The 71093-nt window shown below is 41.2% G+C and overlaps 4 protein-coding genes across 10 annotated transcripts in view; 2 read left to right on the top strand and 2 right to left on the bottom strand.

Annotated features, from left to right (window-relative positions):
- Positions 1-10270: 10270 nt before the first annotated feature.
- LOC121330573 (BAI1-associated protein 3-like) lies at positions 10271-49825 on the top strand. 2 transcript variants are annotated; one of them, XM_041277182.1, is made up of 34 exons: positions 10271-10420; positions 24811-24957; positions 32048-32135; positions 33170-33256; positions 33910-34017; positions 34459-34518; positions 36089-36155; positions 36783-36996; positions 37219-37263; positions 37500-37577; positions 38382-38487; positions 38657-38764; positions 38923-39015; positions 39106-39209; positions 39355-39472; positions 39620-39744; positions 40327-40417; positions 40541-40597; positions 40905-41002; positions 41626-41677; positions 42032-42183; positions 42530-42653; positions 42918-43061; positions 43333-43428; positions 43819-44034; positions 44320-44388; positions 44565-44644; positions 45217-45325; positions 45783-45854; positions 45981-46064; positions 46454-46574; positions 48075-48198; positions 48665-48870; positions 49004-49825. In XM_041277182.1, exons 2-34 carry the CDS (start codon positions 24824-24826, stop codon positions 49108-49110), a joined length of 3537 nt encoding a protein of 1178 aa, XP_041133116.1. In that variant the 5' UTR covers positions 10271-10420; positions 24811-24823; the 3' UTR covers positions 49111-49825. The 2 variants fall into 2 exon arrangements, with proteins under 2 accessions (XP_041133116.1, XP_041133117.1); XM_041277183.1 differs by lacking the exon at positions 10271-10420 and having other exon boundaries at positions 24604-24957.
- A 4876-nt stretch (positions 49826-54701) lies between these two features.
- Positions 54702-56667, top strand: LOC121294107 (N-acetylglucosamine-1-phosphotransferase subunit gamma-like). Its single transcript, XM_041217676.1, has 5 exons — positions 54702-54822; positions 55334-55416; positions 55881-56012; positions 56335-56401; positions 56578-56667. The coding sequence occupies exons 2-5, from the start codon at positions 55348-55350 to the stop codon at positions 56628-56630; spliced, it is 321 nt and encodes a 106-aa protein (XP_041073610.1). The 5' UTR covers positions 54702-54822; positions 55334-55347; the 3' UTR covers positions 56631-56667.
- Positions 56668-58108: 1441 nt separating this feature from the next.
- On the bottom strand, positions 58109-61146 carry LOC121330639 (cyclic AMP-dependent transcription factor ATF-5-like). Of its 3 annotated transcripts, none has more exons than XM_041277293.1 (3): positions 61032-61146; positions 59614-59874; positions 58109-59227 (listed from the first exon to the last, which is right to left on the bottom strand). In XM_041277293.1, exons 2-3 carry the CDS (start codon positions 59813-59815, stop codon positions 58455-58457), a joined length of 975 nt encoding a protein of 324 aa, XP_041133227.1. In that variant the 5' UTR covers positions 59816-59874; positions 61032-61146; the 3' UTR covers positions 58109-58454. The 3 variants fall into 3 exon arrangements, with proteins under 3 accessions (XP_041133227.1, XP_041133225.1, XP_041133226.1); XM_041277291.1 differs by having other exon boundaries at positions 59614-59913; XM_041277292.1 differs by lacking the exon at positions 61032-61146 and having other exon boundaries at positions 59614-60851.
- Positions 61147-61854: 708 nt separating this feature from the next.
- The window catches only part of LOC121331083 (putative E3 ubiquitin-protein ligase UNKL), a 22236-nt gene continuing 12997 nt past the window's right edge, over positions 61855-71093 (bottom strand). For all 4 annotated transcript variants that reach the window (XM_041278239.1, XM_041278242.1, XM_041278241.1 and 1 more), the window contains 5 exons: positions 69773-69865; positions 69004-69237; positions 68239-68435; positions 67554-67811; positions 61855-67190 (listed from right to left, as the gene is read on the bottom strand). In XM_041278239.1, the coding sequence (XP_041134173.1) occupies positions 67035-67190; positions 67554-67811; positions 68239-68435; positions 69004-69237; positions 69773-69865 (938 nt within the window). In that variant the 3' untranslated portion in view covers positions 61855-67034. The remainder of the gene's footprint in view (positions 67191-67553; positions 67812-68238; positions 68436-69003; positions 69238-69772; positions 69866-71093) is intronic.

The following is a 71093-nucleotide window of genomic DNA, read 5'->3' on the forward strand; positions in this document are numbered from 1 at the left end:
TGGAGTGCAGCAAAATGATCCAGTTATTGACTTCTTAGTTAAAAATAAACATCTTTGTGAGATTAGTATTGACTGGACATCATACAGTGATCTGTGTAATAACAAGCCTCTTTAGGGTTGTCTGTTCAGGCACAATGGCAGTTTATACAGAAGCCAGATATTGCTCACTGGGCAGGTCATTAAGCACCAACTGTAATATTTCTCCAGAGAACCAAAATATTCTTTTTATGATATTATTTGACATAACAGTGTTTACTAATTTCCCCTAAGTACATTTGACAGGGATATAGGTGAGGAGAAGTATCTTTGTGTATGGTCTTTGTTTACGTCTTTAAACGTTTTTTTTTTTTTTTTTTGTTTTGTTTTGTTTTGTTTTAATTTCCTGTTAAAATGCAATACAGGTAATCTGCAAAGAAACAAGTATCTAAATTTTATACACATTTAACAAACACAAAAATGCACTGTACACGTTACTGGCGGCCGTGTGACTTGTTTTCATGCAAGCTAGCGCGCTTAAAAGCTTTCTTACATTCAATCAAACACGCGTTTCAAATAATGCTCGCAAGACCCACATTCCTTCATTCTGTTTCGTACGGATTCACACAAATGGCCTCTCTGAATGATGAACAGGTTAATTATTTAGCACAGTAGTGGGAAGAAGGATACAGAGATTGGTCTGACATTTTCTTTTCCATTATTAAATGCAATTTGCCACAATCGTCATCTTTTATTAACAATAAAAAATAAAAGCAAATAACTGGAACCACAGCAATTCGGCTTAACCATGTGGAAGCTTGATCGTAAAAAGCTATAAAACGCGGCACTGACTTGAAACTTGAATTTTAGTAAATACAATTTCCTGTGAGCTTAACCCATTGTGGGCACAAGCGGTTTATTGAGCCCAGTCAATATTTCTTAAAACCTCAATTGCTTTCAGTTAAACTCAATAATGGCTGCATGTTCCTCTGGTTTATAAAACACACACACACAGATTGTTTGTTTATTTATTTATTTATTTTTAATAACATATTAAAATAGCACATCCACCCGCTCTGAACCGGTTCTGTGCTTTAAAAAAAAGGCCACATTATAAAGATAACTGCATGTTTTGTACTCTTGACCCAAATAGTATATCCAATGCTTTTACCCTCAATTATATGCATTTCATATGCAGATAGAAATAGATGTGATCCAGCAGTGCACCTAGATTAATCAGCACTGCTTTCTAACGCTCGGGTGACAGTTACCCCATACGTGCATCGATCGATTGGCTGCTCCTAGCAGCAGGGTTAATCACAATTAACGTAGAATGCAATTCGGCGTGGTTTACTATGCAAATTGAGTTATTAGTACTTGCACCAACTTTTGGAAGCTTGCAGTTTTATATCCTGTTTTTTCAAAGATGTCTGCCACGTGGGGGCTTGTGATGAGGTCTGCGGTTTATTTCAGTCTGTAAAATAAGCAGTCATTTGTCTAAACAAACGGCAGCAACGCGGTATAAAACTTATTAAAACTACATCAATGTCTGTTCGTTTTGGTCATCGGTTAATAGTTTAGGGGAATGTCATTTTTGGTTAAAACATGCCGTCGATTCTATTAAACGGTTTTCATTGTAATAGAGGTTAACCCTCTTCACTGGTATAATGGGGCACTGAGTCCTACACAGTTGCTATATTGAGGTATAGGTTATAACATCCTAATAGCTAAAATGATGTATTGATATAAAAATGTAAAAAATAAAAACGTTGTTTCTGCAAATCGCCTCAGCTGTGAAGGGGATAACCTGATCAACTTCTGTACAGCTGACAATAACATTTCTAAAAGGGAGTAACGTGATTCTGCCTTGCATACCAGATTGCTCTATTCTTGTTTGTTTTTTTTTGTTGTTGTTGTTGTTTTGTTTTTTAGAATGGAGTAATCTGTTTAAAATAATTTGCACAGCACTGTAACCCAATTATATTAAAAAAAAAAAAAAAAAAAGACTCTGTATGAGAACATGAAAACACTCAAGATTTCAAACAACTAAGAATTTTTATTTATTTTTTTGCTCCCTATACTGAGAAACTTGTCCTGTGGTCATGAATATCGATAGGTTTTATTTATTTATTTATTACTTACTGTCGGTACTTGATAAGTCACACTTTACAAATAAAACCCCATTTTGAAGTTCCTATCATTCTGTTAGTATAATTGAAGCTGGCAGGTCCATGCTGTGTCTAGCTACTATAAATACCCCGAGAAGGCTTTGACAGATGTGAAAGTTTCATTTAATACCTATTAATCTCTTTCAAGCGCTCACAGTACAGGACAGGAAACCTCAGGGCAGCATGTAATTCCAGTGCTTCCTTCGTGTGAAAAACAAACCTGCCTCTGATCGCCGGGTCCAGTTAGCCGCACCGAATCAACGTTTAGTCGCTAGATTTTATTTTTGTACTTTTAATCCAATTACCCTGTTGGGGTTCCAATAATAGACAGGTTAATGTGTTAGTGTCAGTTTGACACCCAGTACAATGACAGGATTAATGCAGTTTTTGAACATCTAATGAGATGCTCGAACTGCATATTAAACAGATGCAACCGCTGGGTAAAAAAAAAAAAAAATCTGTTTGCTGATTCACGCACGCACTGTAAAATAATAATTTTACGCCTGTTGCCTATCAAATTGAAGGTCCACTGTATTACATGTTACAAACAAATGAATGTCAAAAATATTAAACAAAGGTCTCATCATGGTAATTAGTGGGTAGATAGGGGTGGAGTGGATATTCTATACTAACTTAAAATAAGTAGTTTAGTTGTAACACCTCCTTTTAATTGGGATTAAATACATAGTAGATACACATTGCTATTGGACTAACAGAAATGTTGCCAATGTCAATGTTCTGTATTTGCATTCATATCTAATGCATTCTAATATGCATGCCATTTGTAATAACAAAATGTGTTCTGCTGGTAAATATTTGTAGCACAACCCATAGAAACATTATCTCCTGCTAAGGGCTGTTTTAGGCAGTCAAGCAGCTGAATCCCTCTATAGGCACCCTATTGCTATTAGAAAACATGCATTATAAAATTAAGAGACCTATATTATGAACATGATGCACTTGAATAAGACAGGTGACTTCCACAGTCACACGTCGATCAATTAGACTGTGGTGAGGGCGACAGTGGTGTGAAAGCACAGGGCGACAATCCGATAAGCCAATTTACATTGCAAACACTGTGAGTCGTTCTCAGTGTAGCCTCGCCAAAAACGTCCATACAGCCAACTGCACCCACGAAATGCAGCAGCCGCCCCAAACGTGTCTTGTTTTGCGGTGTCTAGCCCCTTTTAACAAATTCCTTTCATTCGAATTTAGATAAACATCTGCTGATGATGGTGTGGCTCTCCCGAGACTGTTCTGTATATGAGATGCAAAACTCGACAGGATATTTCCATGTAAAAAAAAAAAAAAAAAGGTTTTTTAAAGTGGAGCTCAGCTGAAAGAAGGGCAGATGGCGAGGGAGCGTAGAGGCTTTTCAAAAAGATGACAGGGATACTGACAGACAATGAAAACAAACACCATTACCAAGGAACAGAGGAACTTCTGCAGCTTTCCAGCACAGCAGCTCACAATAAAATGCAACAAAAGCTCATCATTAAGGAAACACCAAGCTTGCTCCCTCGGGTCTCAGTATAACACTGTATAATTGAGCCTGGTGTTTATCATAAACCATTTCACCTGTTGCAGTAATTGGCCATTAGGCTCTGTTAGGAAGACAGGTAGAATTAAAGGAGCAGTAATACTAATAAGGCTTTAAAAACATATTCCATTGCATGGCAACATTGTCTCAAGTTTTGTTGTCAATCTTTCTTTTTTTCTTCCATTTTTTTTCACTGATGAAGCCTGTTAATCATTCTACTACGCGGTTTAAATTTTCTACTGTGTGGGAAGAATTAGGGTCCTACCTGACCTCGTGGACACCACAGAAAGCCAGTGTAAGGCTTTCCCCCTTTAAGCAGACTCCCAAAGGAGGAGATAAAGCAAATGTGTGCCACCCCTACAAGGTGCTCGTTCCAGACGCATGTATTGAGTGCCACAGCCAGAGTTTATCCTGGAGATTCCAGGAATATATTCGGAATGTGACTCACCACCGCCAATATCTCTACTCCGGTTTGCATTTGGTGATCCCCACCGATCCAAAGCGTATGGTCTTAAAACAGCGGTCTGGTATTGATTGATTTTGACCAAAAAAAAGTCAGTGCATTCAAAGCTGCGGTTTTCAAACTTTTTTGGGCCAGACTTGTAGATTACAAGATACACTATGTAACCAAGATATAATTACTGCATAATAATTGCACACCAGATTACTGTATTGGCATAGTGTTATCCACAACATCAAATATGATTTTAGGATGTGACTTTTGTGACATGTATAGGGTTTATTTCTTACAATAATAAGCAGGTGCCTATCAAAAGTCACTCACAAAGGTAGCTAATGATTTCAGGTATGACGACGAATATCAGAGGCTGCATGTTCTTTTAGGCTCAGGTAATGATCAAATCATTTTTTTCCCCCAAAACTCCCTCCCCTGAAACACCCCGCTCCAAAACTCTCTCCTCTGAAACATCCTCCTCCCTCTGTCATGCTCCATGCTCCCTCCCCCCTCCCACATTATTCTTGCTAGTCTGAAGAGATCAGCCAATAAAGAACCATTTCCAACATTCCAACGCGTTTTCATTGGTTAGATTAAATGCCAGTCACATTGCCCGGGAGACCAGCTACATAATTGAATGGGGTGTAGCTAACTAAACACATTCAACGCTGAGCTGAAAAAAGTAATAATAACTACGAAATTCCAACACGTATCTTGCTGTCTGGATTGAGTGCTCCAGTGCACAAGACGTTCCAGAGTTTCCTGTTAATTAACTGGATTTGACATCCAGTCGTGTCGGGGCCCAGGGGAACAGCTGCCAACTGTTTGACCACAACTCACATTTCTTTTTGAAGCTCTCCTGGTTTTCTATCTGTGAGCGTTGAGATTAAAATAGAAGAACCCAAACAAAAGGAAATCCAGGAGCATGGCGAGGCATGCCTGCCAAGAGAGCGTGGCTGGAAGTGAAATAAACTGAGTGATTAAGCTCTGGGGATTATTGACTTCACTTCAAGAGGCTGATGCGAGAGACACTGTTAGGAGCTTGGCGGGTGATTTCCACGACTCTCAGTGAGGAAGTCACATCGGTGGATCAGAGGTGTTGTTAGGACCCCCCTCCCCCCCACTTTTACAGATACTCTATTTGCATTTTATAGGTACTAGATTATGTCAACTTTATAAATAAGGCATTATAGGGCATGTTATAACCTGTTATAGCAACATTTACAATTATTAATATTCTGCAAGGCATTTCATTGAATTTACTGTGGGGATTTTTTTGACCCCACGTTCCCATGCTGACTTATTTGGTTGTTCTTCTTTATGGATGACATTTAAAGCGGTCCCTTTAGAGAAGAGGAGAGGGGGTATATTTCACCTTGATTTGAGCACAGAGTTTTTTAATATATGCCCCTTCAATCAATCAATCTTTATTTTATATAGCACCTTACATAGTGGACCACCATCACAAAGAGCTTTACAAGATGCAGTAACAACAAGAAAATCCACAATACTTTAAACACAATGGAACGCGCGCATAATACATGAAACAGTATATTAAATACAGTGGAAAGTGAATAATACATGATACTGGCATAATATGTGAAATAGCAGCAGCAATACAGCAGTTAATAGCAGATATCAGGCTTAAAGAGCATGGAAAGCAAGACAGAACAGGTGGATCTTGAGAGTTGATTTAAAGCGAGCGACGGTGGGAGCATCACGCACCAAAGCTGGGAGAGAGTTCCAAAGAGTCGGAGCCATGAAGTTAAATGAGCGTTCACCAAGTGTGGTGCACTTTTGTTTGGGAATAACAAGCAGGCCAGAGTCGGAGGACCTCAGTTTGCAGGTAGGGTCATAGCGGGTCAGTAGGTTGAGGAGGTACTCGGGACCTGTGTGATGAAGGGCATTGTAGGTGAGCAGGTTTTTAAAATAATCCTGACCTTTACAGGTAGCCAGTGCAGTTAAGATAGGGACGGACCTTAGAGATGCTTTGAAGACGATAGTAGGAAGACTTGACTACAGAGGAGATGTGGGCATCAAAGAAGAGGTTGCTGTCAAGAAGTACACCAAGGCTTCGTACTGTGGGGGAAGGCAGCAGCAGACAGTTTCCGAGGTTCAGGGCAGCTATATTGAGATTCTTAAGTTGAGTTTTAGCTCCTACTAGAAGGAGTTCAGATTTGTTAATGTTCAGTTGAAGAAAATTGGCAGACATCCAGGCCTCGATGTCTTGAAAGCAAGCTGAGAGTCGGACCATGGCAGAAGGGCTTCCAGGGTCGAGTTTTAAGTAGAGCTGGGTGTCGTCAGCACAGGAGTTTGAACCTGTACCAGGCTGGACTTGGTCTTTGTCAGATATCTTGACATTGTCAATATTTAATAAATGCAAGACCTTATTCAAATACATTTCTCAACAAAACAAAATTAGTTCTACCAAAGCACTTCAGAAAAACAATGTGAAGAGCTTTGTAGCAGCATTGATTTTTTTTGTATTTTTTGTATTTTTTTGTTCTAGAGCAGATTTAAAATTCAGAAAAATGTGCAAAGCTTTGGTTCAAGGACTTTGTATTGAAATGCATGCATTTTCTCTCAGTACCAGGCTATTATAATAAATCCCATTTTATCCACTTCAGGGTTTAAAATGCATACCAATAGCGGTGCAGTAGATTGCAAATCCCACTCAATCCCACTTGTGCACCAAACCAGGGCTTGGTTTCCATTGCAACCAGGTTTCATTTACAAAGAAGTGGATTTTATACAAACAGTTTCAACTGTGTGCAATAGCAACCAAATATTTCCACTTAATGCAAGATGCAACACAATTTTGCACCATCCAAACTATTTCATATTACAAATCACCAAGAACAAATAGAGAATGAACATCCTTTTGTGCATCTACCCTCTAAAACCTGTTTTTTTTTTTCCAGTAATTTACTAATGTTCATAGCAAACAGGCTGCATAGATGATGCAAAGAGCCTTTTGCTGATAATAGCACTTGTAATGACCAGAATTCTGCATTTCGCAGACTGTTGCCTGTAAGTGCTGCCCTTTCCAGAGAGCACTACTGCACCTACTTTTTGCTAAAATGTCATCTGTCTCCTTTTATTTAAATATGCGCTGCAGGATAATGACTGAGAGCAGAAGAAACATTTCACCCTGATAGCCATGTAATTAGTGGGTCTCGTGTATTTATAGCACCAAATGGTGAAAAATTAGCAGTGCTGTTGTATCTGTTTGTCTGTGCACATGAGAGCAACTGCTGTGAACAAAATTACAGGAAGCGTGCAAAACAAACAAAAGAGCACACCTTTGTGAAACAATATATTGTATACCAAAGAGGGCTCCTACAACAAGAAATAAACTGCACAGAAAATAGAAACAATTACTTGGAAAATCAACGCCCTTGATATATTAGCCAGTACACACATGCACGCACACACACACACACACACACGCTGGTTATCCATTCTGTTATCTATGTTGGTGTTATTGTATCTAGACCACTGCTAAAGTGTGCTAGATCTGCCAGGGTTTCTAAACACTGGGATTGTAACGGGATTCCAATAGGTTTTTTCAAACTTTTTCAGACTGGAACATTTTAAACATCCATGATATATTGTACATTTATGTTTTTTGGCATTGAAATGTTTTACATCCTGTCAAGCTTCTGCTAAACAGGACTCTCTGGGAAACCAGTTAAACATGTGAAATAGCTGAAAAATAATGACATCATAGTTACAGTTCATGAGAATTCAAGTCAGCACTGCAATAGTTATTGGCGTAGTGTTCGAGCCGGAAGGTATTAATGTAATACATATAATCTTGGTAGTGATTTCTTTATTAGTGCTTTTATTGGGATCTGAATCAAGATGTTTTCTATAGACTGCGCACCCCCAGGTACAACAGTGTGTGTTTTTAGGGTCCCCATTTCAAATACAGGGACACTTATGTGCTGCTTGCATCTGTCCATCTGATGGTCTGATTGTGGCAGTTGTATGTATGACATGCTACAGAAATGTATTGTGGTTTGTTCTTTTTTTCCCCGCTATGTACTCTACTGTGCTTTGCGAAACCTTTGTATAAAAAAAGTGCTATATAAATGCAATAAATAAATTAAATAAATAAATAAATAAATAAAGGATGACAGGAATGTAACTTGGAATTGGTGTGCGTTTCACATTTCGGAATACATTATCATATTGTGAAAAGGGCATCAATTACACAGCCCTGTACAGGATTAGGAGAGATCCTAGAACATCTAGGGTTCTTAGGTAGGTGGCATATGAACACGTCTGCTCTCTAGCCTCACACATTTCCATGAACTTGTATACATTTTTTTATGTCTTGCACTGGAGACTTAATTTACAAATGTGATTAATATGATTTTAATGGAAGCCAGTGCTGAAAAATGAAAGAGGAGTTTCATTTCCTGTTAAGCCTTGTCTGAAGTAGATTGAAGGAACATCGAGTGGGCTCAAGAACTCTGAGAATGGGAATTTAAAATGGAAAGGAATGGGCTACCCTGATAAGAGTGTACTGAAGCACAGTGAAAGCATGTTAAGCACAGGTAAGTGCTTTGGAAGCATTGGAAAGACCAGCAACTATGGTCATGTATATTTTCTTTTTTTAAAACATGTAAAACCATGGGAAACTATTGTAAATGCACATTATAATCATGGGAAAAGCATGGAAAAACAGCTCAATTACTGTGTAAATTTAGCAAGGCAAACATTTACATTGGTAATATGTAGTCTGCATTTATGGAGTCTCGGTCAATATTAAGAGTTAGTTGGGTCGCTAGTCAGACAGACAGGCACTTACCTAGGGAGAGTTCTCCACATGCAATATGCCAGCATTACACATCTTGAGCTGTTGGCAATAACCACAGGTTACAAATATTAGGCACTTCACTTTAACCATATGCACTTGGTTATATGGCTATTTCTCATGATATATTCCCTGACTGCATTCTTGCATTTAAACTTGTACTGGTTATTCTTTATAACACATACCATGTTTGGTTCCTAAGGACAGCAGCTGCAATGGCTGTGGAGTGCAATACAGTACGAAATCTGGGAACTGCTTAACATAAAAGGGGAGCCATCAGTAACAACGGCAGCCAGAGAGGAGAGTGAAGGAGGAAAGGGATTTCAGGAAATTCTGACACAGTAAGACCTGCCAGGTCTCCACTGTTATTGTCAGACAGTACGATCCCATTGAAAAAGCATTACACATTGAACACACAATCTTTTCCACTTGATTATGTACGAAAGCCATCCTGCAACATTCCCAGCATTAAACAGAGCTCTCTGTCCCTGCGCTCGCACCCTTAGAAAAGTTTCCCATAGTAAAAGCATAGCAAAGCACAGTGAAAGCATGGGAAAGACCAGCGAGGTGTGGTAAAGCATCAAAAATACACACGGGGAAAAGGAAAGCAAGGTAACACATTGCAAAATTAAGATTTTACAACCCATACACTGCAATTGTCTCTTAATCGTTCCTAATAAAGTATTATATACAGTATTTCTGGCTTATATATGCTGATGTGAGAGTGTGTCCTCCATAAACGTACCCCATTGGACAGGGCAAGTGGAAAAGTACTGCCCTAGACCTTATACTGATTAAAATGTCAGATATTGGACTACTCCAGACATCCAGTGACGGCAGGAGAAAAAAAAAAAAAATATCAATTTAGCATCATCCAGACGAGGGTGCTAACAAGGACGGACATCTACCTGATTTTAACAAAAAATAAATCTTTAAAAAGGAATGAAAATTAAAGGTTTAATTGGAAAACTGAAACTAAGAAAACTTATTGGCAGCGTCACTGTAGGAAAAAATATGCAATTTTCATGTCTGAAATGTATGTAAATTTAAAGTTTTGCAGGGCTGCTTCTTGAACTCCATAATTTACACAAGCAGTAGACTGATATGCATGAATTTGTAAAGTATGTTTCTCTGCTTGTTTATCTCTATGCTAAAGGTAAGTCGAGGAGTCTTTCTTTCCCCCAGCAACTCACCTTCGGAAAAGGAGCGAACTTCCTGTGACCATATAAGGAACAAGTCGAGGATAAACACGTGAAAAAAAATGAAAACCGTGAATCAATCGCTCAGAAAATAAAACAGTTGGGCGCTGTTACTGCGAAGCCTCGAATGGTCCAGAAGGACTCTACTCGTATCACTTTGGCAACGACAAGACGACTAACGTCATTCATCGCTCGCATCTCCTTGGCTTAATAATATTTTTGGAAAGTGTCTGAGAAATAACTGAAGTACACGCTTAACAGGTGGGGCATCTGTTTTATTTAATTACTGTAGACAGGGAGATGCGTACAAGGTGTGGTTGAAACAAGTTTAGGTTTTTTTTTTTTTTAAGTTAATATTTTGCAAATAGCATATTATGTTTGTTTGAAACAGTTTTTTGTTTATATATATATATATATATATATATATATATATATATATATATATATATATATATAACACATACTAAAGCACTAGCCAAAACATAAGGGTGATGCGTGATGAGAGCTAATGACTGTGTGGCAGGGGTAGACAGAAACCCCGAATGAAAATAGCTGGGGATATATCTTTGCAGTGTCGGCTGCATAGTTTGTCATGGGAATTGCTTAAATAAAAACGCCTGTTGAATGCACCAGCGTGATGTGCTTTGTGCAAAACCAGTGGCTGCTTTAGTAATTGCATTATATCGAGGAATGCGTTTTTAAAATGTGCATGGTTTTTAAGTAACGCGCATTTCAGTTGTTTGCTGGCTCTTGCAAACAGCTGTATGTTGATGTTGACGACATAATGCAGCTGTAAATAGCAGCATATTTACAATGCACGACGTGCTGCTTTGTTTATTCTCCTTGGACAATAAAATGACGCGCACAATAATAAGAGTAAGTTTGCAGCTATGACAGTAACTGAATCAGGTATCGCCTGTTACGTTCTCTGCTCGCTACACACAGCCGTGTTATGGGGTTTATGACTCCAAGGTATTCAGATTGAAGTTGTCTTCAGAAACTGTGTTAGCTAAAATTGAAACCACACAGCTGAAGGGGGGGTGGGGGGTGGTGAGAGATAGAAATGACCCAATTTTTATGTCTTTCTTCCCCTGGAGTCTGGGGCGCGGGGTCAGCTTGCATTTAGAATACTTCATTGACCACTGGTTGCTGAGAACTGGTCCTGTTTGCTGCAGAGGAGGGATCATCAATAAAGCGAGTGCGCAGGGTTGGTGGAAACGTCTATTGTTTTTTATGGGGTTTTTTTTTGGGGGGGGGGTGGCAACTAAGCAGTTGCCAAATGTGAAATACGGTCTCCAGCATAATTCTTTCCCATAGCAAATTACATTGGCACATTGTACAATGTTGTCGTCTAACCTTATTTATTGGATGTTTAAATTGTTTCACATTTGTTACCTTGCAAGATCTGACACTTCACAATAAGTAATTTTTTTCCCCCTCCGATAAATACGTCTTCGATACTACTAGGGTGGTCAAACGTGTTTGTTGATTACAACAAACAAAACCACACATAGCTTACTATCAATAGTTTTTACTTAACTTAAACATATCCAAAATTATTATTATTATTATTATTATTTTTTTTAAACTGTTTTTTTGTGCTGAATGAGACCTAGGTGAACTTTACGATCAAACTAATGCTATTTAATGAGACCGATATTGTATTTTGAGAAATGATCATGCCGTTATAATATGACAGCTTTCATTGTCTTTCGGTGATTTGTACCGACTATAGCTCTGTAAACATAACCACCAAAACGTACTTAAATAGTTTAGGGCAGACAGAAAGTAATATTAACATATGCATATGTTTTGCGACGTATAATTACTGGGACAGTCTTACAACGATTTCAAAACTGCTGCATTCACTCTACCTACACACACTTTGATGCTTGGGGGGGATTAATCCGATCACGCTGTGTTTGCCAGCCCAGTACTACTAACCTTCCAAAATTAACTCGTCTAAGTATCTTCTTAAACTCCATTGAAGAGGTCTACTAGCATAACCATTTGGGTATTTTCCATATGATAAATAAAAGAACACATATTCCACAGAAAGTCGTTCTTTTATCTAGTTTCACATCATTTATAATTCCTTGTTAAAACGAAGACATGAGGCCGTTTTTAGCAGTCGAGATTCAAAGACGACATTCAACATAAACTAGGCATGGGCACTGAGTCGCGTTGCTGGAGACCCAATTTAGCACAACACCTGAGAAGTTCTTAAATTCACCTGCAGAGCAAGGGCAAGGCAGCACCATGAGGGAGACCAGCACAGCCCAATGCACCCCTCTTAGGAGACTATGCCTCTATATTGAAGGCTAACTGCAGAAGTAGCTGACCTCCAAACACATTACACTTGTGATCTAGTCATAGTCCATCAACCTGCACGCGCCTGGGCTGTATAAGCCATGTACTTCTGGTGTTGCCCACCAGATAGACATGGATAGCTAGCGCATTGATGAAATCCAGGGCCCCAGTATTGTAAAATCAGGAATGGAAATAGGGCTCCTATTGCGTAGCAGTTTGATTCATTCCTGGTTTTGCTGTGACTTTAGTAACACACCCCTATATCATTTTTGTTTTTTTATTTAGTAGACTGTGCATGTGTGGATTCGAAGCATTGTATTCTTCCAGCACAAAGCTGCCTTCAGAAGTCACAGCAGACTGCAGGTTACATCTCAAGTATTACAGGTTACAGCTCCAGTATTGTTCATGTCAGTTGATTCACCGCTTTAAGATTTTACTTGCATCCTTTTTGATATGCTGAGAATTTTAAACAGTCCACTGCAGCCCTGGCTTCTGCCCTCTGACATGTTTGCTGTTCCGAGATTCAGTTTTACGAAGCGGCTTGTTATAAAGCAGAGATGTGTCATGGAGCCGAGTCTCGAAGCTAGTCCATTCTAGAATATAAAAAGCATGAAACTGGCCATTGGGATACATGACCGTTCCTTACTGTTTGGTTGGATTGGTGGAAAGCACCAGTAATTAGTGCAGTCTTGCATACAGCAGCAGCTGCCCACCGAGAGCCTGCTAGCAAAGTCTGTGAGAGACGCTGTCTTCAAGCTGGTCTAAAACAGAGAGATGCAACTTCTATATATCATGGAAATGTTTTCAGCCACGCTTTCAGCAACATCTGTGGTCTGATTATTCTAGTGTATCCACACAAAACTGTATTTAACAGAGGGGGTTTGATTTAGAGCATGCATTTGATTCAGAATGCAAGCTCTCCTCTGCAGCACCAGGTGCAGTTGCCTTTGCTTTGATTAGCTTAGTTTTTTTTTGTTTTAAAGCTATGCACCATTCTTTAATCTAATCGGCTGCATCACGTTTCCTTTTCATTTTTATCTTTCCCTAACTTGTTCCTCCCTCACTTTGATTTCCCAGCAGCTAGTGCTGTTTGAACCCAGCACAGCAGGTGAGTATTTGCTCAGACTGGTCCCCTGGGAAGCCATTTCAGCAGGAGGCTGTTGGGGGACGTGTGGCAAAGATAACATGAACAATAAAAGTGTCTCTTGTCCTGATGGGGGGAGGGGTGGCGGGGAGCATTCATAAAGAGAGCAGTTATACATTTAGATATTTGTTACATGTATAAGGGTTTAGGGACACTGAAATGTCCTCTCAGTTGATTCGTGACCTGACTCATGAAGTGACCTGGTGCTCATGCCTCATGTTTCGCAGCAGCTTGGATTATGTTGAAACAGATACTTGGTTTATGTCTCCCAGTAAGCTGTGCAGTGGAAGAGCACTTAAACTGGCAACTAACAGCATGCTACATCTTACTGTGCGAGAGGCACCAGCAAGGATTACCACCAGGTGTCACAGAGGAAAGCTTCTCGTAGTCTTTGCTACATTACCTACACAGTAGCTGCGATTCACCCCTCTTTGTCTGTAGCCTCAGAGCAACGTGTCCAAGTGATTTTATAACCAGCCTGTAGATCTTTTTATTAAATTTTCTTGCAAACTTTCCAAAGCTCTTACATTCTGGTTTCCACTCGCTGTGCCTCCTTTTGAGTCAGGATATTATTCCCTAACTAGATCACCCTGTGTGCAGTGTTTCACCCTTACATTTTTACATGTGCCCTACCGCCTGTCTAATTGTGATGAAACTTGGTGAGGACATTCTTTAGCACACTTTATTGAGGATTTCTGAATCCTCCAAGTATGGTGCACCATATGGTTTGTGTTTATACAGTCCATGTTGCACTTCCATTTGTACACGTGCATAGCGTGGGTGTAGGCCACGGTGATGTCATGTTTCATGATGCTGACAGTAGTTCTAATTTTGTACTGACAGCAGTGGCGGGGGGGTGAGTGCATGGTTCTAACATGCTTGTTATTCACTGGTACTCTAAAAACACCCTTCATAAGAGGTAACTCCATCTTATAAAACAGTAAGTGATGTCATCAGCAGCCACATATAATAAGTAATAATAGAACCATCTGGCAACGTGTTGCTTGAATCATTCCACCCAAACTGAAAGCTCTTTATTAGAATTTGGAAAAGTATCATTTGAAACAATCAAATCAGCTAAACACGGGTGTACCAGTTGCCCCAGTCTTCAGTTGCAGGTTAATTTAAACACACTTCAAACCATTTATTGGTCGGTTTACTGACACAAAACTGATGCAAAACAGAAAGGACCTTTGATTTAATATGGCCATACGCTTAAGACTATGCATCAAAGCTTTGTGACACTCGCCAAAGCCGTAGGAATGCCAACAGCAGCATGCAAAGACCTTGATTAATGGAGCACTTTTTTAGTGCAGTAATAAACCCATAACCACACTGTTTCTTCCTAGCACCACCTGTGTTATCAGTGTAGGCAAAAAGGAGTATCTGGCTGGTGATCGAGAACCTCACATTACAAATAACTACCTCAGCCTGTCTGCTCGCTGCTTGGTAGGTATTGTATTAACCTTTGACTTCTACCTTGTAACAAAAATAGAATTCCAGCCGTGTAATCAACTGCTTCTAGGCTTATTTTGTGATGTTTTTTTTTTTTTTGTCCTAATTGGACAACTGAAATGCAAGGCACTTTGCAATAACTTCATTTCAGTACTCCCTTGCATATTTCCATAATTTAAAAAATATATATACTGATGCATAAAAGAAATGCAACACTCGAGTCTAATGAATTTAATCAAAGAAAGTGTGAACAAAAATACAGGTCAAAGAATCATGTGAAGTTTTTCAGTATGAAATGTGACACACTGTCAAAGTTAAAATGTTACAAAGTTAGCATCGGGTATGACTGGAAAAACTGTTGCCTGAAGGACTTCATCAGCGTATCGCTGTGCAGTAAAGAGCTGTGGGATGTTCTGCCGCTATTCCTGTGCAGCCACGGCCAGCTGGCGAAGGCTGGCTGGTCGCGGTTGTCTCCTGTGGATGGCGCTGGCAATTTGGTCCCACAGATGTTCTATTGGACTCGGGTCAGGAGAAAAAGCTGGCTACAGCAAGACCTCGACATTGCTTTCTTGAAGTTGTGCAATTGTGATCCTAGCACTGTGTGGTCTTTCATTGTCTGGCTGGAAAATCAACACTTCTGGATTGGCTTGCAGGAATGGAAAAACTGCCTCAAGGACTTTGTCAGTGTATCGCTAAGCAGTAAGGTTGGCCTCAATCTGCACCAAAGGCGTGTGTTAAAGGAGATTCCTCCCCACATCATCACACTTCCACCGGTTGGCTTGAACAACACAACAGTCAGCATAATGCTCACAATGACACCTCCACACTCATTGTCATCCGTCACATCTGTCTGGCATTCAGCGGTGAATACAACACTCCACTGCTCTCTCTGCTGCCACCTCAGATGTTCTCTGGCCCACAGAAGACGGCGATTTCGTCTCTCAGCTGTCAACATGTTACCCCTGAACTGTCTCCGAGCATGCAAATCATTTTTATGCAGACGGCAAGCTACACTCGTGCTGTAGCCACTGCAGTGTGAAAAGGATTATGCAGATGGACCAGTCAGATGTGACAGTCCTGGGCCGGTGTGTTGACCTTCTGCCTTCCAGGACGTGGCCTGTCCCTCACAGAGCCGGTTTCCTGGTTTCTCTGGACTAGTCTGCTGATTGTTGAAGCAGAGCATCTCATTCTCCGGGCAACTTCTGTCACAGACAGGCTGCCTTCAATCATGCCCACAGCAACCAGGCGATCTTCATTACTCAAGCGGGGCACGTCATATCTGTCGCTGTTCTTGCCTTAATTAAAATCATGTCTTTTCGAATGGAGATTCTTAATCAACTCATTTTGGCAATTTTAACTCAACTCAGCTACCAAACACTGAGCACCTGGCATTTTTATGAAATCACATGACTTGAGCTCAGTATTTTGTTATCCCAAGGAACAATGCTACTCAAACAATCAACAAACCTATCTGCTCACTATTTAAAATGAAACTAGCATTATGTATGTGCCCAATGAGCTATTGATGTAAAACTTAGACTGTTGTGTTTTCATTGTGCATCAGTATATGTAATTACACTGCCTGTCACGTTGGAGATTAGGAATTAGGGGTTGAATTGGCAGGAGAAATGATGTACAAACACAGCCTTCGTCATGTTTAATATTGAGACAGTGGTGTAAGAGGCAGCAGCATTGATGAGCCTGATAAAAATGTTTATTCACAGTAACTGTTTGTGATATGAACACTGTGTGACTCTGCAAACAGCTGTGTCTAAGATGCAACAGTATGCTTCGGCTGGTAATATTTACTGAAGTGTTGCCATGGTTACCTCAGCGACTGGGGCAAACCGTGTCTAATAATTATATACAGTAACACCCACTTAAGTGGAATTTAATAAAGTTGTGAAGATATTAAAACCCTGGGCCGTCGTATTTCCACTAAGGGGGGGGGGTTGTTATTGGGGGCCTGTAGGGACACGCTGATGCTATATCTTTTTTTAAATCAATATTGTTTGGGATCAGAAAGATATCAGAGAAGTTCATAATAAAAATATATCAGCCATATGTGTTGCAGCAGTAATCCTCTATAGCAATGTAGTTATAAACACCAACTTCCTTTGTCAGGGAGATGGGCGAAAACAAGTTCAGACTTAGCCATTCCAACTCAGGTGGACCAGAAATGATTGCCACTCAAGGATAGAGTCACCACAAACAGGACAGATGCTCACTCAGCCCCTATGTAAAAGGGGACGGTGGTCACATGACTGAACAACAGGTAAACCATGCCCCTGTGGTTAGAACGCAATCACCATGGAGACGACACACTGCTAACAGCTCAGGCAAGCAGTCTCATAGGGCTTGTTACCACCAGGTGGCACTGCAGCTGATAGACACACTGTCATCAACTGGTCCAGAACGTTAACGCTCATCAGCTGAGCTGCAGTCTACTGTGTGTGTTTCTAAAGCATGGGCACATGTTGCCCGACAACTGTTCAGTCTGGTATTTGATTATTTACTCTGTTAAGAAAAAAAAAGACAACAGGGATAATGTGTCTAATTAATTTTGAATGCTAGAGAAACAAGATTATTAACTGAAGCTAAAATCAATTATACCAATCCAGCTGTCCTTTAGGAAAGGGAGACAACGATTGGTTTACTTAATGATTTAGTGTTTGTTGAAATTAATATTTAAAGACTTAAAATATATATATTTTATTGCCAATAGAAAACAAATTACTGTACCCTTTCACTGGGCTGAATATAAAACACCTGCTTCCTGTTAACTCATCACATCCAATCTGGTTTGCTGTTAAAACAAAATGGCAGCATATAATTCTACTGCCTCTCTGTTGCAGAATGCTAGTTTACCATCCTGCAGTTGTTGGTTAAAAAGTGAAAAGGAGCTCTTGGGTAACACGTTGAGCTTTGTGAGTAGGGGTCTGTTATAAGATCGCTTACCTCAACCTGAGCCAACAGCCCACACCTCCTCTCTAGGGTCTGCGTGTAGACTACCTTCCTGTAACAGGCCCTGAAGTATTCCCAGATTGAATCTGCACTCCACAGAATAGCGTTTAGTTCTCCTGAACTGTGCGTGAACAAGTCTGCATAGCAGTTTTCTGACAGCTATTTATTAAGCAAATGCATTGTAGCAGGAAGTAGTAATATCCATCTGATCATTGCACTGTTGCATTTCTTTTTATTCTTTGTATAGTTTTAGGAGCTTATATGAAATGTTGACCAGGGTGCACAAGTTAATTAAATGGTGCATTGAGATCTAACACTTGTACAGAACCCTCTTTCACCCAACATTTTCCATCTCCTCAGAGAAGTGTGGGGAAGAGGCTTCACTGTACATTATTATTTGTTTATTTAGCGTTCACCTTTATCCAAGGTGACTTACAGAGACTAGGGTGTGTGAACTATGTATCAGCTGTCTCACCCGAAAGACGGAGCATAAGGAGGTTTGCTCAGGGTCACACGGGACCTCTTGGTTACAAGCCTGTTTCTTTAACCACTAACCATTGAAATAAATAAATAAATAAATAAATAAATAAACAGCACGTGGGGGTCGATGTGAAATGTTTTTCACAATAAATACGCCTGCAATGGAGTCGTCTTGTTTTTTAATTCCTCTCGCACTCTGGGGTAATCCACAAGGGGCGAGTGTTCATGAAACATAATGCTCATTTATTTGGTGAGATGGCTGTTCTGCGAGGAGAGCTGTTTAAGTATTATTGTGTAGGGGTTTATCTGCTTAGAATGTGCTCCTGAACTAAAGGTCAAGGCTCATGTGGAATTGAAGAAGCAATGCTATCAGGTGATCTGTCTGTCTCTCCCGAGCTCACAGCAACAGCAGCAGCATTGCTTTTTCTTTCTTTGTGTTTTTGATCATATTGTAGCATGGCAAGTTCACTGTGGGGTACCATGGTAAAGGTAGACAGCAAAGATTAGTAAAGCAAAAGTATGCATGGAGTTTAGAAACATAGATAACTGAAAAATGCATATGCACGAAATGCACAACACAAGCTTGCATGCAAACTCTGTATTCGTGAGTCAGTAGTGCAGCCAACTAGGGTAACACCTGGTAAGCTGCTAAATGACCATGTGCATCTTCATAAACACTCGTGGGTTAACATTGGAATATGCCTTGGTGTTGAACTGTACAGTGAGTGGCATTAGAACATTCTATAGAACTATTCTCAGACTGCCATAGTCTTTAGCATGCTTCGTCACAGGATTTCACACTAAATGGGTTTGTATTTAGCTGCCAGTGATGTTTTTGGCTATTTTACATTTTTGTTTCTAGAATTTCTTTCCACTTCTAGTGTTGCTACTCTGGTATAGTAATGAGACTGACCTCTGGCAGTGCCCAGATTAGAATGAAATCAGCAGTCTTGAAAGAATCTAATTCGCACTGTGTGGAAATGCAATTATAATAGTTTCATAGCCCGGGTAACACTGATATAAAATGCCAGCAGTGGACAGCATACTGCGGAACATGAAGTGTTATGACGAGAGTCAGCGCTTTAATAGTGAGGTTCTGTAGAATATTCTTTCAGAAATGTTTCTACTAGAAGACATTGAGAAGGACTTTAACTAGCACGAGATACTGGTCTCTATTGTTTACGATGGAACACAAACGCCACACTGGGGTGAAAATAATAAGCATTAGTTCTTATCAAGTCATGCATCCAGAATTGGCAAGACCCAGGAAAAGAAGAAAAATGAGTCTGGTGTGGGCTCATTGCTATGCGTTCGATAAGCACTTCTGATTTGTTGTCTGTGTGCATTCTGCCTGGCAGGGAGGGAACTTAAGATCTGGAAAGAGATATTTGTTCTTAAGTCCTAATTGTAAATGCATCCTCCATGTAGGGTTGACAGACCCCAGTGGTTTACAACCTGATACACTAGAAGAGATATATACAAGACAACGTTTTAGTATTTCATTTAAAAAGGAAAAAAAAAAAAGTATAGCTGACATTTTTGCACAGAGATATATAATCAAAATGGTTTAGAGTGAAAAGATACCAACCACCAAGCCAACAGTTTACAGTTTGTGTTTCTGTGTTCTCTGAACTGGCAATTGCTATGACATGTTAATTTGCAGTGGTTTACTTTTTTTTCCTGCTCTCCAAAGCACTCATGTAGCAAAGTGGTCCCTCACTGTGTTCATTAAATGTTCCGGTAAATGCAATGCTGTTCAAATGCTAGTCTGGTTATTATTCTCCATAAGCAACATGTTTAGGATTCTTTATTTTTTTTTGGTGCATTAGTACACTGTTCCTTGGAAGTGGAAATGGGTTCTCTGTTTCGTCAGTTCTGTCCTGCTAGGTTTTAAAATACACAGGTGCGTTTCTGACCCAGATTAAAGAACCGGGACTGGCTTTAAAACAAACACAAAGTAACAGGATGATGGAGAATGTGAAGCTTAACACAGCACTCAGTAAGGCAGTGTAAAGTAGCCAGTTGTTTGATTTACTGTTATTTGATTTAATTGTTTTTTTGTTTGTTTGACATGGGTTGCTTCCTACTTTACTATGAAGCAAGAGTTGAAAGGTCACAGTAGCACATGAGTTTTCAAGTGTGGGAAGCAAGACGGCAGCAATAGAGAAGCATGATTAGACTATATTATTATCTCTGCACAATCTCTATATTAGCTCAGCAGAACAAGGAACGATTGCAAACAGCATTAAAAGGTAAGGGGTGGGTTATTTCTTTCTTTGTGTTTGTAGAAGTTGCAATGCAGTCCCTTCATCCTGCTCTGATGTCCCTGTGATGAGTGGAGTTGAGGCTGCTAGGTGCACATCTCCCAGTGCTTTTTTTTATTATAGTTATTGGTTCATTCAGTCATACCCTTACTGTATTCCTGCAGTGACTTGTCTCGTTCTCTCTGATCTCAGGTGAAACACATGGGAGACCTGCTGGCTTCTCATATTTGTAAAAGACAAAACCAAACTTCAGATCAGCTCTAATTGACTGATGTTACTCCAGTGTTTTATTTGTATCCTTGCTGTGTTCTAGAACACAGGGTACATGTTGTTCTGTTACGAAGCTGCTGGAATGCACCGAGAAAAAAGAGTTTCTGCTGTTTTTCACAGAAGTCTGCATGTGTCCATTTTCTGAAGAGGGTTCGTGAAAAAAAAAAAAAAAAAAAAACATTTTTTTCTGGTGTTTGACTTTTGCTTGACACTCCACCTCAAATGTCTCTTTAGTTCTGTTATAGTTCTGCTGCTTCGCTAGACAATAATGCCAATCTCTCTGCTTTTATTGAATTCAGAATGCAGGTCTAGGTGTTTGCATTACAAAGTCATATAAGGAGACAGATGATTTACACAAGGGCACAAGACAGACAAGGCAAGCCTGTATTACTCTGTGTATTTCAATAAATCCGGGAGACAAAAAAATTGGTTAACATATTTCCAACACCACTTTATTCCTTGACATTGCCACATTGCTCAGTAAAGCATGTTTCTATTGTACTTTGAAGGATTAATGCAAATAATGATATGTATTCTCTTGCATGACCTTTTAAAGTCTTGTTTCCTTGGATGGACCTGTAGCCATAGCGACGGATCTCTTCCGATAATAAATCGGACCACAGCAGAGAATAAATGCTTAATGTTTGTAATTCCAATACTGTAAAGTGTTTCAACACGCTATCTGGGATTTTTTTTTTTTTTTTTTTTTAATTTAGCTCTGGCCTTGGTAATACTGAATACACTTTATGTAAATTGAAAGCCATGCAAGGAGGAAATGAAAACCTTGTGCGTTAGCAAGTTTAATTTCATATTTTATTATAGGGAATTTGGATCCAATTATTTTTCCCTTGCTGCAAGCTCTCGGAACTTAATGAAAGTTACGTTTAGAGCACCTGATTCGTCAACTTTTCAAGTGCTGCATGAACGATTTAAAATGCTACAAAATGTCTGAACTTAAAATCAGAAGCTAGAGAAGAGGTGGTGAAAAAGAATTACAAACAGTGAAACGTCCATTGCTGGAACAGTAAAGTTTAGGATGCCTTTATGGAATCTGCTATCATTTAATAAAACCACATACACCTGTGAAACACAATGTACATTTCTTCAAAGCTTCAGCAGTTAAGCTTAAAAGAACAACAAGTTGGGTTTAAAAACAGAACAGTAAGGAGTTGTTTAAAGGGTATTTCTGTCACATGTTCTTCCCACAGCAGGACCTGTGAAAGCAAAGCCCTGTTGATCAGGCTCACGTGTTTATAACCGAAGGGGGCACACAGGAATAATACCCCCTGAATCGGTAATGAATTACAAATGACCAATTATTTCTAGCTGCAGTTTTTTTTTTTCAATCCTAGCCCTTCTTCAGTCATTGATTTACTTTAAAGTTCTGGTTTGAAAATGAAAGGGCATGGGGAAACAATCGATCTCTGGCATGACTGACAACTGAAACTTCTGAACCTGATCATTTGCATCTGTGTTTGTGTCCTTTACTTCAAACCAGCCCAGAGAATGATGTGCTACATGCAACGCTGTGGCAGACACAACTGCAGTGCTTAGCAACAGCCTCTATTCACTTGGGAGTTCCTTCAGCTTGATTGACGAGCCCTTTCTGAATCAAAACCATTGGGCGTGATTTTTTATTTTTTTTAATTCTGCTGCTATTTACTGTGCGTGTTATTTAAAGGGTTCTTGGCTAACAGCATGTTTAAAACTGCAGCTACATCTATCCGTTATCAGAACCACTCTCATTGAATGCAGCATTTCAAATGCATGCTGGACAACCAGATAGAACTGCAGACTGAAGCTGCTTAATTTATTTGTTTGTTTATTGTATTTATTTATCAGGGACACACACACTGAGAACATAAGTGTCACTTACAGGACACAAGATGCATTGTTTTTTCAGTGTAGTGAGCAGGCTAATTTCCATTGACAGTCCCTGGGCAGACATGGATGACAACTGTAATAAATCTCCTTATTACTTCTACTCTAAACTATAACAATAACCTCCTGTTGGATACTTGATTTAAAATACATACAACATTAGTCATGAATGACCCGTTAAAAGTACATAACAATCAGCAGCTTACATAATCAAGATACAGTACAATTTACATAATATAAATCTCCAGTGTACACAATTCAAATACAAATGCATCCCGAATAAATTAATGATTGCATAATTGATTATGTTTCAACCAAGCCTCAGGTTTATTACACAATATTTTAAAATAAGACTTTAATTTCTGAAGGAAGTGCGTTCCAGAATAAAGTACCTCTTGTAGAGAGAGCTGTGTTGGTAAATGCTGTTCTAAGCCTTTCCACTCTACTGCTCCCACACACAGCTTCCCCTTTGAGTTTATTGGGATCTTCAGAGAGCTTTTTCGTGAATTCCTTTAAGGGTGGAGTACATAATCCATGCAAAGTTTTAAACACCATTTTTGCATAAGAAAAGTTGATATAATAATCAAAACTCAGCAGTTACTTACTGAAAATGTTACAGTGATGGTATCTCTCAGGTTTTTTATCCAACATTTTTAAAGCATGCTCTTGAAGTGAACGTATTAGTTTAATTAATGACTCACTTGCTTGAGACCAAGAGGTAATCCAATATGATTTGTGTGAAGGTCATAGTGTGCATGAATAGTTCATCAGCTTTGCTGATAGAATTATGCATAACATTTGCTTCATTGTAACTGCCCTACTAACCTTTTGCATGTGCCTAACAAAGTTCAATAATATTTCCTAAAAATGAAACCTCTGGGACTTCTTCATACCTTCCCCATCAATTTGGACTTAATTGCCTTACAGAGAAACACATACTAACCTTTTTTATTATTATTATTTACATCCAAAGTCAGACATGAGAAATGAAGTCAGTTAGGTATATTCTTCATATGCTCTGTGTCTTCATATGTTAACTGTGTCAGATGTCTCCTGTAAATCGAAAAACACAGCCCCAAATTTGCTTTTCTTCTCTAGGCGAAGGCAATTTCATATTCGGTAGAGTACCTGGCTCTAAATCCAAACTGTAACAAATGTAAAAAAATTGCCAGACTCCAAATGATCTATCAACTGACCAGCTGGTACCTTTTCTAAGACTTTAATAATATTGGAAGAGTACTGGTCTAATTGTATTCAGTTGTGCAAGAAACATAAATCCCCGTCTAACTGACAGCTGTTTTTCACCTTGAGAGAGCCATTTTATCACCACACTGAGGGTCATTTAAGTATATTTTGGAATATTGGATTAACATTGCATACAGGCAATTATTGAAACAATTATGTGGAGAATTATAGATGGAACAGTCATGCTAGGCAGTTAATTACTAAAGGGCTGCAATTGTCTGCTCAGTCACTGGAGTTGTTTGAGCTTTTGTCAGACTTCACTTGCCTTCTGCGGATGTGTGGGGGTGGCACGGTATAGTGGAGAAGGGCAGACGGGTGGCACGGTATAGTGGAGAAGGGCAGAGTGTTCATGTTGCCAGGTTGCTGGGTCACTTTTGTAAACTGAAATAAAAAGGGGTAGATTCAGACAGTACATTCTTTTAAAGACAGAACATGTTCTCGCTGTTGCTCTCTCTCCCTGTCGTTTGGTTTATTTCACTGCTTGTATGTATAGGAGATGCTGTTTTGCTGGAGAGCTCTCTCTAAGTGCACCTGTTGCTTGAGCCAGAAATCCATGTGGAGCTCAGTCTAGTGAAACCCCACTGGCTGTGTGCCAGTCACACTGTGTTACCTTCCTCCTCCTCCTCTTTCCTCTCCAGGTAGCAAATAAGCATGTCAACGCTGCTGGAGATAAAGAGCAGCGTGCTGAGGCAGGTACAAAGCCGACAGTCCCTCCTCAGGAAAGCACAGACACCCTCAAGCAGAGAGACCTGGAGAAGCACCGGAGACATCACCAGCGCTGATGGGTGAGTGCCCAGCTTACTTGTTCTTCTGTAAATCAACGCTCAAGAAACCAGCTTTTTGTTTTAGTTTTTATTAAGGGTCTGGTGTTTTATTTTCCCTGTGTTTAAAAAAGAATTGGTTGGAATTTGAGACTTATCAGTTTAGATTAAAAAAAAAAGTGCCCTTTTAATACATGTGTTTTTTAAATGATTTCACATTTAGTTCAAAAGGCAACAAGTAAAAAGAGGATGTAAAAAATATAATCTAAACAGTTTATGTTCCAATAAATAGAGTAAATGAAATCTGTAGAAGTGCTTATGTTACTCTCTAATGCAACAGGAATGCTCTATCATGGGGTTGTCTGGCTTGTTATAATGCATAGATGCCTGTGAATAGACTGCTATTTACTTTTCTGTGTCATTTTGTCTGCAATTGCAATTAAGAGATTGAGTCAGCAGAGGTGACATTTCTCATTTTGTCTATTTAAATAACTCATATTTGACAAGGCATGAATAAAACCCCTTTGCAGGCAGGCTGATAGTTTGCAATGTTATCAGAGCAAAAAAGCAACACTTTGCTGTTAAGAGGCTTCTCAAACAGTAGATTGCTTCTGAAAATGTATTTATTTACTGCAAGGTCATACTGAGACCTCTGTCCAAAGAACCAAAACCGTAAACTAGACATTAGATCATTTATTAGGAATGTTTTCCAATAAAATACACATTTTTATTAAGTCGTACAAAGGTAGTTTTGTATTTGCCTGTCTTGCAGAGTAGCTGTGCTGTAAAATCTTAAAAACAAGATATTTGGATTTTAAAAAGATAACATGCCAGTTAAGGACAGTTGTAAAGTGGCCGTGAGATGCTACAGTTGAGGTTTGCAGTAGAGGGTATAGAGTTGCTCTTGGCTTTTTCTCCTGTGTCAGAAAAAACAGCAGCTCTCTTTACACAAATATTTCTTTGAGACAGATGAGCAATTTTCAAGCAGTCCTGAAGACGCACTTCGTTGTGATTACACTGTGCATCTGGAATAACAAATGAAAAAGCAGTTACCTATGTAATGCTTCTGGTGTTACTTGAAAGTAAAGTGTCTGTAAATCTGTGGACGGTTGGAAACCTGGCTGACTGTTCAGTAGCTGCCCTCTTTTAAAAGCCTTCTAAAAAAAGAGACTCCGAAAATGTGATTTACTCCTTACCAGATAAAGGAGCCGACTTTATTTTCTTCTTTGAAAAACATCATCACCTTTGCATCTCCGAGAGCTAAAACATGTTGCATTAGTATCCGGAAACTGTTTGTGATCTTAATTAGCTGCAGGTCTTTCATAAGGAGGGCTAATGCACTGGCTCCAGCATTTCATGCATACATTTAAAAAAGAAAAGCAAAGTAGGATATAAACTGATGCAGTGCTGCTTTTGTTTGGCTAAGTGCAAACATACAGTATATTGAATGCATTTGTTTCTTTACTTGGATTTTAATTGTGTGATTAGCATTAAAAAGGTATCGGGGGATTTAACACCGTGACTGAATATGAATAACACAGAGGCGACTGTCCTTAGGCCGCTGATGATATTATTCACTTGAATTTTTCAGGCTGACTGACGGTGGTGTGTCAGCTCAGCTTACAGTGTGAATTGATTAGAGCCTTATGAAATCTTTTTTTTAAATGTCTTGTTTTTCATCTGGGAGGCTTGATCATAATTATAATATACAAGAGAGTGAGAGAGATAAAGGGAGGGGGCGCATTTTAGTCAATTAAAGCTTATGCCGTATACAAGAGAAAGCAAGTAGTGAATGCAGTGTTGGATTAAAGGCTAGAGTCTGTCACCAGCCTAAAAAAATCAGTATTGCAGACACCAGCTGGAGAGATGTCTGCATAATAATTAGGGTAGATGGACCTAAAGACAGCAGCTGGCGAGATTTGATGTGACTTCACACACTCCAGATCTAGGTACCGTAATCCCATGTATAATCCTTGCTTTTTCCCAAAAAATTTGCACATCTGGATATTGCATTTCCCCCACCTGCTGTATTTTCAGGATTTTGTGGGTTGCAGTTGAGAAGAATTGTGGGATTTTGATTTGTGTTTCACCTCGGCTCTTGAACAGTGTTGCTATTCAAATCCCTTGTTGAAATGAGATGACTGTTGCACACTGTACTGGCTGGCTGGAATGCCTGTTTGCAGATGATTAGCAGACAATAACATACAGGCTTAGCCATGGACAGGGGTTCACTTAAAGAGGTACCGAGTCTATTTAAAACAATGATGTCACTATGATGCCGTCAGCTCCACAGTAGCTTCTTAATAGATGTGTAATAGCCTGTGTGAGACTGTATTATACTGCAAAGCAAGATATTCAATTTAGTTTACAAACCCTTATACTTTAAGACCTGAGGGGTTGACCAGATTTGGACCCTACCCCGCAACTAAAACACACCTGCTTTAAAAGACCAGCAATCTTCAGTGGGTTACATTTTCAGAAGGGCTATTATTCTCTACTTGCGTCTTCCATCATAAAACATTATATAATTCTGCATTTGTGAAGTCTGTTGATTAGCCGCTTCAGTCAAAGAGACACTCTTAAACATGTGTTAATATGCCAGTGCTGCCTGGAATAACGTTATTGCATGTCTATCTTAGAAACTAAAACCTTGGAATGAATCATTACTTATTGGTTACTGTGCCTTTAACTAATGTGTATAGTTTGTTTGTGCTCTTGAAGTTGTACTTTGGTTGTACTCTTGAAGTTGCGAGGAGGGTGGTGAGCTGTGCCTCAGAGGGATCCAGAGTAGCATGGGTTAACTAGTGGGTACCCGACTCTGTAGATATAGATTGGAACTGTGGAACTAGGCTTAAAACATTTGACCACTGCGTCTGGACTCTCTATGCTGCCTTCTGCGCTGGATTAACATCAAACCAGTCTCCCCAGTGTTACAGTTTACAACACATGGGGTTTAAAAGCCACTGATGTGCTCTAGGCAACATGTTTTGTTAGCTTTTGTGCTTGTGTTACAACATCGTCATGCACATGTTTTCATGGCTTTTTTGCATTTTTTTCGGGAAGAATAAATCTAATTTCACTTCCTTATGACAGCTTCTCTCCTCCATAAAAATGTTAATGATCTCATTAGTGTCCTCGCGGGTGCTCGGAATCGAATTGTGAACTCTTGAGGTGAGCCTCAACTTTATAGCTGAGGGGAGTAGGAAGGGGTTGTATTTGGGTGTTTGCAGACTCGGTAGGCAGCGTGCTGACCTTTGGGCTTCAAGGTCATAGATAGTTTCGTGTGTTGGGGGAGGAGGCGGCAGTCACAGTGGGGCTACATCACATGAGAGAGTTGCACAGGCATTGAAAATTACTGATGAAACCAAACATTATCACAGTTTCGCATTATTGGCAAACTGTCCAAAAATGACAGTATTATTTAATCACAGAAGCAAGTGGTTACCAGTACCTAATGAGCTCCACAATGACAGGAAGCAAACACAGCGATACAAATAGAAACACCATTCACTGCGTAGGAGTGACACTGGAAATATAGCATTAACAATAAGGAATTTCTGGATTCATTGGCGTTTTAAAATCGTGTTGTGCTGGGAGGGTGGAGCAGATCTGAAACTCCAAACCCTCTAATTAATAAACAGCATGTTTAACCCATCGGGGCGATTCAGCTAAGGCAAGTTTACTGTTTCCATTTCCAATAGGACCTGGTTATATTTTTCTGATTGGAATGGGACTGGTCATCTTTAATAGCTCATTTATTACAGAATCCAATAACCCGGCTTCTGATAACCAACCCATGTTTACCAGCGTCTGGCGCTGTTTGAGGGCCCACACTTGGTTTAAGGTTAGCTAAGCTTGTATCTGGAAAGAAAACAAGGATATTTATTGAGCTGCTGAGTTTGTCTTGGTCTTGGCCCCTATGCAATTACGCTGCCAGTATTTTAGTGGCTGTTTTGCATGCAAACTCCTGTCACCCCCAATGCCTTGGAAATTTAAAAAAAAAAATTTAAATTATGTTCTGTTTTTGTTTTTGCTTCTGTTTATATTAACTACAGTCAGTACATAAAGCAATGCGTTATTGATTAAATCTGTAGATAGGATTGTAATTGTCAGTGCGGATGGAAAGTAAATAAGCTGTAAAGAACTCCGCTGGAGCTGAAGAGGAAGGAATGATGTAGGTCACTTATCTTTCTCAGCCGTGGAAATATACCATTCTGTTGAAAATCATGGTGCGTTATACACAAGTCCCCACTCTCTCAATTCTAGTGCTAGGAGTTATTTAAACACACTTGACCTTGGATTCAAGTGAATTAAAAGAGCTCATCCACTTCAATCCAGTACCAATGTACTGCAGAACAGAATACATTTGTTAATTTGGAAAAGCCTAAAGGTTAAATAGATGCAAATGCAGTGGGCGGTTTCCTTTTTCCATCCTGTTTGGTAACCACTCAGAGTTGTTTTTCTACACTACTGAGATTGTAGAGCACCAATGATTCTTCCTGCAAGCTCAAAGCCAAGTAGAGACGCCTATAGAGAACAGAAATCCATTCAATCTGTCCAGAAAAAAAAACAGAAAGCATGCCCAGCTCTGGCCAAAACCTTTGCACCCCCTCACACCCCCCCCCCCCCCCCCCATATAGAATTAACTCATTGTGCTTCATAAAGTCGAGTGAAACCTGCAGAATAAAGCATATTAGCATATTAAAAAATGTGACATTTCGAAATCTAACATGCAATACTTGTGCTACTATTATTGTTTTTTTGAGTTGTCTCAATCCTGAAATTCTAGCTGATGCAAAACTTTTGGCCATAGCTGTACAGTCATCTATACAGGTTCCGCTCTCTCTCTCTCTCTCTCTCTCTCTCTCTATATATATATATATATATATATATATATATATATATATATAAAATATATAGAAAACTATTTGAAAAACTGGAGAGCAACAGCTGAAGTTGAAGATTAAGAAAAATTAATCTGAAAACGTTAGGGACTGTAGTCTTTTTAATGTGAACGTTTTAGTCGTGAGGGCTTCCCTTTTAAAACCTGTGTAAGCTAAGGTGTGTGGGAGGCAGCCAGTCTCCTAGCAACGGTGTAATAGATTTGTTGTGTGAGATCTGTGCAAGCAAGGAAATCTTGGCGGTCCAGATGGCTGGGCCTCGGGATTTGCAAATAAAGGTGATTGCTCCGAAGGCATCTGATCGAACAGTTACTAACACAACATCTCAAAACGATAGGACTGGAGCAGCTGCCTGTTCAAATTAACCACAAGGTTACAGATGGCAAAACAAAAAAATAATTATCATTTTACTTGGTGGAGAAGTGTTTATTGCCAGCCTTTGAAAGAAGAAGCGAATGTTATAGGTAACAGAGGCCAGTGTTTTGTACTGCTGTGCAGTAATGTGTGTGTAAAACTGAAGCCACTCACCTACCCACTCGCCCACATTCATAAATTAATTCAGTCTAAATATAAGAAGACTGTCTTCCATCATGAATATGCACAGCAGAATTATCAAGCTGGTCTTCTAAACACATCCTCAGCTTTCTCTGCATGAAATGAAACCTCCACAAGTCACTGTACATTGCACTGTCCAGGACTAGCCAATGTTGACCCTTCCACTCCTGGTCTTTGTTCCAACCCTGTTTTGAATTGTTTAATTGGACCAATTAAACCTCCGTCCAAACCCTGACCTAGCGTTCACACTTTTAGCCACAGGCACAAGAGTATTTTTGACACATCGAACACAGGGTATTTCAAAGTGGGCGACGCAGAGCTGTCATTGTCCTATGGTAGACATTCTCTGAAGTTTTAATTTTTAAATAAAAAAAAGTATAGTTTTTAAAACTGTTTTTAATCAATGTGCCCTGGTTCTGAGCTGAGCTTTGGAAATCTGGTCACCCTAGGGAAGACATACCGCTCTCAACTAGTTATGATTTCCCCAATAAATTGTAACCGTAACCCACTCAAATCGGGTATGCAGAACAATCGCGTCCACCCTAATTGAAAAATCAGTACACAGTCTTTTCTGCTTTAACTGCATGACTCAGCGGTGTTTGGGTTCAATTTGCACGTTCAGTTTTTCTTGTCATAGGCTGGCCACTTATTTATGGAAAATAATTTTGCTTTGGAGCACCTTGCAAACAATACTGTAACAACGTTTCTGTGGCCTGTAGTGCTGTATCGGACAGGCTTCACAATATGCTTATGGGAATGATGACAGTGTTATTTAGATGCCTTTCTCTTAATATTTGCTTATTAAAGTAGGCAGGTGGTTGTTGTAACATCGCATTGTTTGTTTGTTTTGTACATTCTAAAGAGGCTGGCTGCTTTGATTCACATACATGTATTTTAATGGGGAGGGGTCATGTCTTTCTTTCAATGTTAATTGGAGTTTAAAGGTGGATGATCCTTGATAAAATCGAACCGTTTCTTTACTGAGGCATGCATACCAAGAGCAGCTGGCCCATGCTGAAAATTTGTAGCTAATTTTGTAGCTTAGTTGGACCATTTCATTTTATGAGGTAGCGGCTTTTTTTTCTCCATTTGAAGCCGGAAACCTAACCGCATTTATTAATGAATGTTATTAATGGCTCTTTGTAAGTAGCGGGGCGAACATCAAATGTGTTTTCATGACCTTCTCCTCTGGGACCGACATAATGGGATAAGCTGAGACCAGACACACAAACAGAATTTATAAGAGGTGAAGTAACCAGAAAAGACCTAGCATACTGATGAAAGCACGATAAAGATGCGTATTGCTTGTTTCAACTTATTTAAGCACAGACGGGAAAAGAAATCCAAAAGACCAAAGAACAAAACTACTGTTAAGGGAGACTGTATAACTTTATTTTACTTGTATCATCTTAAACTTTGGCCCCTGCATTACAGCAACATTTATGGACTCTGAAAATCACCCCTTTTAGGAAGCTTTGGCTGCGTAACTTTAAAAATATGTTCCACCATGCTTTTAGCATTCATTACAATGCAGGAGGTTGTTATCTACTCAGAATGGAAGGGGCCATTTCAATATTCAAAACGTTTCTCGTTGAACTTTCTTGAAGTGTCTTTTCGTATTTCTAAATTTAACAAGCTGTAACCCTTGTCTTTTCCAGGGGTGACGGAGGGAACGGTGAGTTTTTTGAACGGATGAAAAGCATTCTTCAAAAACAAGAAAACATGCAGCGCTCTGCCCAAAGCGAGGTATGTGAGTGACAGCCATTTGTGTTCCAGGCTCTCATTTGGAACAGCGCCTTGCTAGAAGCTGTCACTTTTATCAAATCAAAGGGCTACTTTTATATCATCTACATTGTTGTGATATTCAATGAAGGCTCAGATCCTTTAATAGACTAAACATGAAAAAAAGAGACTGGGTTTAATATGTATAGGCATATTTCTATTTTGCATGTTTACTTTTGCAGTTATTTCAACTTTTACTGACAGTTCGCCAGAACAGTATTCAATTCCAGTGGTTTGCAATGTATAGAGATGCTGCAAAAGGTGGAAACGTTAAAAAATTAAATTAAAAAATTTAAAAAATGCAAGATTCTCTAACCAGAACATTATATCCATCTGTTTCGGAGGTGAAACTTCACTAAATTGTGGTTGGTTTATAGCGGACTCTTAACTGGGATTGACTGCTGCTGGCATCCTCTTCTATTGATTTATTAGACTGTGTGTTACTGGAAAAGGTCAGGTCCCAGGTGAGCTCAAAGACTGCAGGTGCTGTGGGAGGAAGTTTTAAAATATCAAATTAAGCTGCTCAGAGCTTACAGGCAGCCGTCTCGTCTGGTCAGAGATGCTCCCAAGGCCATGGCTAAAAGAGGACGGCGTTTTATAACACAAACACATAGGAGAGAAAGGCTGGAAACTTGGAGCAATAAGACGGCTTTTATTTTCCTGCCCTTTCACGACATCAGAATCTTCGAGGGGAGGTGTACATGTGTTCTTTATTAGGATGCTGTGTGTTCTGTGTCTGGAGGTGTGATTGAGCAGAGCCAGGGAGTAACGCAGGTCAGAAAGAACATCACAGACAGCATCATATACAGCATTAGGCTATTCTCTGATAAACTGGATGGCCACTCCCTGTGCACTACCTGTCATAAATGTTCAGAATTCATTCCTCTTTACTTAAAAGACATTTCAAAATATTCTAAATGGTAACCATGATGTCTTGCATATGCACCCTATATAATGCAAAGTGATACATTTCTAGCACATTCCCTTCCTGGACACAGGGTCCCCTGGAGAGCAGGGCTCCACCCCCACCAGAGACCCCAGGACAGAGCCGAGCTGCAGAGAGACCCAGCTTAACAAGGAGAGAGGTGAGTGGGGCGGGCACAGCTGCCCTGGGCAGAATGGAGCGCGGGGAGGATAATGAGCCAGCCTGTTTAATAACCGCAGCACTATCAGTCCACATGCAATTATCTAATGATCCTGATTCCACCATTGACTTGTATTGTGTTCAGCTAATTCAAGGGTAAATTAAGCAATTAGAGTTGTTCTCTTGGTTTGGGTCCTGTCTAGTTAATTGCAGCAGTGCCTACACTGAATGGGTGTTTTGTGAGCAGATACTGTAGCACCGTGCTATCTTCATCCTGATGATTTACCAAAGTCAAAAGAGAAACTGGAGAGAGTGGGAGGCTACAGGCTTATTACTGGGTAGATAAATAACCTGCATACAGAACAGTCTGTCCTCAACAATCTCCGTTCCACTGATCAGCCTGCGTAGGGTCTGTTGAGATTAATAAATCATTCAAACCATTACACCCTTTCTTGCGTTTAACATCTTTTTCATAGGCAGAAATACAGAGGAGGGCACTGATTATAAAATTGCGTTTTATTCTGAACATTTAGATCTTTATTGGGAACATTCAGATGTGCCGCTGCTTTATCAGTCATCAGAGTGCAGTCTGGGCACAGTGTGAAAGTGGCAGTCAGACATGTGGGTGAAAGCCTGTGCTGCTTGTCTCCACAGCTGGACCTGCTGTATGAAGAGGGTCTGTACACCACGGTGAACCGGGTCGGTGTGGCCTCAGGGGAGTATGTCACCAGCGAGGGAGAGCTCTTCAGATACCTGCAGGAGGTGAGCACAGACGTGGCTCTGCTGTCTGAGTCACTCGAGTCATTGCCACAGTGAAGGGAGAGACTGTGGGTTGGATTGGTTTTACCCGATTCGGATTTTCAAAGGAGAAAAACACCTGTTCATTTTAACAAAACTAGAACCAAACAACTACCATAAGGACATAAGAATATGTGTTATGTATTCCAAAATCTCTTAACCCCTTCAGGTACACAAGGAACTGAGCTGCTGTTCAAACGGTTTCTTCTTAAAATACATTTCAGGGTGACTCAAGTATCAGGAGAGAAGTGCCCATTTGGATGACGAAATTTTAAACCCTGTTTCTTGCACTTCATTGCAATAAAAATAAAAAATAAAGTTAGTAACATTTGTATTTGTGGGATACATATGTCCCTTGTAGCTAAAAGGGTTCAACTCTCAGAACTGTTCATTCTGTGTCCCCAGGTGTTCAAAGTAGGACCAGATGAACATGATGTCATTCTACAGAGAGTCAAGGAGGCAAAGGTAACATCTGTCATTGTGGTCAAGGTTGACAGGAGAGTGGTGAGGGGGAGGGAGGGGGAGAATTCCCTTTCGTTACTTATGGTATTCAGTTTATCCCTTTGGAAAACTTGCCAGGTCCAAGAGAAGGGGAATCCATTCTTTTCATTTTTTCCCAGTATTTTATTACTATGTTTATCTTGGGCTGTGTCCAATAGAAACCATGATGGTTTTAAATAAAAGTAATTGTGGCACATCCAGTAAGGGCGCTCCGCCTGGAGTGCAGGATGCGCCCTATAGGCGAACGCAGGTTCGAATCCAGGCTATGTCACTGCCGGCCGTGACCGGGGGTTCCTAGGGGCGGGGCACAATTGGCCGAGCGCCGCCTGGGTAGGGAGGGGTTAGGTCGGCAGGGGAATCCACGGTTCACCTCGCACCAGCGCCCCCTGTGGCTGATAGGGCGCCTGCAGGTCTGTAGTGGAGCCATTCAGATCTGTGTTGTCCTCCGGCACTATAGGTCTGGTGGCTTCGCTGTGGATCCGCAGTGCAAAAAATGACGGGTTGGCAGGAGCACGTTTCGGAGGACTTGCGTTCCAGCCCCCGTTTCCCGAGTTGCCAGGGCATTTGCAACAGTGAACCAGGATAAAAATAAAAATTGGGCATTCCAGATTGGAGAGAAAACTGGGGTAAAAACTATTGGCGATGCAAAAGAAAAAAGAAATAGAGCCCTGTGACATTTTACTTCTAACACTTTTAAAGATCAAATACAGTCATTTAAAAAAAAACAGTCTCTTGCAGCGAGGGGTTGGTTTACACATGACCCTGGAGCACAAAGTGCTCTTTTCATTATCTAAACAGCAGCAGGGCTTGGATCTGTCACATTGAATAGACAGCATGTTTTTAATAGACTCTCTCAATGAGGAACGGTGCCAGCCTTTTCTTTCACAGGTCTATTCTTCAAGCCTCTTTTTAAAAAGACACTGACCCTGGTTTTCTCAGTTTCTTTATATCCCCCTGACCCACACACACTGATTGTCTGAAGCAGATGAATAGATTGTAGCACATTGCATCTCCCCCGTTTGTGCATCAGTGCCAGTTTCCAGCAATTTAAAGTGCCTGTGCTTGCCCTGTACGTTTCTGCAGCTGGCTGAGTGATCAAATTTACTTTATAGCACATTCCTGAAAGCCCTGGAAGTAAAAACTATTCTGTGTCAGTGCCCAAGGTTGGAGTAATATGCACCCTAGTTCAAAACTTTTTTTAGGTGTTGCACCTATTCTCCCAGTACTGCAGAGTATAATGACTTTGCAGCATCACACTACAACTCATCTGTGTGAAGTTTATACTCCTGTGAGATGAAATGCAGAACCCCCAGCAGAACCATAATCAATGGATGTGGGACACCTATTACCAGAGGTGCGATACAGTGATACAGTAACGGATTGCTGGAGTGTATTGGTTCATAACACCATGACTCTGTTGGTTGGTTAAAAGATGGACCAATTGTTGCCTTTAGAGAGTGTTTAAAACTTGACTTGCTTGATAAGCCTCCTTTCTCATGTTCTGATTCTAACTGCCCCATTCTGTTTCCCTCAGCGCGCGAGTTACGCTTTAAAAGTCTCTGTCATGGAAGGGAAAAATCTCCTGGCAAAAGACGCCAATGGTAAGGCCTTTCAACCAGCTACTGTACTTGTTTTAAATTTGTAAAATGCATTTGAAAGAATTGTGCATGTTTTAACAGTGTAAGCATAAGAACTTGTTCTGTGTTGCAAGTGAATGTTTTTATAACCTCCATTCTTATGCATGGAAAGCATCTCTGATAGAGATGCAGTGTTTGAGATTCCTATTGGACTGCAGGAGCTGGCAGATTAGCATGGTGTTCTGTCGGCTGAGCTGCCCTCTTCTTTTGGGTCATGAATACACGACTGCTGCTACTCACAGGATTGATTGAAGCGTATTCTGCTTCGATGCAGATACAATGGAGACCTTTAAAGAAACTTGCATGCAGAAGTAATACAAAGGCTTGCATGCAGAAGTAATACAAAGGCTTGCATGCAGAAGTAATACAAAGGCTTGCATGCAGAAGTAATACAAAGGCTTGCATGCAGAAGTAATACAAAGGCTTGCATGCAGAAGTAATACAATTGGGTTCATTGCTTAACCACTCATTTAATTTGTTTTACATCCAGTTTCATTTACTGAGCACTTTTTACATTTGCTTGACACACATCTTTATTTATTTTACGCTCCTGTTTCACTCGCTTTACGCTGCTCTTTCATTACGTTGCAGGGTACAGCGATCCGTACTGCATGCTGGGGATTCTTTTGGGACAAAGCCCCAAAGAAACAGAGGAGAAGAAGGAGAGGAAATTCAGCTTCCGGAAGAAAAAGGACAAGTTTGAGAAGCGATCCAGCATCCGGGAAGTCCTGCCTGCCAGATACATCCAGGTCACAGAAGTGAAGCCGGAGACCCTGAACCCAGTGTGGAACGAGCACTTTGTCTTGTAAGTCCTTTCAGAGGGCGTGGGCTCTCTATATTATGCACTTGTTTTCCTCATCTGAATCTGAAGACAATGTGTTTTAAATTAAAACCGACATTGCAGAGCACTTAGTCCCACCCCCAGTGAGAGACTTAAAAAAAATCCCAAGAATGTTCCCCCCTTCATACTGTGCTTCTCCATGTCAGTATTTTTCACTAATGTACAGTATGTGCTTCTGTTTTGCAGTGAAATAGATGACGTGTACAGCGATCAGCTCCACTTGGACATATGGTGAGATACTAGCAATCTATACCCTGTAAAATGCTTTAATCAGGCAATGCGACTGCAGATGGAGGTACTCTGTCCTTTAGCCAAGGGAGGAGTGGGAGGAGGAGGAATTATGTACTGGTATGTCATAATCCTATCCCTTGAGTTTGATTGCTGTTATAAAACGGCGTGGTTTGTGGTGCGTTAGAGCTAAACATATCCCCCCCAAAGAGTCCACATGTAGCTCTTGTGTTTTCCAGGGATCACGATGATGACGTGTCTGTGTCCGAGGCCTGCAAGAAGCTCAATGAAATCAGCGGCTTCAAAGGCATGGGCAGGTGAAAGCACAGGAATGCATGGTAGAGAAGCGCGACTGGTGGGGGAGAAAAACCATGGGAGACTGTGGTAAAGCATGGGTGCCTTGCAGATCTAGAAAAGTCATACATTGTAGGCAGTTGATTGATGGTCAAACTTACAGTCAACCGCATCATGACACAATGTATCAGTGTAACAAACAAACCATTTTCAATTGCAGTGCATGTTTTCCTTCGTAAGTACAGGCAGCGGGTGGAAAGTGTTTTTATCTTGCCGGAGCGTTCATTGTGTGAGTGGTCTCCTTGCTGGAGCGCTCAGTGTATGTGGTCTCCTTGCTGGAGCGTTCAGTGTGTAAGTGGTCTCTTTGCTAGAGCGCTCAGTGTATGTGGTCTGTTTGCTAGAGTGCTCAGTGTATGTGGTCTCTTTGCTAGAGTGCTCAGTGTATGTGGTCTCTTTGCTAGAGTGCTCAGTGTATGTGGTCTCTTTGCTGGAGTGCTCAGTGTATGTGGTCTCCTTGCTGGAGCGTTCAGTGTGTAAGTGGTCTCCTTGCTAGAGCGCTCAGTGTATCTGGTCTCCTTGCTAGAGCGCTCAGTGTATGTGGTCTCTTTGCTGGAGTACTCAGTGTATGTGGTCTCCTTGCTGGAGCGTTCAGTGTGTAAGTGGTCTCCTTGCTAGAGCGCTCAGTGTATGTGGTCTCCTTGCTGGAGCATTCAGTGTGTAAGTGGTCTCCTTGCTAGAGCGCTCAGTGTATCTGGTCTCCTTGCTGGAGCGTTCAGTGTATGTGGTCTCTTTGCTGGAGTGCTCAGTGTATAAGTGGTTTCTGGCAGGTATTTCAAACAGATCGCCAAGTCAGTGAGAGCCAACGGGACAGCGGGTGCTGCGGTGGAGGAGAACGTGGACGATTTCCTGGGCTGTCTGAACATCTCCATTCACGTAAGTGTCTTAGATACGCGCAGTATGCCATGGAATGAAGGGCACTATATAAAAATACATTTGTATTGTATTAGAACTTTATCACTTGGCCAAAACTACTCTCTGCAGACGTTTCTGATCATGATTTTTTATTTTTTTTTTAAATGGTAACCTCACACCTGCACTGTAGGAGATTCCTGTGGCCGGGGTGGACAGATGGTTTAAACTGGAGCCTCGATCCAGCACGTCCAGTGTGCAAGGAGAGTGCCGTCTCCTTCTGAAACTGATCACAACCCAGGTAGGAACACAGGCTAAGAACATGACAGGGCTGTGCTGTGGCAATGCTTCATTCGTCAATAGATACATCTATTGATTTTGCGTTCCCCTTGCAATAGCAGCAACTCAGTGTACTCTGTATTAAACAATAGAGCTGAAAAGCATGCTGTGTTTCTGCAGAGGGACACTGTTCTAAGCAAGAAGGATTCGTACACAATCATTCATGAGATGCTGCTGTGCCAGATCCTGGAATATGAGCATGCGCAGGTTGGGGTAAGCATGTCAGGACAATGTTGTTTCTCTTGGTTTGCTGAGTCTACACCGGTAGCGACAATGTGTTTCTTCTTCTTCTTGCTCATATAGATGGAGCCCTACAACTGGAGCGGAGACCTCAGCAAGCCAGCCTGGACCGTGCTGTCCCACCATGCAGTACAGACCGACCTTTCCCCTCTACAGCAGGCCATCATGTAAGTCCGGGGCAGACGATTTCCTTGTCTGATGGTAACAAGTCCTCTTCGCTCTTGTTGCGGAGCGAGCTGTTCTGAGCTCCCAGTGGTGAGCGTGTTTCCCTTCGTAAGACCTGCCATTTTGTCTGTTCTTCTCCTCCTGCAGCCGGTGGCAGTCCTACAGCAAACACCACCAGGTTCAGAGCATGGACTATAGCTTTCTGCTGGAGCTGCTGCGGTCCATTGAAGACAAGTGGAACCCTGCAGCGCTCCACAGAGAACTGGTGAGCAACTAAATTTACTTGGAATGGAAAAAACACTAGTAGCAATAAACATCCTTCTTCCGGCCTGTAATTAAATGTCTTGAGTTAATTCGTTTTGTTTTAGTACGTTTGCTTGGTGCTTATATTCTCCTGTTGTGTGTTCTTCAGGAGCAGAGTCTGGCGGAGAGCTTCAGCGTCTTCACAGAGTACTGCCTGGCGCTGCTGAAGAGGATGAGAGAGGTGTTCCCTGTCACCAGCACCAGCGCCATCAAACGCTTTGACTTCCTCCTGAGGTAAACCTGTGCCTGTGTCACATGGTAGATCTTGCCCCATGTCACTTCGTTCCCGCTGGGTAAACTACAACAGCTAGCAGCCAAGGCAGATCTTCCCTGGCAGACGGGGTGCAATGGTTTTGAACTTTGAAAAGTCATCAAGGTGTAACTACGCATAATCACATGTCCCTCATTGTACTTGGAAAATGTGACGGGGGACGGGGGGTGAATCTACCATGTGGCACCTGCAATCCCTACTTTAATGCAATACCTGGAGATGAAAATGATAAGAAATCCGAGCCAAGTAGTTTCGGATTGTGCTTTTTTCCATGTGCTGAATGTACTTAGTGATATGTGCAGTTCCTGATCACTGAAGAAAGCACATTGGTCTACTCCTGTTCTTTTGCAATTCTGATTTGAGTGTTTTAAAGTTATGCCAGATGAAAATGACACAACTGATTGGGTTGCTTCTGTATATGTTTTCAATGTATGTTATGTTTTTACCAGGGGCTTCAGGAAGGGCATAAAATGAGGGTAGAACTCAGGCACAGATTAACTAAGGTTAGTGTTTGCTAAACCGACATTGCACTTGTTGTCTTGCAGATGTCTTGGTCAGATTCACAGCATGCAGGCTTTCAAGAGGGTGTGCCCGTTCCGTAATGAGCTTCAGGTGGAGATCACCGCTGTGGTGAAGGTACAGTGTTCTGCTCAGCCATTGTCAGATCAATGCGAGAAGTTCAGCTCCTCTAGGAAGCGATACTATTAACGACAAGTGCCAAGCATGAAATTAAAAGTTTTTTGTTTGTATATGTTGCAGAGGAGCACACTGGAATGGTACGAAGCCACAATTTCCAGTTTCAAACCGGAAGACAGTGTAAGACTCGTTGTTTAAATGTCGTTTCCATGCACTTTTTTGAAGTTAAACTGTTACAACTCCTCATATACAAGTTTACCACAGTATTTTACAGTATGCTTGCCCTTTTTCCATGTATGCATTTACCATAGATTACCATGGTTTGCCGTGTTTTTAAAATATGCTTTAGCATACCTCTCTGTGCTTGACCATGCTTTCAGTGTGCCTCATTACACTTTGCTATGCGTTTACTATGCAGAGCTTTTCTAAGGGTCCTTTACTACTGGAATAAACTGTGGAGATCATTCATTTGTTTTGTGTTTTGCAGACTCTAGAAGCTCAGTTGAGAATCCTGGTGCAGGTGGTTGATGCCGTCCATGTGGATGTACATAGAAGTCAGAATGTGTACAACAAGCTGTTTATCAGGTACTTAGGATAAGCTCATATTGAGGCAAGTTTGCTTATAGACAAGTGAGATTGTGTTGATGCAGGGATGGCAAAAAGACTCACACTGCATAGCAGTTTGATCCATTCTTGGTTCTATTATAGTTTTTAATAAGACTCACCTGAGCTGGTTACCTGTGCACTGTGGCTAATCAAGCTTGCATTAACACCTGGGTTGGGTGACACTGCTATGCAATTATTTCCATCTCTGTCCTATTGTTTTTTATCCATTTTTTTTTTTTTAAGAATGGCAATAGGAAGAAAGTGACTGTAAATACAGCAGAGATAGAGATTGGATGAGAGAAGTGTTGCTGTACGTGTGATAATGTCTGTTATAATTAGTATTTAGTTCATTAATAATTGTCCTCCCTTTTTAAAAACAGAGCGTTGTGGTACGCTTAAAGTGAAACAACTCCTTTTTATCATTTGGATTCCCTTTTTTTTTCTCCTTTTTTCCTTAATCCTTAAATATCTGTATCGGAGAGAGATCGACTCCCAGGGATAAGAATCCTGGGCTTGTGCCTGCTTATCTTTGATTGACCTCACTTCACGGTGGCTCACACAGGGGGGAGTATTGACAGGCTGTGTTTATCTCCCCCTTGCAGCACCATGAAGGTAGATTACTACAGTATCACTTATCGGCAGCTGGAGAAACTGGTAAGAGTTTGACAAAGAGCAACGAAGGAGAGAGCCGTTCCCATTACAACACACCCTAATCCCTGCCCTGCGGCTTTCTTTTTAACTAGAAGTGTTGTTATCGTTATTACTGGAATTTAGATGAGAATTGATACTGTGGATAAAATCAATGCTTCTTTAAAGTGCCACTGCATTCCATTGAGTGTTAAGGGATTGCTACTTAGCACATAGTGCAACCTGGTGGCAGTATTGTAATAGAACAACTGGTTTAAAAATAGTAATTTTCTGATATGTTATAGGCAGGTGGGTTTTAGTGCCAGGTTAATGAAACCCTGCCTGTGTGTGTGGTGATCTTGCCCACTGTTTGTGCTTCAGGCTGCTGATGATGTCAGCGCTGCCATGGAAAGAGTTTGTGGAACTCTGGAGCAGGAAGGAGCCAAGATGACACAGAGTATGGGGGAGACATTGTTTGAGCTCTACATTACCCTGAAAGCTTTGAAACAGTATCGCGAATTCCTACCTCTAAAGTGAGTGGCACAAATATGACTGGAAACACATTGCAACTTTTTATTTAAATGATGATGATCAATGGAGAAATTAATTGGCAGAGTTGAGCGGGTGAATTTGTATAGAATAGTCAAGCTGCCTTGTTTTGTAAGATTCATCCTATCTATCCTACAGGTGAGTTCTAAGGGGTTTAGTAAGTAACAGATCTGAACAACAGTACCAGGTGTCCTACCCAAGTTAAATCAGCCCCAATTCTGAATTCTGATCACAACCAGGATGTCGTAGGGAAACTTGTAAGAGCAAGCAGAACTGGACAAGGTAAACTAGCCAGAACTGTAGTAAATTCATTCATGTTTTATTATCCAGGGACGCCAAATCGCTGGCTCTGTGTGGGTTCCACGAGTGGTTCAAAACCTCCATTCACAAGTGGCTGCAGATCGTGCACGAGAAGTCCTGCGACAAAATCAGGAAGGTGGTGGAGGTGGACAAGGTGGGTGGGATCTTTCAATCCAGACTGGGGGTCTCCCTGAGCTCCAGACCAGGGAGGCAGAGAAGGGGCTGTGTATCCCAGACCTAATCTAATCAGGCTCACTGCACTGATTACTCCCTTCACCCACGCCTGGAAACAGCAGAGCGTTCAACTTCCCTGGTGTGGAGTCAGGAGAGAGCCCAGAAAAGGGGTGAACCACAGGGGATGTCTTTATCTGTTATAACATGTTTATTCTTCTTCGTCATTGTGTGTGTTTTGGGTCAGCTGGAACACGTGGACGCCCTGTCGAAGCACAGTAGCTCTGCCGTGGACGTGACCACCTGCTTCAATCAGGTCACGGAGTTCTGGGTGCAGCTAGCCTGGCCTGACTCTGCAGGGGCCTTTGTTTTTGTAACACGACTTACAGCTGTGAGTAAAAGCGCTCCATCAGCATCTTCGTCGTCTGTCTTTATGGTACAGAGCGTTTCTCATCATGAACTGCAGCAACGTAAACTGTTTGTGAAAAGATTAGCAACATTTAGCAACATCGTGCCCAAGTCACATAACTTTGTACAGGCTGTTTTACATGATTGATTGATTAAGTTTGCAGTAATTACAACTTTTTTTTCAGTTAAATTTTTTAATGCCTGCCAGAGAATGCTTATAAAGCTCATCTTTTGTTCCCCTCCCTCAATTGCAGGACGTGTGCAGCGCGGCGGTTTGTTATTCTGAACTGATCAAACGCAAAATTGAGAAAAGCCAGCATGGTCTAGAGAACAAACACCTAACAAACCAGGTAACCTGTCGGTCATGTTCACTCATCTATGGACTAGGGAGGGAATCCACTGTGCAATGCAATACAACGACAGCACTGTGCTCATCACATTGCTTAAGGCAGGGTGATTAACCCTAGCATGGAAACCCTTAGATTTCTGCTCTTAGTAGTATCTTCATGTTCTCTTTATTTATGTATAAGAGACTCTATTGCATGTGTGCCTGTGTAATGCGTGATCAGCGACTTGACTAGAACACTTATTAAACTAGAAACTAAAATCTGATTTCCGCAGGTCTTGAGTACTATACTGTATCTTTTACCATATCTGATGAGAATCTGAATCTCGCCATCCCACCACACATTCCCAGTTTCCTCGGTTCTCATTCCTTGCTTTCACTCCGCTCCTCTCAGCTCTGCATTGCTCTGAACAATATCGAGCATGTGCGCAAGTTCCTCGGGAATCTGCCCCGCAGTATGGACTGGAAGTCCTTGGAAGCTGCCATGCAGGAGTCCTGCGGGCTGGAGGCGAAGGAGCAGGTTCAGAAAACCCTGAACGCTCAGCTGCTCAGCACTGACCTGGACCTGCAGCGCGAGGTGAAGCGCATGATAGCACACCTTACCGACAAGGTAACCACGGGCCTCTCCAACACAGGATTCTATTGCAGGCATGATCTGCAAGTGTCACGGGAACCCAAACCCACTTCAGAAAGCATGCCAGCACAGTCCTGTTAGTCCTCAGCCATGTTCGATGTTAAATCTCATAATAAGTACCCAATGCAATACCCATGCTTGCCACTGTGATTAGTGACGCTGAGTGTGGGCTGTCTGGAATAGGTTGCTAAGCTACGTTGGTTCTTCTATCTGCAGGATGTGACAATGACAGACTGCTCTCTTGTTTTACGTTGCTTACAGATGGTTTATGATTTAAAGAAATACATCCAGCACATCAGCCTGTCGCCAGACTCCATACACAACGATGATGTAAGTGGTTTTTCTTACCTTTACAATTTAGACCGATTCTGATGTACAGCTTTCTGTATGTAACTTGAGATCAAACTAAATGTAAATGTAAAAACACGTTGGACAAATGAATCAAGTGAAAACTGATAAAACTGGTGGGTGCTGTTAAATACCCAATGGCTGTCTTCTCCTTGCAGGCTGTCTCTCCGTTAATGAAGTACCTGGATGATACCTTAGTAATACTGAGCGAGTCCTTGGTGAAAGAGAATCTCGACAGGTGTGTGTGCATTTTCCTGTGTTACATCACATACAGAAGTGGGATTGTTAATTAAGAAAAACAGCCCGGCTGCACTCCTGAGACTGCACTTGGAATTCATTCCAACTGCAGTTTACAAGAACAGAGTTGGAATTGCAGTCAGATGTCAGTTTAGTATTGGTTTCATATGGTACACACCCACACAGTGGCAGCATGCCTGGGCAACAGAAGGGAACTGTGAATCATTCTTCAGAAAACATGCTCAGTTTGACACTAAAATAGAATGGCACGGTTGTCAATAAACCACACCATTCACAACACAGTTCATGCACTTCCTCTGTCTTTGACTGCATCCTCCAAAGCTAAGGAGGCATGCCTATTCCCCCTTTCAAACCTGTTTCCATTATGCCAAAAAGGCACGTTTCTGTTGGGACCTGCAGCAGAAGGAGGTTATGTATAGCACTGCAAAGCTCTGTTGCAGCTCGGAATTTGATTAAGAAAAGATTTTATACTGATTTATTTAATTACTGAAATGGGGGAACAGCATCTGTGACAATACAATAACATTTTCTCTTTTTTTTTTTTTCTTCTAGGGTGTTGCGAGGGCTGTGGACCCTGTTGCTAAAGCTCATCCTGGAAACTGTGGCTGAGAACAGAGGCGTGTCTGTCGAGTTCTATGGAAGGTTTTATTACACCGCAAAGGTCTGTAACACAACAACATGCCGTGCACAACTAGTGTTATGCAGGAAAAGAAATATGCAAATGCAGAGGATCGGTTTGGGCAGTCCTGATAACAAACTGTTCAAGCACCACTTGCTTGCAGGGTATAAACTATGCAGTACATCTTACCTGCAGTGTTCCCACTTTCATCACGACTGTACAAAACCACACAGGTTTTTAAACTTAAACTCCTAAGTCACTTCTATCCATCTGTCATAAATGTAATCTATTCAAATCTGATCTGTGCTGTGGCAATTGCGTTTTTTTATGCCATCTTTAGCTCACATTGCCTTCTGTATACAAAGAGCTTGATTTACACTTTGCATCCATGCAGAGATACAGCAGCTGAGCATTGGTCAAGCCTTGAGAGACACCATGACGAGGTCTAGATTGTATTATTCTGCTGTTTAACTAAACCAATCAAACCTTGTGTTTCCAGGCCCTGGTTGAGTTTTTCCATGCGGAAGGAGATGGTCTTGCAGTGGAGGACCTGAGGAATGAGGATTATAAGGTCTGGGGGCTGGTGGTTGCTTGCACAGAGGTTTCGGTCTAGGTGTCCTAGCATGCAAACAGATAGATTATTCACTGGGGTGATTTTATTTTCAGTTTCTTTCTGTTAAACGTTTGTGTTTTTCAGGCACTAGAGGAAGAACTGAGGCTAAACAAGTGCTCCTCCAATGAGCTGATAGAGCAGTATTACCTGGAGAAGATAGGGCAACAGGTACTGGTGCAGCCACTTCAGATTTGTCATTTAAAGGGGACTGGTTTGTGTATTAAGACTCTTAAGGCGTTTGCTATGCTAAAATGGAGCCTGGCACAACATACAGAGGGCAGTTGTCACCAGACAAGGAGACCAGTGTTCAGTTACCCCTTTTATAATAGTGTGTTTGTACACTGATGTTCATAATGAAGGACCCATACCAATGTACTGCTGAAACGATTTTGTTAGCAGTTTTGGATAAAGTTATATGAGAACAGTAGTATATTTACCAACGCTACAGTGCTGTTTATGCATCCTTTGTTGAAGTGCATCTTTTTCTCATCGATGAAACTGTTTGTCTTGGAGCGCGGAGAGAAAAAGAAACAATCTTTTGTACTCTTGCCTTCCAGAAAACTTTAAAACAAACTAAGTTTGGTAGAATAAGCGTTAAGTGTTACTACGAAGCCTCGGAACAGAAGCTCTACGTTGAAATCCTGCATGCAGCGGATCTCATTGCTTTAGACACCAACGGTAGGTCTCCACGGAGGTCATCGGCATTCTTCACACAGCTCATCCTGAATCGGGGGTTCCTCCCCATACTTCACACAGCTCATCCTGAATCAGGGGCTCCTCCCCATACTTCACACAGCTCATCCTGAATCAGGGGCTCCTCCCCATACTTCACACAGCTCATCCTGAATCAGGAGCTCCTCCCCATACTTCACACAGCTCATCCTGAATCAGGAGCTCCTCCCCATACTTCACACAGCTCATCCTGAATCAGGAGCTCCTCCCCATACTTCACACAGCTCATCTTCACTTCACAGCTCATCCTGAATCAGGGGCTCCTCCCCATACTTCACACAGCTCATCCTGAATCAGGGGCTCCTCCCCATACTTCACACAGCTCATCCTGAATCAGGAGGCTCATCCTGAATCAGGGGCTCTCCTCCCCATACTTCACACAGCTCATCCTGAATCAGGGGCTCCTCCCCATACTTCACACAGCTCATCCTGAATCAGGGGCTCCTCCCCATACTTCACACAGCTCATCCTGAATCAGGGGCTCCTCCCCATACTTCACACAGCTCATCCTGAATCAGGGGCTCCTTCACACAGCTCCCCATACTTCACACAGCTCATCCTGAATCAGGGGCTCAGGGGCCTCCTCCCCATACTTCACACAGCTCATCCTGAATCAGGGGTCCTCCCCATACTTCACACAGCTCATCCTGAATCAGGGGCCCTCCCCATACTTCACACAGCTCATCCTGAATCAGGAGGGTCCTCCCCATACTTCACACAGCTCATCCTGAATCAGGGGCTCATACTTCACACAGCTCATCCTGAATCAGGAGCTCCTCCCCATACTTCACACAGCTCATCCTGAATCAGGAGCTCCTCCCCATACTTCACACAGCTCATCCTGAATCAGGGGCTCCTCCCCATACTTCACACAGCTCATCCTGAATCAGGGGCTCCTCCCCATACTTCACACAGCTCATCCTGAATCAGGAGCTCATACTTCACACAGCTCATCCTGAATCAGGGGCTCCTCCCCATACTTCACACAGCTCATCCTGAATCAGGAGCTCCTCCCCATACTTCACACAGCTCATCCTGAATCAGGAGCTCCTCCCCATACTTCACACAGCTCATCCTGAATCAGGAGCTCCTCCCCATACTTCACACAGCTCATCCTGAATCAGGGGCTCCTCCCCATACTTCACACAGCTCATCCTGAATCAGGGGCTCCTCCCCATACTTCACACAGCTCATCCTGAATCAGGAGCTCCTCCCCATACTTCACACAGCTCATCCTGAATCAGGGGGTCCTCCCCATACTTCACACAGCTCATCCTGAATCAGGGGGTTCTCCCCATACTTCACACAGCTCATCCTGAATCAGGGGCTCCTCCCCATACTTCACACAGCTCATCCTGAATCAGGGGGTTCTCCCCATACTTCACACAGCGCATCCTGAATCAGTCCTCCACACTAATGGCCATGCTCTCCACTGGCTCTCTCTAGGTTTAAGCGACCCTTTCGTCATCGTCGAGCTGTGTCCTCACCATTCATTTCCCAAGGCGAAGAGTCAGCGCACTCAAGTGAAAAACAAAACCCTCCACCCAGTCTTCGATGAGCTTTTCCACTTGTAAGTGTTCACTTCATTGTGGGGTTCGTATTGATGGTCACAATACCTCTGGCTAGCGGTAATGCATGATCATTCATCAATTTGAAAGATCCTCCTGTTTATTTGCTACGCAACATAGGGCCATGTTTTTATTCTTTTCTTGAGTCAAAAAATTGACTATCGGAAGAAACTCCCAGTCAAAGCAACAGTGACTATTCACGTGTAATCTGAATATACCTTTGAAAAATAAAGCACAGTCCTATCTGTATGCAGTCAAGGTATCGGATTCCATTTGGGAGACAGCATTGGAAATGTCCAGCCCGTTTCACAGCAACAGCTCGCTCGTCCTCCCAATGCAATCCTGTTGCTGCTTCCTCTGTGTTCCCAATGCAGTCCCGTTGCTGGTTCCTCTGTGCTCCCAAAGCAATCCTGTTGCTGGTTCCTCTGTGCTCCCAATGCAATCCTGTTGCTGGTTCCTGTCCCATAGCCAGGTAACTCCGGAGCAGTACAAGAAGAGGTTTGCCTGCATTGTCTTCACTGTGATGGACTACGACTGGCTCTCCACCAACGACTTTGCAGGGGAGGCCATCTGCCGGCTGAGCGACTTCTGTGGGCCGGACAAGCCCAGCGTGCCTGGGGGAGTGAAGAACATCCAGCCTTTGATTCTGCACCTGGCAAGACCCAAACCCAGCGGTATGGCATCTCTCTCCGCTGTGCTTTTCAGTACAGTCTCTCCCTGTCCAGTGGTCTTCTTGTGATACCGTATGGGATTCCTGCAAAGTTCTGCTAACAGCATTGTGTTTCCTTTGTTCCTTCTCTCATGCAGATAAACCCATTCTGAAGATGCTGGAAGCAAGGACCTCAGACAGGGAAGCCCAGGAGTTTGTGAAAAAGCTGAAAGAGATTGAGAAGTCTATGGGGGATGGGGACTAGCCGAGCTGCGCTGTATGGTGTTCATGTGATAATACAAGCAAAGTGAAGAGCACATTGCATTTGCTCTCTTTCCCATGTTTACCTGGTTTATCATGGGGGCATCTGCCCTGCACCCTACTTGAACATTCTTGTTTCTGAAAAACACAGCTGAATTTACTGTATTATCATCACGAACCACCACAGAGAGAGATAGGTACGGTACTCTGAATCGTAAATAAAACTGGAAGGAACTGCGCTACGTACATGCATGAAAGGCACAGTTCTGTGTAAATAAGTTTATTTTAAAACATACATATTATATAACCTTAGAGGATTTACTTCAGTTGTTGTTTTATGTGCAGGTGTTTTGCTCTGTCTCTTATGATGTTATGATCTTCTCCCACTATATAATAAGAGTGAAACTTTGAAATGATCTTTTTGTTCTGTAATGTGGTCTTATACAGTAGTACTAAGCGCGGCCCACATTGATGTTTGATATTTTGTCTTGATGAGTCAGGATTTGTATGTTTTTGTAATTGTTGATCTGCAGGGTCGTTTTGTTTAAAATACCTTTATCTTGTGTCTTTGCCCAAGACTTCTGAGTTGTTGTTTTTTTTTTCTTCACTAAGCTGATGGTGATTAGTGCTGGAGACCCGAGCTCACCCTCTAGTGGTCGGTCTAGTTAAGATCAAGTCTCATGAGTCAGTGCACCTTAACACACACCCTACAGACCTGTACCAAACAAACCCAACATGCGTGGTGATGCTCTTATCACATGATGGATTTAACAGATTCGCTAATAACTGGCGATTAGTGTGCTAACAACTAGTGCAAAGAATGTAGGGCCAAGTATGCCCGTTTTTTCTCCTGTAATAAAAACATGCTGCAATCATTCAGGGATTGAAGCAAGACTCCCATTATATAGCTGTTCCAGTTTTTACAACTCAATTTTAGGCTTAGGTGCAATGACTAAGCTCACAGTAAAACCTGGAACAGCTCAGACTGCTATGCAAATGGGAGACTTTTTTTTTTTTTTTTTTTCATGTTTTTTAAATTATTTTTCATCATGCAAAAAAAACAATGAGGACCTAGTCTGGAACTGATCGTGATGGACTTGCCTTTAGTTTAACCCTTTCCTGCCCAGTGTCCAATATATTTGACTTTGGGGAAAATAGGCATTTAAATAGGTATGAAAAGATACCCTGGGCAGTTAAGAGTTAATGAAGGCAAACCTCTATCTGAACACCTGACTGTCACTGTTACAGACTGTTGTGCCAGAGACATGATTACTGTGTGCAGTGAGAGGGGTCGGGCCACCTAATTGTTTAATAGTGTCAAGAGCCTGCCATCGTCACAATGACAAGCACCACTGCAGTCGCACAATACAGTACAATACAACAGATCACGTTCGATCTCAGTTTAAAGCTATGACAATGATATTCCAGAAATTCAAACTTACCATCGGGGTCTATTCAGGTTCGAACATTCTCTCCCCGAGTCACCATCAAATGGATCAAATAAAAACAAAAAAAATGATGACCTGTAGACTAGATCTTTAATTATGTATTATATCATCAATACCCAATTCAATCCACTATCAGCTAGTTTATTTCCAACAGGAAAAGGCTCACAAGCTGTGTTTTAATGCTGGCTCAACACAATGAGTATAGCACTGAATCACAGAGATGGAAATAAGACTACTGCATAGCAGGTTTTACCACGAGCTAGATTAGCCCTGCTGTACAGGTAACAAGCTCAGGTGTGTCTTCTTAAACTCATAGAAAAAACAGGAATAGCTCAGGCTGCTATGCAGTGGTAGTCTTATTCCCCTCCCTGTAATCACATTGTTAAAATATTGTCCAAAGCGGATGAATGTAGAGAGGGTGTATTTTCTTTTTTTTTTTTTTTGGTTTACCTATTTCTTCCAACTCGGGTTTGGCAGCCAGGAACTACTTCTCTACTTTAAGTGCTCCTCTTCGTTGAGACAGGCAGCATACTGCTCCAGAAGGCTCTTATTAAGGTCCAGGAACACTTTCCCCCACTTAAACTTCCTCAGAACAATTACTGCAAGGTCACTCAAAACAGCATGTGTCAGCAACATACGTGAAGGGTTTAAAACCACATATTACAGGTGGCAGTAGCATGGTTCTGCAAGACATAGTATAAGCCCAGCTTGTCAGAGCCCAGAACTTCACAGAGGAATGTCCATACCAAGTTTAGACAAGTACTGTAACTATGAACAGATTTAGGGTTAGGGATCAGACATAATTTGATATTCACAAAGCTGTTTTAGACAGTTGTTACTTTCAATAATGCAAGTCTAGAAACATTTTCATCAATACCATGCTGTATGTTCTCCATCCACACACTCTTTATAATAATCATTTTAATAACTGTTCATGAATTGGCATGAATGGAAATATGACTCCCATTGCATAGCAGTTTTACCCATACCATGTTTTACTACAAGCCTGGCCGGTGTATAGGGACCAAGCTCAGGTGTGTCTTATTAAACTCCTAGTTGAACCCGGAACGGCTCCAACTGCAAAGCAAGTCTTATTTCCATCCCTGAATTGGGACCACATTTTAGGCAGCACCAGGACATCAATGGCTAACCAATAAAATCTGCACTTGGACCTATAGTTTGGTTTGATGAAAATGCAAGACGAGTCGCAGGATCAGATCAGCTTGCTGTCTACACCCTGCCACTAACCAACAACGCAGAAGGTGGCAGCAAAGGCTTCCACACAGGACCGCTTGCAGGGGCGCCCGTCGTTCACTGGATTGGCTGCCAGGAGGTAAGGGGTGGCTTCCTCTCATCTTGCTGAACAGAGTGACGTCCAGCTTGGCCCAGGAATCTGGGGAGCGATCCTAAAACACTGGACGGTCTACTCGTGGGGCTGCTTAATGGAATGTAACATTGCTGGAATAGTTTCTATTTTTAGAGGGTGTGACAATACAGTAAGTCACTGTAGGGTATCATAAACAGGATCCTGGTGGGCCCTGTGTGTGATGTGTAATTAAGATACAATGATTAGGGGTGGGGCCACGTATTCACACCCTCTATATGTTACATTTATTAATATAGAATTTATAGGTGGAATACTGGAATGCATTTGGCCATAATACAATTTTTTTTTCTAAAATAAAAGTTTTGTCCGCATTATAAAACTGCTGAGCACAAATCTTTTAATCGTGAATTCAGGCATGTGAAGGGGCTCCCGTGCGTGCCGTTTCAGGTGAGCCGTGGCAAGGCTGAGCCGCTCACCTGTCCGCAGGTGACACGTATTCGGTGCCCATAGGGCCGAGGATGAGTCCGTTAAACCTCTGGCGTCTCCCGGTGAAACTGGACAGCGAAGCACACTGCGGAAATATCAGTGTTCTGCTAAGTGGGACTAGCAATTTATTAGTAGTATTATTATTAATTGCTTGTAGTTATTGATATGATATTAAGGCAGGCTATTTGTTAGCGAAACCACCAATGCATATCTTATTTCTAGTGTAGCGAGTAAAACAGTTCCCTTTTTAAAAAAATAAATAACGAGGTATGGGCTGCAGTGCCCTCTGGCGGTTGTTAATAAAAAATAACAGCTCTAATGATAGAGAACAAGCAGTTTGGAGGCATGGAAATAAGACTCCCACCTCATAGCAGTCTGATCCATTCCTGGTTCACTACGAGTTTAATAAGACACTCACGCATCCTGCAAGGAGAACAATTCATTTAAAATTGAAATAACCTGCCGGGTGCAATTGGATTTATAAAGTAAACTGCACTGCATCTACAGCTACATAACAAGCACCCGAGTCTCGACGCATAATAATAGGAACACAAGGGTAACTTACCGCTAGCAGCAGACTATAATTTCATTTTATTTGCAACTTAACATTTCACCACGCACGTTTCAGCACAGACGCAGCCACTTCGAAGTTGTAATGTCCGTTTAACATCCCAGTGCGAAATGTAACAACGTTGAAACTTCTGACGTAAAATTATCTAAAAAAAACAAAAACTAGAATGCCGTTCGCTTATCTGGCTAGTATCTGCAATACTAATATCTGTGAAACACAATATTTATTAGTCCTTCGTCTGTTCCTGCTTACTCAAGTCATGTGTTTCCAGTACTAACACTTCCTGGTTATTACAGGGCTGATTTTTTGTTTTGTTTTTGTTTGTTTAAAATGTTTTAGAAATCGCTTATACACGTGTGTTGCACTGCTGCATGCTGCTCATTGCTAGCTTGCAAAGTAAGTATTATTTTACTGTGCATTTAAATCTAAATAAATATTCGCCCCAGTGCATACCAGTACGTATTCCGCAGACGCTTATCGATGGTAATGTCATTCAGTTATTCGTTATGTTGCAGTGCCAGCAGCTTCGGCTGGAAAGATGAAGATTGTTGAAGAACCGAATACATTTGGGTGAGATTGTGTGCAGTATTACTGTTTTTGTAGGCAGCTTTGCATATTTCCCTTCCATAGAGTCACCACGCAGCTACCATTGCCTGCACCCGTTCTTTTTTAAAGAAAAATGCAGCAGCAAACGCTACAAAACTAACTAGTAATAATGTCTACTTTTCTGTTGAGGGTTTCATGTGTGAATATCCAAAGTAATGAATGTAATGTGTAATTAATGTTGCTTTTTGATTAAACAATCCTCTGTTAGCCCAGACCAACAGGCTGCAGGCTAAGACTGCACCATCTCCTGTATCAGGTAAAGAAAGAAATGCTAGTGAAAACTATAAGCACTAATGCGTATACTATAGCAGTGGAGCAACACACTGTGAAGTACTTTTAAAGCCTTGAATATCACTCCTTTTAAAGGGCTTCTCCTTTAAGAAATAATACCTGATAATGGGTTCTGTTTGTTTGCTTCATGCAAAAACAGTTTGAACCTTTCATTTTAATCTAATAAATTCAATGGAGAAATTCACAGTCTGCCTCCTGGAACCTTACAGGCAGTGACTTGAGTCTGCTGTTTCCCCCAGGTCCTTCTCATCTCAACAGGCTGGCTGGGAAGTGTTTCGGTTTCATAGAATCCACGTAAGAGTTTGACTCGTTAAATCATTAAAGACACACAACAGCACTGGGGACGCTAGCTTGAAGACCTTTCTTTGCAGTAATACACACTGGAGCTCTAACATGCCCCTGCAGCTCAGTTTTTCTTGCCTTGTTTAAAAGCAATGGGTAATATCATATCAGATAGGGAAAAACTGACATTCATAATTCAAATTCATAATTATTTCATAATAATTCAAGTAATAACCATCGGAGCCCCCCGGGTCACTGCTGGTGTAGGGCTGAAGGGCTGTTTGTTATCCTAAACTTTCAATTAAAACATTCTCAGTCTCCTGTCCTATAACCTGGATAGTGACAAAGTGCTTCATTTTTATTTGTGTGTCCCGACTGGTACAAGTACGAGTTCTGCCCGTTCCACATGACGCAGCACGAGCAGGCGTTCAGGTGGAATGCGTACAGCTGGATACTGGGGTAAGGCTGGACTTCTGTCATCACGCGAGGGGACAGTGCTGTGACGCAGTGTACAGCCACTATAAATACCCTGGTGACAGTTATGGAATATATCAGATAAATAAATCTATTGCATGAAGTGACTGGTGACTCAATGTTTTTTCTCTCTACAGTATTTGGAATGAGTGGGAAATCGTGAATAACACCTTCATGGCCATGTGGATGAGAGGAGGAGACTCCTGCGGAACCAAGAACAGACAAACCAAGGTAAGAGAATGTTTCTGGTGCACCGACGGGACCTGAAATCTACATGGTACTGAACCCCCCAGCACAGGCTTGTGGGGGGGGGGGGGGGTGGTGCACCGACGGGACCACGGCTTGCAAATGGCTTCAGGTTCATTGAACCCATCTCACACCGATCAAGGTCTTAATTAGTCACTTAGTTAATGATACCTCTAAAACGAAGCCTCCAGCTGCCCCGGGGCAGTTTGCAGCAGTCCAGGTTTTTAAACTTTCTATACAATACATTCTGGTAATTGTAGTCCAAGTACCTGAAAGCATTGTGATGGGAATTACAATGCCACTACCTCTGCAATATCTTCCTAGGAACGTAAAGGCTAAACGCTAGACCTGAAGAGAGGGCTACATTCACAAATGTCTGGTATTAATTTAGCACTGTGCTTGCAACTTCCTCATTTGTTTTGCTAACATCAGGAAACTCTCACTTGGGTGGAAGCAGCATTGTTTTTTTAGTATGTGACGATGCGTTTGCTTGCAGTGTATCCCGTCCTGATGGAAACTCTGCAGGGAGAATGGGATGAGGCTGAACAGGCTCTCCATGATGAGCTCATCACAGAGCAGGTGAGACAGGGCGGGGTTCAGTAGCAGCGCACCTGGAGGAGCTCGGCAATGTGAACCTGAGCAACAACGGAGGGTCTGTCGGGAGTTTATTTAGACAGCGAGTGAATCCAGACACAGAGGCTCAAATAAGTCAACCCCTTTCAGAGCATCCTGACAGCAGATCAGTTTATCAGTCCCAGCACTTCACATGGCCATTGCATACATATCACAGACTTTTTACACTCTAGAATGTCATGGATAAGTGCTGTCTCAACTAAATCCTAAACACCCTTAAATTCAAACAAGGTGCACAGACACAATTATGCTAGCACAGCGACAAAGCAAATGGCAATCAATATTTTTTATATCGTAACAGGTCCTATTAAATGTCTTGCACTGCCATTGTGATGGGATCCACAGAACATAGTATGGGGCTTCTGAAAAAGTGAGGTTTTTGTTTTGTGTGTCGTTGTCTTCTTTTCCAGGTCTACAACAAAACGTTGAAAAAAATCTTCCAAGAAGCCAGCTACTTCAGAGACACAAAGGAAAAGGAGATAAAGGAGGACAGTAAATCCTCTGCAAGGTCCCAGTTTGATACGTTAGAAAGCTGCAAAGAGGTATGGGATTAAACCATGTTGCAAATGCTGCTCGATAATGCAGAGAGCTTTACAGGATAGAGTAGCATTTCAGAAGCTCACAGCCCAGTGAAACATGCTGGATTGCTTACACTCTAAGGAAGTCACTGCTTCCTGCTCTTTGGAGCTTTGTTTACTGGCATTGCCATGTGCTTACAAACAGCACCTACCCTCACACACTGTATCATATGGGTTGCTGAAAGAAAACGCCACTGGAAATACTGATGCCTGGTTACACCACCTGTTTGAAACAATTCAGGAGGCACAAACATTTCGATAGTTTCTTAAATTATTTTCCCTGCAGGAATACCAGAAACTGTCTGAAGAGGTCCGGAGACTGAGAGTGCTGCTACCTCAACATTGTATTTTGGGTACGTTTGCTTCTTGAAATAGGATTGATGGATACAATGTTAATTCAGTTTTACATTCTGTAAGTTATAACCCTGCCTTGTGCTGTTGGCACAGACGGAAGCGCAGTAGTAGATCAATAATCTCTCTCTCGTTTAAAAGTGTTTAATGACTGTTAACTTACATTTTTCACGTGTAGTAAGCATGGATCAAGACAACAGCCAGACTGCCACGACCCCCCTTCAGCAGTGACTGTGAAAGAGAAGGAGCATCTCAGGTTGGGGGACAGGACTGCGCAGCGATGGGCTGAACTCACAAAGGGACCAAACTATTCACTAGGACAACACCCCAGACCGTGTAATCCTTACCAGTCTCGTTCTGGGTGTGTCACAGGCGCTTCCCTGCCTGCCACATCACGGGCTAGAATCGGACTGATGACCCGGAGGCAAGAAGCGGCACGTCCTGCTGTCCCTACGAATTTAAAAGCATCAACAGTGAAGGCGGCCCCCTGAGGGAATATTGCTCTTCTGTTTAAGGCTGTAAATAGCGTTTATTTTGGTTGCATTGGCTCCTAAGTGGGAAAGGTTTTCCAAAACATACAAACGTTTGACTGGATTATAAGGAGCATTTATTTTAGTAAGCCTGAAGGGGCCACCTCTCTGAAGAAAGGCTTCAAGGTGCTGTGAGGGTCAGAGGGCTTTCCCTTTGCAATCCATCTATCCAGTGTGAGACTTTAAAAAGGTTGTATTACCACTGCGAAACAAATTCAGCCACATCATATCTTGTACATTTTCTACAGGAGTGCGTTAATAAAATTGTGTAGGGAAATTGCTGCTTAATTATATTGTGCTGGTAAATAAAATTACAGAAAGTGATCGCTGTGAGGTTTTTTTTGCTGTGTTGTCAAGTGTCGGCTGTCAGCAACAAATTCATAATCCCAACAAATATAACATCCAATTTATGACAGATTTTGTTGCAGATACACTTAATTTCCTTAAACATCAAAACAGTATTCTTGAGTTTTATATCTGTACATACCTAACCATAGTGGAACAGCTGACACAGAGACAGACACCCCACACCAAGCCAAGCCAAAATAAGAAAACTTGGTTTATTAGAAGGGTTGCCAAGAAAGGAAATCTGCTTCATTGCGAGAGGAATTCCAATGAGAGAGGAAGCTGACACTGCGAGAGTTGGATATGGCAGCCTGGCCATGCTAATCTTACCCAGCACTGGTGACGACAGCAGCTGGATTAGTAACACGGTCACGTCCAGTCTAGGGACTGTTCTGCAGAGGCTGCAGAAATAGCAGATTGTACCAGGGGCTCAGGTCGCACATGGTAGAGAGGCTTTTTGTAGTAACCAGTAAAAAAATGCTAGCGTCATACATAAATCCAGCTAACGCTGTGAGTCAAGCAGGCTGTTCAAGATAACTGGGAGGAGTCGAGTAAGAACACTGTTAATACAGCAGTGCGACTTCACTAGCTTTTGAATACCAGCTGGTCTCATTCTTCATTCTTTAAACTTCCAGCTCTAAGAATAGAAGTCATGTTCCAGGTCTTTGTTTTAACCAGTCTTTTATACCTACTGGAACCCTATGATACAAATTTAATCCTTAGTTCCTGGGAGGTATTTAATCTCAATTATACCACCCCCACCCCCACCCCTGCTATAAAGCACATGTTGGTTAGGCTTTCACTATCAAAACCATTTCAACTTGCTGGCTGCACCTGCTCTGCACTAGAGAAGCCAGGAGATGAAGGATCACATTCTGGAATGGGGAAACCAAGTTCGATATGGCAACCATGTCTTTATTAATTGCATACACATTTAAAACTTGCGTTCACGTCCAATATCACAGGACTGTGTCATACCTACAATCACATTATAGTTTTCAATGAAATGAGTAACAAACTGACGCCAATGACAGCTTTCGCCACAACAAGAGACAGTCCTTTTTAAGTTCTATGCTCAACGACAACGGTCAGTAATACAATCAGCACAGGTTTCAGGCAATATTAAAAAGCAGCCACAGTTTCACTAATCAGTGTTTTTTGCAGCTTAAGAAAAAGCCTTTCAATGAGGCACTTTCTGAAGCCCCATCTGGTTTGCAGGAGCAGACGCCCCCACACTAGTCCTTGTTTGCTGTATCTCCTCCAGCAACTCTTTCAGACACTGGATCTCACTTTCTATCGATTCCGCCCTCTCTCTCAGCTCCCGATTCCTGCACTCCAGCTCATAACACTCACTTTCCATCAAGCTTCTCTCGGCTCTCTTCTTCTGCCTGTACCGCGTCGCTGCCTTTTTATTCTGTTCCTTCTTCTTAAACTTGCTGCCCAGGGAAGAAGAGGGGGCGGAAGAGCAGGCAACCGTCTGAAACCTCAGCAAGCTCCCCCCCCTCTTAGGGGAGTGGGGGGAGGGTTCTACTGCTAGAACACACGAGCCCTGGTCTCTTATAGGCACCAGCAAACCGTCAATTACAAATAAAGAATTGCACCGAATCTCCTTGATTTCCACTGTATCAGGCAGTTGGCTGCCTGTTAGCTCTGCAGTGTCATTGGGATAATTAATCACAGGGGTGCTGCCTGCTGTCGCCGCGGGCACATGAGGGGGTAGAGGTGGGGCATAGGGAGCCACCTGAACGGTTGTGGAGGGCAAGCTCAGACATGTCGGCTCGGCTTCTGGTTCGATGAGGGCCCGGGGAGCAGCGGGAGGAGGAGGAGGAGGGAGTTTCGAGGTTCTCTCCACAGCATGCATCAGAGCCGGAGAGAACACTGGAGTGTCCTCTATGAGGGAGTCCAGGAGGTGAATGTCCATATCTTCTCCCATCCAGTCCACTTCGGACATACCTGCAATATCATCATCATCACTGTATGAAAGCAGCGTACAGTAACTTGCTACTTTTCTGGATTTTTTTTTTTTTTTTTTTTTTTTTTAATGGATTTGCTGATTCACGTTTTGTAAAGATTTGAGTTACGATATCGCCGCGTCGGTTCAATTCACCGAAACTTTGATTTAATTTGTTCACGTTTTAATCTTGATGTTGCACAAAAGTTACAGATATTTTGCCTGTATTTTAGGGGACAAAAATAACATTTAAAATATCAGAAAATATGACACAAATTTGGCATAACTTTTTTTCATTTTATCTCATGCAGTGTGCACGACTAGTACTACTGTAAATGTCTCCCTGTCTCCAGGACTCCCCAGCACGTCTGAATCTCATGCGACTTACAGGTGTTGTGGGAGTGGAGCAGGCTGTGCTCTGGCAGTGTGAAGCCCCCTCCCTCCTCCTCCTCCTCCTCCTCCTTCAGCACAGACAGCAGGGAGAGGGGCCCGGCCCCTGCCACCCCCGATCCCAGGAGCTCCGGCTCAGCGGTCAGGGAAACAAGTTCTGGATACAGGCTCTCCATCCTCAACGAATCAGCCGGGTCCATCCCTGCTGCAAACGTGGTCGTGCAAAAACACAAGAGCTCTGCTTCTCTGATCCTTCAGGCTGTGTATTACAGAACACACAGCGAGTTCATCTTGAAACCTGGAACAAATTAAAAAAAAAAAAAAGGGAACCTCACACACTCACAGCGTTCTCTTAACTAGAATTCCACATGTAGGGCATCATGGCTAATTTTTGCAGTTCAGAACAAGCACTACATGTTTTAACAGAGCTAGATCATGTCTGAAGAAGCATGGCTCGGCATCCCTGTGGTAGTCTTGAAAGTCAGGAGATGAAGAGCAGCTGTTAAGGAATATTGTTTCCACGCTGGGGAATCTGCACTTGTTGCTACCCTGCCTAGACACACAGCAGCAAAGCACTCCAGGGCATGTCTGTTATAGTTCACTTTCCTTTGTGGTAATCTGTTCTATCTTGGGTCCCTGTGTTTTTACCCCCTTAAGAGATCCACTCTTATCTCAATTTGTTTTTTGAGAGGTGTAAAAAAAAAACTCACTACCAGGACACAAAATCACAAAAAAACTACTTCTATTTAGTTAGAAAAATTATATAAAAAGGTATGCCATGTGGGATAGCATGTTATAGACATTTTCTATTAATTTTTTTTTTTTTTTAATTCTTCACTGCCATATGCACATGTTTAATAGAAATATGACATCATACTTGGGTTAAGGGATTATTTCCTGTATATAACAGTTGAAAAGTCGGGTCCCATTGTAAGATGCTTGCATTGAGGATTTTGCATGTGAAAAGTGCCAACACCTATATTTCAATATGCTGTGCAATGCCACCTACAGCAGCATGGGAGCACAGCTGTTAGTACCACACACACACACACACACACACACACACATGAGACTCAAAGAGCACAGCACAAGAAGCAGACCTTAGACCACTAGAATCAGATTGATTTTCAGATTCCCACATTATTAATACTCCATTACAAGGGTCAATCAAAAACAGGCAAAAATAATCCAGAATAAACTCACTTTGATGTGATCCTGTAAACTTTACTGTAAATAGTATCATATATATATATATATATATATATATATATATATATATATATATATATATATATATATATATATATATATATAATCTCACCTGAACTCGTCCAGAACCACATACAGATGTAGAGACATATATTCCTACTTCATGGTTACAATGATTCACTTGGATTAATGATTGAGAATACTTACTCCATATTTGCTCTCTGCAGTGGACTGCTGTAGCAGCAATCGCTGGTGTTTCTAAATAAGAGAGTCCATGGCACTTTCCAGCAACGAGGCTAGGCCCAAGGACACTGAATGGATCAAGTGTCTGTTCCGTGCCTTAAATACTCACACACACTGGAGAGGACTGGCATCCCAACCGACCAATCATAGCAGCAGACTTCAGCCACAGAGCCAATCAGAGCAATAAGAGCTTTTAACTACACTGCAGTTGCATAGTTGAGACAGTGTGTACCAAGCAATTAAATCAGACTTCCAGTCTCATTCTCAAACAAGTGATAAGACAGACACACACACACACACACAATGATGAATGATGCAATATAAACGTAAAGGACTTTTAAATACTTTACTTATTAGCAAAAACAAAAACAAAGGCTTTGAATATTGATTTCTGATTTGAGCATTTTAAGATACAACTGTTAACAATAGCATCTTAGACATGTATCACCTATTTAAACGTGTTAAGGTTTTATTTGAAGGACATGCAACAAATACAGAAAAAACTTGGAGGACTGTTTGAAAGAATGACTTAAGGACTGTTTGAGAAAAAGGTTATAGGCTTAAACTCAGGTTTCAAAATAAGTTATACAAGTAACATAAGAAAATATTAAAATAAATATAAAAAAAATAAAAAATATAAACATTCCTTAAATCGGTTTTGTGGATATTGCCATATGCATTTAGAACATGTAATATAAACTCAATTGACAGAATGCTGACATCACATCCTTAGGCCTTCTGAAAACTGGTATCCTCTTAAGCAAAACAAACACAAACCACACACATGTTTCAGGTCAAAAAAATGATTTTAATTCCCATAGATAATAAAAATAATTCCATGAATTCTGTAAACCATTGCATAAATGCTATAGTGTAACAAGTGTTAACAATTTTAAACAATACACAAGTAAATGATTATGCATTATAAATAATACCTTCTACATTTAAGAAAAAAAAAATCCATTCAGGTCTTCAATCTCATTACACACTCACCTACCCCACATAAAGGTTTCCATACATTAAAACATGGGAGAGTTCTCCTAATAAGCAATTAAGGTCTTGTTCATACAACACATACACAAAATGAATATACAATCAGTATTATTTCTCTTAAATACTAGTTAGGATAGGAGCTACTTCCTATCTCTCGCTCTCTAATATATATTTCAATACATAACAGAATAAGGGATATGTTTGAACTTCTACAATAAATGGTCTACTCCAATTGAATCTGAAGCAAATAAATCTACAAAATGCAGATTCAAGTCTATAAGAAAGCAACACCTTTCTTTTTTATAGTTACTTTAGACTGTAAACCCTAAGAAAAAAAAATCTCTATATGTATCTTTTTCTGTGTGTATGTGTGTTTTGTCCCCAGGCTGATAACTATGCAAACTTAAACTGCATTCACATTAAAACAGCTAGCCAACGCTACATCTGAATAAAGCAACGCTCTATCAAAGAATGCAGATTGGCATGCATCCAGTGTGTGAATGACAGTACATTCGAGGTTGGTGGATCATTAACACGTTAAAAAGGGATACTTAAAAAAAAAAAAAAAAATGCAAATTGGATTTGACATTATAAAAAGTTTTCCCCAAGCAACTCTCAAAAATATAAAACCGGTTTCAATAAACTGTATGGTTTTTATTTTACTTAATATTTCACATTTTATCTCCATTTAAAATTACTGGAAATTCTTGGTAAATTCCATCCAATGCATAAATAGTCATTTGTTTTTTAGAATTGCATAAAAAAATAAAAAATAAAAAGTAACCAATTACACAACATTGTCTGACCAAGTATACATCAACACGAAAGTCCAAGTCTATCACAGATTAACCAACCGTAAGACCTTCTAGAATTTAAAGTTACAAGCTGCTTCCATTGATATTCCACTAAGAGTGCTTCTCTTAAAAACGGATTCTGGGGAATACACGGCCATCACTTCCAAGTGTTCGATAGGCTGATCTGGAGCGTCTACAATGTTGTGTGAACAAAAAACAGTGCATGCAAACACCTACTGCAATGATGTACCTTTATATTAACACTGGCTGCAGAGCCGACAGTAATGCCGCGCCTTTAAAAGAGAAAGTGGCGTGATCACAACAGTAGGTCTGCCATTCTCAGCTGGTGTATTAGACCGGTAGGTTTGCACCTGCATGGGTCTCTCATGCGGGTGTCTGTGTTGCCTTGGAAGTGACCTACATTCATACCTCTTTGTGTCTCTGCAAAATTGCCAGGGTGGCTGCAATGCAATACGCAAGGGCAAGATATACTATGGCAATGAAACCAGCTAGGGATGTGTGCTTTTTTTATATTTTGCTTTTTAAAATTTCTCAAATCAACTACAATCCTTTTTATTTCAAGGTGAATAGGGTAACAAAGAATGCTTTACAACAAACCAAGTGGAGACCCAAGGCACGCACCTTACAGTTCAAATACAGTTACTCCTGACAGCAAATAGCAGTCATATCAAAATAGATAAAGCGGCTTACAATAAGTGACAGCTTAGCGCACAAGAAGAGAGAGAAGAACTGCACTACTGTATTTCTTAAGCAATTAAAAAAAAAAAGCATTGATCCTTATGGGCCCTTACTACAAACTCAACTGTCATTCATTTCTGAAACAATCCTTCACTAAAACTTGGGTACAGTTGTTGAAATGTTTGCATTCAATATTCACACCTTTAAACATATCCTATATTCTAATTTTAAAAAAAGCATGTTTTGTTATACAGTTCTTATAAATACTCAAGTTAATTTAAAAACACAATATTAAAGATTGGTCGTTTTTCAAAAATTTACATTTCTAGCTGTTTCTTGCTTAGAATGTTAAAAACAAACAAAGTAAAAGGTTATTCTAGAACAGCAAAGGTCTTTGGCAAAAACTACAGATGACAGGGAGGCCATTAATATTGTCAGCAAAAGCAAAAATCAGCAGAAACTGTTTTCATTTTTAAAGTAGGAAACAAAAGTGACCTCTACATATGAAACTACTGCAAGAATTATTTTTAAGTGTAGTAGTTGCCAATTATTTTTATTTTTCTCCCAATTTAGATTGTCCAATTATTATTTAAGGTCAGCTCACCTCTACCACCCCCGCGCTGACTTAGGAGTGGCGAAGTCGAACACACGCTGTTCTCCGAAGCGTGTGCCGTCAGCATCTTTACACACTGCAGACTCACCGTGCAGCCACCACAAAGCTACAGCGTCGGAGGACAATGCAGCTCGGGGCAGATTACAGGCAAGACGGCAGGCACCCGGCCAGCCCACAGGGGTCGCTGGTATGCAGTGAGCCGAGGACACCCTGGCTGACCTAACCCCCCCCACCTCCCACCCCCGTGGCGCTCAGGCAAGTGTGCGCTGCCCCCTGGAAACTCCCGTCAACGGTCGGCAATAGAATAGCCTTGACTCGAATTGGAGACGTTCAGGCTATAGGGCACATCTGCCCTCCACTTTATATTATAATTTTGATTAATACTGAAAATGGGCAACAAAAATTGACCCCTTTGGTTTAAAAAACAAATATATATACACTGAATACAACTAGAATAGTCAATCCGCTTGTTTGGAATTATTCAGTGAATTATGGTATGGTCCTGGCAGACAAAGCCTCCCTTCCCCATTCTGCAGGACGAGAATCTTAGAAATGAAAATTGCAAGGGCTTTATTAATTTAGTCAGCTCCCCTGATATGAGCGAGAAAGGGTTAAGAACGATTCACGTTTCCACCAAGCTGGGAGTGTGTGGATCTACCTGCACTCTAATCCAAGGTAAATTTGCGAAACTGAATAGGATTCAAATACACTGTCCAGAGCACAGAGTTATGCAAGCCTGCCCCATTAACCGATTGTAAACTTTAACTTAAGCACAAAATGTTTTCTGCTAACCATACCCGTTGCTGTAAATGTTAATGGACTGGAACTATACACAACAGAATATGAACACAAATACATCTTGCGAACACAGTAGTAGGTCATTTAAATTAGTTTAACCTAAGCGCATTACACTGTTGTATTTGACAACACAGTTTACATATTAACGGCACTGATCTCTTCTGCAATTACAGTCCAAGAATCATCACTTACCAACAGTTTAGCAAACAGAGTCAGTTCTCATAGATACAGTAAAGGTTTTCCTGAATTGCATACTCCTAACCAGATAAAGTAAACATGATCGTCTTTTTGAATCGATACTGTAGCTACTCAAAAAAAAAAATTTAACAAAAGCACCAAAAAAAAGAAAAAGCACCATTGCCTGACAAACAAACCTGGAAATTCAAACACGATATTAAGCTTGCCGTCAGGTCAAGCAATCACTTAACCAACAGTCTCAGAGATGGAAAGAAGACTCTTATTGCTCAGAAGTTTCACCCATTCCAGGTTTTGGTACGAGCCTGATTAGATGCAGTGCAGTATAAAACTCATAACAAAACCAGGATTGGCTCAAACTGCTATGCAATGGGATGCCCGATTCTGATTAAGTGCTGTGTGTTAAAATCATGATTCTTTTTTCAGTAAATCATGAGTGTTTTTTTTCTTTTATTTATTTACCAAAAGAAAAGAAAAAAAAAATCTAGAATTTTATTTTTGTCCCGATTTTGCTTGTTCACAACTGTAGCAATTTAACTGCAATCTTGCATTAGCCACAGACGCTGAAGATTATTATTATTATTATTATTATTATTTACGCAAGGCACTTGGGTTTGAGTGGCCACATATCGGATACACTCTTAACAGTTTCGAGAGGCTAGGAGTTCTACAAAACAAAGTCTCTAAAGAAAATACAGCCACGCGATACCACAGGGTTGGTACATGCAGCAAACAGATTCCTCCAACAAAACAAACGATAAAGAAAAACAAGAACTAAAAATGGCAACAGATTTCCTAAATGCATTGTTCGCGTATGTGCCTTTATGATATCATTCTAACTGCTGGTTTATGCTTAGGAGCATTAAAAGTTTGCACTTAAGTTTAAATTTTAAAAAAAATGTAAAAATCCTAAGAAAGTTCAACAATACTAATTCATATTTTTTTTATTAAGTACTATTTTTTTTTTAGAATATTAAATCTTTAACAATATATTTAACTATACCATGATTTAACAGTAAGAGACTGAATCTTAAATATTCTATTACGTTTCACAGTACACAACCAAAGCTTCATATTATAGCGTATTTAGAAAAAACTAAAAGTAACAAGAATACTACAAAGCAGCTTAAATCTAATTCTATAATCATCTAACAAATCCCCAGATTTACAAAGTGCTTTTACAAGAAATTAAACTTCTTCACATAACTAGTAAATTAGTATTTGACCGATACATTCAGACAGAGTGATAAAAAACAAAAGCTTTGAAAATTAATTTCCTATGCCAAATACCTCGGTTGGTTTCACAAGCCCCGATTAGAATCAATCAGTTCTAATGAAGGTCTTTGAAACCAGCCTTAGAGATTACTTTCTTGTAACTTAACGTGCTGGTACAATTGCAACTGGATAAATGGCATGAGACTGACCTACAGAACAGGAAATGATTAGGTAAAAGGAAGCAAAAACAACTTTTCAACCTCTGTAAAAATCTGTCAAATTATCTATAGATAAAAGTGGGATCTCCACTAATGCCAATATGAGGAAAAGATTAGCTCTCCTTTCAAACCAGGATTATAAAGAGAGAAGGCCTTGTGAAACTTAGGAAGGACGAGAATAAGCAAAACTTTAAAATACAAAAAAAAAAAAAAAATTTAATATGGGAATTAAATTCCCACAATTGTACCAGTCAAACACCATTCCAATATTTGTAATATATCTAGCAACTGAATTACTATATGAGATAGTGAAACACAAAAGAAAATGCTATATTTTAAACTGTTAGCAGAATATATCAGTAGTTCTTTAAAAGGGCTGGATCCAAAAACAGCACCTTGAATGTGTCTATATCACCAGAATAGTATCTTGAATGTGTCTCTCTCACCACTTCATTATTTTTGTGTTACAGAAAGGACACTCTGTTTTGCTAGGTGCGCAGTTCTCACAGAGTACATAATGCTGGCAAGGCTGCAGAACGACATGGCGGTCATGCTTTTGGCATGCTACACATTTCTTTGACTGAAGCTGGTATATCACCTGTGTGATGAAAAAAGAAAGTTGAGAATCCATTACAAACCTGATGGTCAATACTGCAAGGTACAGTTTCCAAGAGTAATGTAGTAACATTGAAAAAAGACACCTCAAAAGTATTGTTGTGTTAATAATTCACTAAAACATAGTATAGCTTCTTCTGACATCTTCTAAATAATTACAACAGTAATCTATTATTATTATTATTATTATTATTATTATTATTATTATTATTATTATTATTAATTAACAATAACAACATAAAATGGACACCAATTGAAACATGTTCTGTATGAAAATGTGATTTTAGAGAACTGAAGTCATTCACCAGCTCGTAAGGAAACGAACAGTGGTTTTTCTAAACCTTACCCTGTCTACCAAGTCCAAGTCTGCTCTCAGCTGACGCTGGATTGAGTGAAGCTTTGGTAAAGGGACTTTGTCGATGTCTCCGTAACTCCGCAGAAGGGGCATACCGGGCGACCTGCACATTGCATCAAAGTCCTCCTGAAGCTTTTTCAGCTTGCGCTTGGCATCATCCCTCTTTTGGAAGGCGAGCAGCCTCTCGGCTTCAGCAGATTTCGCTTGATCTTTCGCTTCCTGGGCTTCTGTTTGCCAGGCGTTGCAAGCCTGTAACACAGAGAACATGCAGAGTCTAGCAAATGCGTGACAAGGACCAGTGTACAGTGTAGGTGCTGCTGCTGCTAGCCTACAAACTGAGAAAACCAAAAAGACAAAATCTACAGCAGAAACCCCTAATAAATCTGACAGGAATTGCAGAGAGGCAAGCTGAATGTGGCACCCTATTCGACTGGCAGCTACATGGTGTTCGACTTTGTTATTTTCTGAAGGTATCACAACCCCACCACCCCTCCAGACAATTTCTATAATAGCTATTGACAATGAAACCAGGGAACATGTTCAGGAGATATGCACGCCCCCCAACACCAAATGATATCAATTGCACATTTTAAAATCTGTTTAGGTGCCTGTACGCCAGACACCAGGGATATGCATCCCCAGCCGCTGTATTCAGAAGCTTCCGTTTAGGACCAACCTGTTTGACCTGCTGCCATGAATCCTCCCACTGCTTGATTTTCCTTTTAGCCTCATCCAGTTTCTTTTGCAACCTTGCCAGATCAGCGGTGCTGGTGGCCGGAGTTGCAGCAGCAACATTGCTAAACACAGGCGATGGACTGGGAGAGAAACTTCCACTGACAAAATCCCAAATACTACCAGTTCCACCATTCAAACCTTGAGAGACAGAGAAAGAGAGAGAGAGGAGATAGGAAGACAATTGTAGTGAAATAAAACATACCTTTAAAAGCAATTAGAAACACTTAACTTCAGGAAGATTGTTGTGATTTGAAAAATGGTGGCATGAGAAACATGCAGTGGAAAGCTTTAAAATAACAACAACATCTCCAACAGTGCACCTGAGTCGCTTTTGTGAATTTCAGTCTTTATAAAGCAGGCAGAAAAAACTACCAGGGAAGGTATTTTCCATACAGAGGTTTCTCTTTGGATCAACTGAATAAACCCCAAAAAAGCAAATGTGATACAAGGATGGAAATAAGACTCCCCTTGCATAGCAATCAGATCCATTCCTGGTTTTACTACGAGTTTAAAAAGACACACCTGCTTGTGACCTTTACGCTGTGGCTAATCAAACTCTTAGTAAAACGGCAATACAAGTCTAATTCCCATCCCTGCAACATTACTGTTCCACTGACTTAAGGGCTTGCTTTAAGGAACGTTTTGTTAAACGCTGTATTTATAAATCCTGGTTTGTGACAGGGGTCAGAAATCCTTTTCGTCTTACCTAAGGAGTTCTGAGAGGAGCCGGCTGATGTGCCCAGGAGCCCGTGCTCGGACATGGCTGGCTGGGGCTGCAGCTGGTGGGGAGCCATTGCAGAGGAGAGCAGAGACTGGGAGAGAGACTGAGACAGAGAGTTCAGCGGAGAGGCAGAGAGGGAGGACGAGGAGTGCAGAGAAGAGGAACGAGCAAGAGAGCCGGGGATATTCACCGGGGCGGAGCCTCCTAATAACCTCTGGTCTGTCAGAAAGAAAGGGGGAGGGGATACAATCACATGGTCAGGGCACCGAGCAGCTGTAGGGCAGGGGTCTCCACTCCTGGAGAGCTACAGGGTCTTCTGGTTTTCATTTCAACCTGGCTCTCACTTACTCAATTGCACCAATTATTGGCTTATAGTCAAGATCAACTTGTTTCAGATCTGTAGCCACTGATGATGTGAAGACACTTAGAAAACCTGTAGGATTGGGGCTCTCCAGGAGCAGGGATGGAGATTTCTACTGTAGGGTATTCGTTAGCGATTGCTACCAAAATACAACATGCATCTCTGGATAGGATGTGGGACTAATGCACTACTACTTTTAAAATACAAACCACTGGCTGGCTAGGGAGTTTCTGAAATTGAAAATAGAACTAGACTGTTAATATCTAAAACAAAAAACAAAAACACAAAAGCCTTTAATTAACTTAGCAAGCTCTGCAGAGGAACACAGTGTTACCTACACTCAGTTATAACACTGTACACTCGCCGGGCTAAAAAAAAAAAAAATGTACTTACTTCTTAATCCTAGGTCACCGTTTTCTTGTTTTTCTAATTCTTTATCAAGAAACGATACATTTATGTCACTAAAATTCAGGTCAAGAGCGGAACCTGGAATACACAAAAAGAAAACATGTCAAATCAGACGCAAGCCAGCCATTTTAAAAAGTACACACAGAAAAAATGACGGTCTAATTGAATAGCTATTCAGAGTGCAGAATTTGAAGACTGCTGCAGATGACAGCAGAATGCACTGGCGCTCAATATTAAAATGTTTAAGAGCCTCTTAGCTAGAACAGGACAGCGATATCTTCCTCTTGGGGCTGCTACGTCACACGCCTATTCCACTCATGCAACACTAAAGCAGCTCCCAGTAGGCAATTCTCAAAGGGCAGGGTGCATCGCTATAGCTACTGCTGCTCTGGGATCCACTTGTTAGCTACCCTGCTTGCTGCCACCAGCTCAGACGGGAATTCAGAGCCAAAGAGAGGATGGTCAGGTCAGCGAGCCGAGGGGAGACCCTGTGGGTCTGGCTTATTATTTTTATCCTAATTATCTTTCTTTTTTACAACCAAAACATAACGCTTGCATAACAATGATAACAAAGATAAAATATCTAACTACATAGGAAACAGGATATAACTCTTTAAAAGATCAAAATGCACAGTTTCTTCCTTCATACAAACTTAGTACTATTGCACCCTATTGAACTGGGATTCACTATTACCATTCTTAATTGTATTGTATACTTAACTATAAAAAAGTGGATGTTTAAACAGAGCTCCAAATTACCAGTACTTAAAACACTTTTCCCCATTTACATCTTTCCAGTACATTTAAAAACAAAGGACATTTAATTAAGCGGACACATTTAAAAAAAAAAATAGAACTACATACAAAGAAAACCTTGGTAATCCGTAGATTCGTTTCATATAGCTCGCAAAGGAGACTCTTATAAAAGCCAATATTTTATTAAAATACAAACCCCAGGAATGAAGCACAGAACACGATGAAAAGCCCTCACCTGGTCTGCAGTGTTTAACTATCCAGCCTTCCAACAGCTGACTCACTGTGTGCAGGAGCCTGTTCAGACTCTCTCCTTCTTTCCTTCCTTCTTTCTTTCTTTCCTCCCTCTCTCTCCCTCTCTACACACCCCAGCTACTCACAACAAGCCCCATCACGTGACAACAGCTGCCTGGTGCCACTGACTCAGTCAGGTATTGGTAACACAAAGACACTACAGAGAGGTTCAAAGCTTGAATGCTTTAATGAATTCAGCTGCATATTTCATCTATGCGGATAGCGTGAAGGGTGTGTGTCTCTCCAGCCCTATGCATAT

The sequence above is a fragment of the Polyodon spathula genome, chromosome 18 (assembly GCF_017654505.1).
Source record: "Polyodon spathula isolate WHYD16114869_AA chromosome 18, ASM1765450v1, whole genome shotgun sequence".
In the NCBI taxonomy this organism is placed as follows: Eukaryota; Metazoa; Chordata; class Actinopteri; order Acipenseriformes; family Polyodontidae; genus Polyodon; species Polyodon spathula.

What these genes read in the sequence shown, in the direction of transcription:
- LOC121330573 (XM_041277182.1), top strand. Translation starts at nt 24,824, where the DNA reads ATGTCAACGCTGCTGGAGATAAAGAGCAGCGTGCTGAGGCAGGTACAA. An exon ending in AGAGAGTCAAGGAGGCAAAG is followed by an intron (nt 34,519 to 36,088) that starts GTAACATCTGTC and finishes TGTTTCCCTCAG; the next exon opens with CGCGCGAGTTACGCTTTAAA. An exon ending in GGTTTTATTACACCGCAAAG is followed by an intron (nt 45,326 to 45,782) that starts GTCTGTAACACA and finishes TTGTGTTTCCAG; the next exon opens with GCCCTGGTTGAGTTTTTCCA.
- LOC121294107 (XM_041217676.1), top strand. Translation starts at nt 55,348, where the DNA reads ATGGAAACTCTGCAGGGAGAATGGGATGAGGCTGAACAGGCTCTCCAT. An exon ending in ATGAGCTCATCACAGAGCAG is followed by an intron (nt 55,417 to 55,880) that starts GTGAGACAGGGC and finishes CTTCTTTTCCAG; the next exon opens with GTCTACAACAAAACGTTGAA. An exon ending in ACCTCAACATTGTATTTTGG is followed by an intron (nt 56,402 to 56,577) that starts GTACGTTTGCTT and finishes TTTCACGTGTAG; the next exon opens with TAAGCATGGATCAAGACAAC.
- LOC121330639 (XM_041277293.1), bottom strand. Translation starts at nt 59,815, where the DNA reads ATGGACCCGGCTGATTCGTTGAGGATGGAGAGCCTGTATCCAGAACTT. An exon ending in GCTCCACTCCCACAACACCT is followed by an intron (nt 59,228 to 59,613) that starts GTAAGTCGCATG and finishes ATGATATTGCAG; the next exon opens with GTATGTCCGAAGTGGACTGG.